This window comes from Nelumbo nucifera, chromosome 2 (genome assembly GCF_055504915.1).
Source record: "Nelumbo nucifera cultivar China Antique chromosome 2, China Antique-T2T, whole genome shotgun sequence".
NCBI lineage: Eukaryota > Viridiplantae > Streptophyta > Magnoliopsida > Proteales > Nelumbonaceae > Nelumbo > Nelumbo nucifera.
The window spans coordinates 98,797,517-98,869,279 of NC_142650.1; the positions used below are offsets into that span (position 1 = coordinate 98,797,517).

The window sequence follows — 71,763 nt, forward strand, 5'->3', positions numbered from 1 at the left end:
TGCACATGACTAGACCTGTTCACAGGCTGGGCTTCAGACTTCGCTTTATCACTTCTTACAGGTGCTATTGATGGTCTTTTATGCACGTGACTAGACCTGTTCACAGGCTGGGCTTCAGACTTCGCTTTACACTGTTTTGGGCTTGGGATTTGGGCCAGGCCCAATCAAATTTTGGCAAAAGCCAAGCCCGGTCCATGGACAGGTCTACACGTGACTATCTACTTTCTCTAATTTTATTGTAAGTTATTTCTGGAACCATCTGGAAAGTAAGTGAGGAAAGAAATAGAAGAATCTGGAAATAAATTAGAAACCCTCTCAAATTCTTGACTTCAACATTCTCAATGCAAGAGAATAATAATGCCTATTCAATCAGTTGCATTCTCCATGACCTTTTCTGTGACCAATGCCTGCATCAGTTTAGCTTATCATATGAATGGCTAACTAGATGACAGTTTGATTTGCATTATTACAGGAATTGTTGTGTAATTTTATCATAATACTCTTTGAATATAATCTATATGTTCTTGCATTGGATTGTCACATTTCACTACCTAAAGGTGTATTGTGATGTGGTACTTGGCTGTTGCTATATCAATTTATTGCCAGACCTTGAGACCTTGACTACATTGTTCCATTCCCTTCTTTTTTGTATTTTAAGTCCAATAAAGACTTTTCTTTATTAGTTATTTATTTGAACTATAGATTTACCTGGATTTTAATGCATAATTATACTCATTGGTAAAAACAATGCATCCTTCTCTAAGAGGGAAAGTTGGCATCGCTTGCATCAATACTTAGAAATTATTAATCTTCCTATATTTTCACAAATCATGACATTGAAGTTGGGCTTACAAAGAGTGGCATCGCCAGCTTGGGTGTGGTTCTATAATACCTGGATATCTATAGCCTACCATAATGTTTTCAGACATATTATATACCCAATATGACACCAGATACTGCATAGGCACTTTTAGATAAAATCTGTAGCATTAAGGATTTTAAAATTATGTAAAATGGTGTGTTTTAATAAATCATTAGTCATACTATAAAAATATGCATTTTTAGAAATTTAATTAAATTTGGCAAGCCATAAGTCTTGATAAATTTAAAATAGTTCAAAACTAGATACATAAGCATCTTATATGGGATAGCCATACCCATATTCATGTCCAGGATTTTGAGAACATGGGGAATTGTATTCATATTTCCTGATTTCCTGTATCTGTGTCCGTGTTGGCATCCATATTTGGCTTCACAGGTATGGTTTGTTTTTTACTTTGGTTTCTTGGTTTATCCATTAATGTGGAGGTAATGAATTTATTGTATCTTTCCTCTTTTTCTTTATTAAAATGCCTTTTCATCAATTAAAAGTCTTCGTATTCCTTTTGTGTAAAGTGTTCATAATGTTGGATTGAAGGAGTTATAAGAAAGTAACAGAAGAATAGATAATCTATAAAAAAGGAAAAAAAAAAGAGGAATAGATAGACAAAGAGAAAGAGGAAGGGATCATACCTTTAAAAGAGAGATAGAAAAGAAAGAGAAGATAGGAAAACAGACCAAAAAGAAAAGGAAACTCTAACACCAATTCTTGGCACTACATAAACATCAAACATTCATTTTGATAGAACTAGTTTTTGGAGAGATAGATGGTGTGAAGATAGAGTTTTGATGAACAGGTTCCCAAGTCTTTTTCATTCTGGCAGATAATAGGGTGGAAAGGGTGGCAGACTTGCATGAGATCATTGGTGGTGGGGTGGGATTATTTGGTGCCCCACCTTGAGGAGGAATTTAAATGAAGGAAATTGAGGGGTTGGAGTCCATGATTAGACTGCTGAACTGTAACCTTCTGCATCCAGGAGCCTTGGATGCAAGAAGATGGAGATGGGGGGCAACTCAGGCAATTTTACAGTTAAGTCCTTTTATAAGAAGCTGAGTGATTCTTTGGAGATGGATTTTCCTTATAAGCAGTTCTGGATTCCATACATAACATTGAAGGTAGCTTTTTCGTTATGGACTGCAGTGCTGGACAAATTTCTCAAAAGAGATGGTTTGATGAGAAGGGGTATGCAGATTCCTGAAATGTGTGCTATGTGGGGTTGACAGGGAAACAATAGCTATGGATTTAAACTCTTATAACAACTCTAGATGCCCACTACTATTCCTCCAAACTTGACCAAACTAGAAATACCTCCAATGCAGAGTAGAAACTCAAATCCCATCAATGATTAACAACCTATTAATAAAATGACAATAACTCTCTAAAAACACATTGGATTTACAAAATCTTTGTTTCCATCCAGGGGCAGCTAAACAACCTATCTGATGACACTAAAATCAAACAAAATAAATAAGTTTAGACCACTGAAAAATAGGTTAAAATAAAAATGATATTATTCCAACTAATATTTTTTAACATTCAGAAAACTCAAAGATAAGATTCTTTAAACTAGTTTGATTGCTTAATATGATAAAAACCTATTCCTAAGACACTATCAAGCTGGAAAATAACTCTCAAAAGAACCAAATTGTCTCAAAGTAGAATCACCAGAAAATTATGAAATTACCATTGTTGTCCCATATAGAGGAGAAATCAGATTTCCTTTACATGGGTGAGAAATTTTATTTTCTTGTTGTAGTACTATGTTCTAGGTAAGCCCTAGGATAAGCTGGATAGCTGGTTTCACTGAGTCTGTTGGCCCTACTTCTGCTTCTCTCCAACTTATATCTCAGATACCTTTTGTGAGATGAAAATGAGACCGGAATCTTTTTGCAATTTTTTCTTCTCTTTTCAGACTTGATGGCTTCCTTTCGGGCTTCCAAGGAGGAGAAAACCAAACTATGCACAAGCTATTGCATCAGTTCTGTCAAATCGTACTTTGAATCTCCTGTAATCTAAACAGAATGTTAAATTATATGGTTTGAAGCTAGTTTTAGACCATAAAAAATTTTATTTTTTGACCAGCAACATAGAAAATCATTCTTTCATTAATATATTTGAATAAAAAGATTACGACAAAAAGTTGTGAGAATCTGGAATATCCATTACAAAGCAAACCCACCCAACACTAAATTACAATTGTGCCCAATGCATTTGTTGTCTTTGAACCCCATGCTTTGCTCAGCCATCTACCAAGCTATTAGCAGATCTTCTTACCCATCTTATTTGAATGTCCATGTCTCTTGATAACCACTTGAAGTGCAAGCACATTTCTGATCATTGCTCACCTTTTCTCAACCACCCAATTACTATCATCGAATCTTTTCAATAATCAACCTACCAATTCCCATTTCTTTAGCTTTCTGTGCTCCCAAAATTGTTGCTAATAGTTCTACGCTTACCGAATCTCCTTGCACAAATGGGCCGGAGAACAAAGCACATAAGTTGCCACCCTCATTTTTATCACCCCACTAGTTCTTGAGGGACTTGGATTGCCAATACTACTGCCAGCAAAGTTCAATTTCATCTAGCCTCCAACTGGGGTGACCAAGCCTGTTGGACTTTTTGTTTCCTAGAGGAAGAGCCAGCTATTGCCCCTCAGTTCCTAAAGAAGCACTCCACCTTAAAGTCTGAAAAGAGTTTCAAAGTCTTTACCTAATGTGCAACTCTTAAGGTTATGATCTCAATCATTGTTTTCTTACTCCTCTCCCCCCCAAATATTCTTGTGTTCCTTTCTTCCCAAACTGTTCAAGGCACCATTGCCCTTGTCATTTCCATAGAATCCTGTCCCTCCTTTTTGTGCTCCTTAGAATAGATGGGCAAAACAACCTTTCCAAACTAGCAAGGGCACCTGGAACTAGGGATAGGAGATTAAGAGATGAAAAGCAATGTCACCATTCTACTTACATACGAAACACCAATTAGGGGACAAGATCCAGTTTGGTCTCTTCCTTTGTAAGAAATTGTAAGTATTAATGCACCCATGGAAGACTTCCCAACAAAAAGCATTGACCTTTGGGGGGATAGGGAAACACCAAACTTCTTTTATAGGGAAGGAGGAGAGGAGGAGGTGGCTATAAGAGAAGTAAAAAGGATTTACAAGAAAACACCCCCAAAGGATTAAGAGACCACACATGGCTCTCTCTCCCCATATCATCAAAGACTATAAATCCAAAATACTGAACAGGTTGGATACAAAAGAAATTTCAGACTCACTAAGATTCCTATTGAATCCCATGTTCCAATTCAACCATGAGGAAGAAGGACAAGGCTGAATGAAATCAGACGCATGTCTTTCTTTAAGATGGGTGAGAGCAAACAAAGAAGGAAAAACATCTTCAAATGGAAACTCTCCAATGCAAATATCTTACCATCTCACTAAATGATCTTTCTTTCCCTTCCATTGGTTCCCAAAGAAAATCCCTTATAAGCTTCCTCAATTCCTTATTTCCTTTTACAACTACCTAAGGTATTCTAAAGACAGACATGAAACAGACATGTAAGTTAGCTAAAGTGGATTTTATCAAGCTTAATCTCCCACCCAATGAGACATAGTTCCTTTTCCACCGAGCTAGTCTCTTCTCAACCTTTCCACCACTGGAGTCCAGAAAATTGCTCAATTAAACTTCCAATTACTCAATTAAACTTCAATTACAATATATAAGAAATCTGTTAGGTTAAAGGCAGTATGCACCTTGTATTTTAGATCTCTTGATAGCATATTGGTCAATTCACTTAGTGCAAGTAGTGGCAGTGGATAGATGAATGACAGTAGTGTAAGTTCTTCTACAATAGCAGATATGCCTTCATAGTAGAGAACATGTTTTTCTAGTTTCTGACTGTTGACTTCCAATTAATGAACCTAAAGTTGACTGCAATCTTAAAAAAAAAAAAGGAGGTATAAATGACAGCAGGCAACCTCTTTTTCAAATCTCCAGACAGCATATTAGTTAGTCTACTTTGTATTACTCTCATCCTATTACGGTTGCAGTGGATGTGATGAATGGTAGTGATATAACTTCGCTACCGTGTTTTCAAATCTCTAGACAGCACATTAGTTAGTCTACTTGGTATTACTCTCATCCAATGACAGTGGCAGTGAATGAGATGAATGTCTTTTTTTTCTTTGAAGATAAATAAAAAATAAACTTTATTAGAGAAAAAAGGAAAAGGAGATTACAGCAGGGTGATAAGGAATCACCCAGCAAGAACATACCCAAAATACGACAGACCCGCCCTAACAAAAGCAACCCTAAAAACAAAGAATTAACCTTACAGACATAGTTGTCAAGGCGACAAGGCGCCCTTTGAGGCTCACCTCGCCTAATCGCCAAGCAGTTTTCTACTTCCTACTATAAAATACTTTTTTATTCATTCTTTTTTGAGATTATAATTATAAAATAGACATTATTAAACTAAAATAATCATTTTGTGTGTTTATATACTATTTTTTTATTATTTTCTTATTTATTAGGGTTTAATCAACACAAACATTGCTAAATGCTGTTCTGAACCCTTGAAGACTTAAAAACCTGAACCAATAAGTAAGGAAGAACTTAAAATTTTATCTAATCAGCACATATGCCTCTTCCATATCTTCTTCTACTACTACTACTACTACTACTACTACATTACTTTTTATTTTCTTCTTTTCCAATAACAAAAATAAGGGTTCAACCCCTATATTTTTTGAATTTTATTTTCTTTCTTCCTTTTCTTCTCATGAATATGTTGATTTTCTATCTTTAATGTAAAATTTATACTTTTCTTATGAAAATCATGAATAATTATTAAAGAAATATGGTTATGGTACCTAGGGAACTATCCTAGGATCTATGTTTTAACATAAAAAAATCCATCGCCTAGGCGACAAGGCGCGCCCCCCAGTCGCCTAGCCTCGCCTTGGCGCCTTGAAAACTATGCTTACAGACATACCAAAGCACCTTGGTATCTCTTCTGCATATTAGTGATGTAACTTCTGCCAAAGTAGCAGATATCTCTTCTGCATATTCTTTTCTAACTAGATTCAACCTTCGAAAATTGTTCTTTTTTTTTATTTAGCTTTGGAAAGTTGTTGTACATAATTATAATACACACTTAACCCATAATTAGATTAGCTTTCTTGATGGTATATCCATTTATCAGATCATTATATCTTAGAAGATTTTTATTCATCTTGAGTTGTTACCATCAATTATCAGATCCAGCCTCATCAAATGCTAATGCATGTATAATAGCAGTGAGGGACTAACATAGCTTAGGGGACAAATAAAAGATCATTTTGAATGGGCTAGACAGTTTTGCTCAAAATCCAAGCTTGTTATTCTCGCTTTATGAGTCAAATACTAATAAAAACATTTTAGGCTTACCTTGCTTATATTAGCTTCCTAATGCAAGTTCAGAAACCAACAACTTCATGAGTGCTTGTTTTATTTTAATTTTAGCATGATGATTTCTTCTCTTTTTTTTTTCTTGTGGAAAAAATAGAAGAAAAAAATAGGACAATTGTGCCATTCATCAATTCATGCATTAAGAATTACAATTTTTGTGCAATAGGAACACATGATGTTTTCAATCACTAATTATTTGGATTAAATCAATAAATTAAACCAATTTTCTTCAATCATCGCTACTCTTAAACAGATATTCCCTTACTATTAAAAAGGGTTTATTACAAGGAATACCCATATCTATGTATCCATCTATGTATTTATAAGGGTGAATTACAGACTGCTACCCTGTACTTAGGGGGTGGTGAGACTTGGCCCCCTGAACTTTGTTTTGCAACAAAGACCCCCCTGAACTTCTTGATTTCAACACTATGCCCTCTACTCCATTAAAAGGTACGATTATACAAGGATGATGTGGGCAAGAGGATTGAAAAGGTGGCATTTCCAGAAGGGCCCCAGGCCCCAACTTGTTGAATGGCTTGGATTGACCCCATTATCTGTTCACACAGACATATACATACATGACCTGCCATTTTAAAGGCTACACAAACATATTTATATGCTTGTCTTCATGAATAGCATGTTGAATCTTTATTTGAAGCATCAAGAATATCTATAAAATACTATATAATAAACAAGTTGTTGAGATTTTGAATTAGTACTTTGAATAACAAATCAATTGTCTTGAGAATGATACTAGGTTTTGGAATCACAATACATGTAACTATTCATTTTGGTTTCTCACAGGAATGGTAGCTGCTCTAACCAATGAGAGTGCTACCAGCAAGTCAGTATACTTTGCACACTGTACATCAGAAATGATTTTTATTACACACCTGTTGGCTGAAGAACCAGAGAAACTTGCTGGGCCTTTACTTTCTGACACTTATGTAACCCTGTTGAAAGGTCGTAATGCATGGTATGGTCAGATGTTAGCTAAGGGAGAATTGAGCCTGGATATGGGTGACAGTATCAAGGGAAAAGGAATGATTCAGGTCCGTATCCTGATTCTAGTACTTCATTAGATCCATTAATTATGTATTAAGTTCAACGATTAGAATTTTTACTCAAACATGTTTCTTAAGGAATAAACATGTCTACTGCATGTTGGTTCAAGAACTATGTTTTTGACCATGAGATTGCATTGCTGTTCTTGCTTGATCATCCAAATAAAATGTCTACTGTATTGGATTAGCTTAATTAAGAAAGTCTAGAACACTTCATGAGACTAAGACATTGTTAAAAGATTTTTTTCGGTAATCAATAAAAGGAAAGCTTTATTAATATGAAAAAACAGTACATCTGGAAATGATGAGATATCACTTGAGAACAGCCTTACAAGAAAGAGCAAAAGAGGAAAAATACAAGGGAAGGACAGCAACAAAGATGATTCAAATAAGCATGGGCCCAAAAACAAAGAACAAGAGAAAAAAGCAAAAACTCATCAAGCTAACTGCTATGTATTCCAAAATTCAGCACCAAGATCTTCCTTTGAGATTCCTTCGAACTTTGGGAGGATCAAGATCCAGTCCATGACTTGTTTGCCACATAGGAGTGTTATGTGATCCCTTGAATGAGCTTTTCCATTAAAAATTCTCCTGTTCCTTTCTTGCCATATCTCCCAACAGACTGTGAAAGGAATGCATATCCAGGTGATCTTTGCCTTGACATTCCCAGCTATCTTAAGCCAATTAGATAAAATTTCGTCCACTGAGATGGGAGACCATCCACCCACTTTGAAAAGCCTAAAGAAAAACCCCCAAATAAATTTGGAGAAATAGGCACTCAACCAGAAAATGGAACACATTCTCCTCGGCATTCTCACAAAGGTAGCATCTGTTAGTCAAGTGAAAAAACCTCTATCTTGAAGGTGATTCAAAGTCAAGATACTATCCCAAGCCACTGACTACGCAAACACTTCCACCATTGGTGGAATAGGGTTTCCCCAAATGCCTTTCACCCTTGAGACATGCCCACTTGATCTTGAGAGGGACTGAGAAGGATTTAACTGAAAATAAACCATTTCTTGATTCTTTCCTTTCCACCTGAGTTTCCACTAATTGTAATTTTGCTAGAAGATCTAAACACTCTTGAACTTCTCAATCAAATAAAGCTCTTCTAAATTTCGGACACCAAATTGTTCTGCCTTGATTAATCTCAAAATTCTCTGAAATGGAGCTATTCTTCATGCCCAAGTTGTACAGCTGAGGGAAGCTTCCCAATACCCAACCAATCATCTTCCCAACACTTAATTGTTGTTCCATCACCAACTTTGAAGGAAACAAGATTGAGAAAAGCTGCCTTGAAACTCATAATCCCTTTCCTTAGACTTACTCCATAAGATGTCTTCACTTCCTTAGGGTTCCATCCAAAGCCAATAACCCCATATTTGTAGGCCACCACCCTTCTCCAAAGTGCCTCTCTTTTCAAACCAAATCACCATAAGGTGGTCTTTTTAGTCGGGATACTAAATATGGTATGCTAAGTTTGGATAGGGTCTTTATACCCTAATGCATCTATGTATTTCTTTGATACTAAGCCATTAAATAGTGTTTTTATCATTGGGTATGGTACAGAATACTTCTGCTTTCTTAATACATAAATGGCAAATGTTTTGGTTGGGTATCATATAATTAATGTAATTAATGGCTGAAAAAGGATAAATGGGGAAGAGAAAAAAAGTAGTCTTTACTATCTGTTCATTGGATTGGAAAATCACCTGGAAATGAACCTTGTTACTCAACTTGCAGCTGTTACTGGGAACTATTGTCTCATGTTATTCACCTCGACAAATCTGTGTGGATACCAAATGAGATGAATGACCTACAAACATATGAAAAAATGTGGAAGAAAATTTTTACCACAACTCTCAATTACATATGAGAGAACTTGGAATATTTGAACTGCCATGAATTAAAAAAAAAAACTAAAACAAATTCATAGACTCATGTGATATTGTCCTTAAATCCTCTAACAGTGACTCTTGCACATACTTAACCTTTAATGTTTTCCCTTGTTTTTGTTTCCAGTACTACTGTCATACCTAGTAAGAATGCTTACTCTGCCTTGAATTTCTCAGGGAGTCTCTGCTGTGGGAGCATTTTATGAGCTGCTAAGTCAGTCTAGCTTAAGTGTGTTGCATCCTGATGAAAACAAACCTGTTGCTCCTGTTGAGCTTTGCCCCATCTTGAAGACCTTATATAAAATTCTAATAAAAAGGTAAACAAATCTATAGCTCTTATCTTTCTTTTAGAAGATCTTTATTTACATAGACAAAGCTGTGAATGTTCTGATTCAAGGAGTTGCAAAACTGTAAATGGCCTAGAAGAAACAAAAAGATCTGTTTTTTTTTTTTTTTGGCTAAAAACAGAAAGAAATTGATGTCTTTAGATTTGTTAGCTTTAGTTTAAAAGACGAGCCATTTTGTTCAGTTGACTGTCCAAAGTTGGTTATGAAAGTTTGGAGGCCCATCTCTGCAGGGAAATCCCATCACAAGCTATTCTACAAGCATTAAGGGATGAAACCATGTATGATCCTCGTGATCGTATTGAGATTGCACAGAGCCATTCCTTCTACAGACCATCACTTCTTGGGCAACCTTGATCAACTGGTGATGCTGTGGTTGTTTTCTAGTGGATACTCTTCAAAATGGTGCAAGATTGTTGGGAAGGGGGATCAATAACTTTACTATAAGTTGTAGATCAATCTGCAAAATCAATGAGAATGAGGGTTTTGTAATGGATTATGTATCTAAATTCATTCAATTGTATCTTTGCTGCTATATATGATATTATGATCTTGTAGAAGGTTCAGTATTCCAGAATAGCTTTCCTGATAGCATGTCATATGATTTTTATCTTATAGTTAATGTTAAGTAACAATTCGGAAATAGTATCTGTGCCTTGACTACTTGGTATATATCAATACCGCACTAGGTGCAGTATTGGCAGATGGTCTAGCTAGACAAGGGGTGAACAGAAATTCTATATTTTGGGGTGTATTGTAATCGTGTTTTTGGTGTTCAACGGTTGTTCTCGGGAGCTAAGATTGTTGAGCTCCTTGCTCTGTAACTTTCATAATATTAATACAATTCACAGTTTTTGATCAAAAAAAAAAAAAAAACAAAAATACTGCACTAGGTGCAAGCCTTAGAGGGAGTGTGTTCAAAGCCCCATCATTTTCAGGCTTCTTAGAGAGAACCCAGGAACATGCAGACCAATTTATGGGTTTTGTCCAAGGCCCCAGCTATTGCAATTGCAGAAGAACCATGTTAGAAATTTAAAATCATTGATTTGGATTTCGGAGAATCAATTCAAGTCGTTTGAGTTAAGTTAATTGTACTTTTAGAAGTTATGCATAAAAAAGTATGTTACAGAAGTCGCATGTAAGCATGTGCTTTCTGATTCATATCCCTGATTTATTCCAGAGCCATTGCATGGTAGTGGACAATTAATACATGTAGATGCTGCCACTATTAATTAATAGGGTAAATTTCTGACAATTGTCGCACAACTCTTTTCCCGTTAAGTTTTCCGTTACAGATTATTTATACGTGAAGATCACCTCTTCTCTACTCAAACTGGCAACCTTCCATCATCCTCCTTTCCGACCTCTCTTCTCTCTTCTCTCTCTCTGTCTCTACTCAAACCAGTGGGGGCGGCTAACAGATCTAGATCAAATCATCAGCAGTTAACCTCTGTTCAAAATGATCATATTACCCTTTTCATCTTTTCCCTCCCTGTTAACTTTATCGAGACCTCACTGGTATAGCCATGCTGCTCCTGATACTGAAGATTAAGGTACAGCCGATGGCTTTGCTTCTTGCTCATAACTGGGTGTCAGCATCAGTGCATCACATCGATAACAATAATTTTCTCACCCAAATGCAGCCTTAATTCTATCCAGTTTTTCTCTTTTTTCCTTCAATGATTTGCACTCCCCAAAATCTTTTGCAAACAAGCTGCAGAGGAGAGATCACAAGCCAACTCAAGCATATAACTTAACAAAGATGGCTATCCGAACTGGGTGTCCTGTAATTGAGCTTCTTGAGCGGGATCCAGCACAGCACTGGCAGGTTAATTTGTTTTGAGGGCCAGAGCCCAAGCTCAATCCTTAGATAAAGCCTGACTACAGTGCCAAACCTTAGGAGCTATTTGAGGTGATGAAGCTGGGTTGTAGGCTTCTAGGCTTGATCAACAGCAAGACAAAATTTTGAACTCAAGCTGAACTAATAGAAATCAATGCTTATACATATATTTTTTTTCTGAGTGCCCTTTGCATTTCAGTTTGAGTGAGAGTGCCTGTGGTCTAAATTCAAGCTTCCCTTTGGATTTTCCTGATTCAAACCCAGCCTAATCACATATGAATGCAAACTGGTTTACATGCTTGGATGGAAAACTGAGATCTAGTTTGGACTTGGGAAATATGCAGGTGATGAGTCTCAATTCTGTCAAGTCTCCAGTCCATGAACCAAACAAATGGAAGCTCAATGATGGGTGTTGACTACAAAGGAGAAGACATAGCCTGCTTTGCCAGAAACCCATAAACAATCACTGCAACCATACCCAAGAAAAAAGAAAATACATTTTTATTTCACCCATTTGACTGGGATCCATGGTACACCTACTTTATCTTCTATAATGCACTTTTGAATCTTGCCTCATCCCCTCGGTTCCATTGATATCATGATTATGGATCAGGCTTCTCAAAAGGATGAACTTTCAATGATATTTTAACAAACCCCAGGTTGGGTGCTTTCAACAACACCCAATTCAAATGCAGCTGTTGGCAGTTTCTACTGATTTGTAAACCAAAATTCCAAAATAAAATGTTTAATTATAATCCAAGTCAATGGTTTTCTGAAAATGGCATGCACAAAACCTAAATTGTGGAAGCATGAAAGATGGCAAGCACAATGTGAAGCTAATGAAAAGACATGTCAGATGAGGCATATTCTACTGTGTCCATTTTAGACTCTAAATCCACCCATCTCAAAATCGGGAAAAGGGTAAAATGATGTGGCATTCAAGGTTTACTCTGTATATATCTGTGGGCCAAATCTTTCCCCTTGCTCATGAAAGCACATTATCTTCACAAAGACAAAACCATTCACTGTAACTTGCTATATACAAATTTGCTTTGGTTCTACCCTCTGCTTCTAGTTCTACATACAAAACCATACATTCTGTGATCCCCATCAATATATAGGTCTAGAGGGTCAAAGATTTGAGCCAACTATTAGACTTTGCTTCTTTCTTCAGTCAGGGGAGGTTTAAGGGTAGGCCAAAGTTGAAGGGGAGGTTTAAAGAGATTTACCCTAAAAAAACAGTATCTCACAGGTTTCTTCTTTGTCAAAGTTGGACTTTGCAGTAGAGGGTTATTCCTAGGACTGTTAATGGGTCAGGTCCAATCCAATGGGCCCGAACCAATTGGGTAGGTTCTCATTCCAGGAACTAGAACTGATGCATTGGTTCCTGTTCCCGTTTCTGATATATTGTTCCAATTCAGTAAGTTTATTATATTTGGGTGCATTGGGTCAGATCCGATTATCTTGAAAACCGGTCGATTTGATACTGGACCTAAAATTATAAACCCTATCGGGTCTGATTCAGTTCTGGGTCCTTAGTATTTCTGATTGAGTCGGTTTTGGTTATACTTAGACCCCACCTGTTGACAGCCCTAATCATTTTCTTTAATCTAATGGTCTCTAATATGGTAACTATATGGTATTCTCTCATACTCCCATCACCTTTAACAAGGAATTTGCAAAATATGCTATGCCAACTTTCCAATTCTATATGGTATTACCGTATTAGCTGCATTTGATGACTGGCGCTGTTTAAGTAATGGTAATGCCTTACGCCCAATCAGCCATGCATGCAAAGTGATAAATTGGAATGGTTGTGGGATATGTACACTTTGATGACTTAGTCCTAACATGGGTGTTATTAGTGGTTAGACAGCCCCTAACACTGCAAGTTGGGCCAGGCTTTATCTCTGTATTAACAGAATATATCCAGGCCCGAGCCCTGTCCTTATATAAAGCCCGAAGTCTGGGCTTGGGCCCAAGCCCGATCCTGATCAAAAAATTGAAAAAGATTTGTTTTTATTCAATAAAAAAATTATTTTATTTATATTAAAAGACCTTAAAACCTAAAAAAGTAAAGAAAGATTTCACTATTACTTCAAAAAAAAAAGATAAAAATAATAAAGAAAAAATATATTATATATATATTTTTATTGTATAAAATTATTTTTATTATATAAATACATTATTAAGTCAGGCTCAGGCTCGAGCCGGGCTTTTTTGAGAAAACTTGAGCTTGACCCAAAAAAAGGTCGAGCATGAGCCCGAGCCTATGGGCCTGATATCTTGCCCAAGCCTGACTTAGATTGGGCCGGCCCGTCGGGCTACCCATTCTATTAACAGATCTATTTGTGTTAATGGCTGATGTGAGGCACTACTATTGGTTAAACTGAGAAAAAAAAAAATCTCTTGTGACCATGGTTAAAACAAACTAGCGTTTGAATCAAAACATCAGTCTGGTCGGAGGCTTGGATCAATTTTTTTTTTTTTTGTTAAACAGCCCCTAATATGGCCATCATGATAAAAATTTAAAATATGCATGAGAAAATTACTTAAACATCTCATGAATTATTTGACAATCACTTAACTTTTGGGAAAATCTATGATGCGGAAAAGATATGTAGGGGTGAGCAAAAAATAGAACTAACTGAAACCGAACAAAAAAATTGGTTAATCGAACCGGTCAGTTCAGTTTTGGTTCGGTGTTTTTAAAAAACCGAAGGTACCGGTTCAGTTTCGATTAACCAATATAGAAAACCGGCGGTTAACCAAACTGACCAGTATACATATATTTCTATATATTTTATATATATTTATGTATATTATATATATTATATATATTTTATAATATATTATTTAAAATATAATATTATATATTTATAATATATTTATATATATATATATTTATAATATATATTGTAAAAATTAAAAAACCGATGAACCGATGGTTAACTGAATCATGACACCCCTAAAGATATGGTATGGGAAATAGTTTTGACTAATCAAAACCCATTCATGAATTTTGAGAAATAACACCTGATTGGCTATCACATTTATGATTCCAGTTGACTGGTCAGAAAATTTTCAAATAACATATGTTTTTCATATCATAATCGAATTCTGTTTTTAGGATTAATCACTACTTGACACTCCCAAAGGGGTCATTACTACAGCATCACATCAACAACCTTTAAGTAATCACATACAACTCTGTTCTTTTCTTTTTTTACAAAGATGATAATATCAGGATTCGAAACCGCACCACTGCTGGAACAATTCGTCCAGCGTACCAAGCTCCTCCTCAATTGGTACTTAAACCTTCTTTGGGTTTTAAGTTTTAGCCCTAGAGAAAAGTTAGATATGGGAGGTATTTTGTATTTGCATCTTTCTTTAAGAAGTGAAGGGAGGTTTTCGTTAGGGTAAAAAATCGGGGAGGTTTAAGTGATTCTCAGATAACTTAGGGGAGGTTTAAGTAAAATTTTCCCAAGGCTGGAATCTTTTTGTGTTGTCTCTTAAATCAAATAAACCAATGTGCATCCTACACGTGGCTCATTATTTAGAGTATAATGTATTTTTTGAGAAAAAATGTCAATTATTTGAATAAAATATAAAAACCACCCCTGACTTTTTAGACAATCATAAAAACCTCTCATGTGTTTTCATTTTAACAAAAACAGCGTTTTGAAAAAGAAGATGCAATTATCTCCTTGTCCCATATGGAAAACGCTGGCCTACTGCATTTGTTTTTTTATGAAAATATCATTTTTACCCTCATATCTATCAATTCATATATAAATTTATTAAAATATCCCAACATATATTTTAACTTGTATTTACACATTCCAAGGCAAGAGAAAGACATTTCGGTGGTGTTTTAAATTTATACTTGAATTGATAGAGATAGGGTACAATTGGTATTTTAAAAAATCAAACACATTAAGTGTATGTTTGGTTCTGTGGGCATTTTGTGATAAGCGTTTTGATAAACACTGTCATGTCATCGCCAAATCAACATTTTTCTTATCATGTTCATTTGTACACCACCAAGAGCTTCACTCTAGGTAGCTCTCACTCTAGTTGCAGGTTGCCTTCTCTATGACAATTCATACATAATATCTAAAGCCCCCAAAACCCTAATATTAATAAAATAATAAAATATTAAATTGATAATAAGATAATAATAATAATTAAAATTATAATATATTGATAATAAAATAATAAATATTAAGAAATTATTAGTAAAATAATAATAAAACAATAGTACTACAATAAAATATTAATAAATTAATAATGACAGAAAATATGTTAATTATTAAATATAATAATAATAAAGTATAAAAATATTAAATACAATATAATTAAATTAATCATAAAATAATAATAATAAAACATTAATAATTAAATAATAAAATGTTATGAAAGTAAAAATAGGATAATAATAATAAAATAAGAGTATATTAATAATAAAATATTTGTAAAATATTCATAAAATAATAATATTATAATAAAATATTAATTTATTAATAAAATATAACAATATAAAGGGAAAATTCCCGATTGGTACCTTGCACTTTGGGCCTAGTGCCACTTTGGTCCTCAAACTTTAAAACATGACAATTTAGTATCCGAACTTTCAAAACGTACCAATCCAATACCTACTATTAACTAGCCGTTAAGCGGCATTTGAAAATACACAAATACCCTTTGAGTGCCATCTAATTCTCTTTATCAACCATCCAAACGTTGACAAAAAATGAATAGTCATAAATCTTTGCCTCTTTTATTCATGAAAGTTGGGTTTCGAGTGCCATCTAATTCTCTTTATCAACCATCTAAATGTTGACAACAAATGAGTAGTCTCAAATCCTTACCTCTTCTATTCAAGAAAGTTGGGGTCACGTCTGGTGGGCATTATGGTGACCCCAACTTTCTTGAATAGAAGGGGCAAGGATTTGGGACTATTCATTTTTTATCAATGTTTGGATGGTTAATAAAGAAAATTAGATGACACTCGAAGGGCATTTGTGTCTTTTCAAATGCAACTTAACGGTATGTACTAAATTGGCATATTTTGAAAGTTTAGATACTGAATTATTGCATTGTAAAGTTTGGGAACCAAAGTGGCATTAGGCCCAAAGTACAAGGTATTAATCGGGAATTTTTCCTAATAAAAATATTATTAAAGTAATAATATATAATGATATATTAATAAAATATTCATAAACTAATGATGAAAACTAAGATATTAATTATTAAATACTAATAAAATAATAATTATATATTCATAAAATATTAATAAAGTAATAAAAATAAGGGTAAAATACAAATAAGTACCCTATACTTTTGAGATAGTGATAGATAGATACCTTGAACTTTCAATTGCAATACTTGAATATCCTGAACTCTTAAAAATAGACACTAGGGTCCATTGGTTAGTATTTTGTCAGTTAAACATTACATAATCTAAAAAATTGCCCTTCTCGTGTATTTTTTATATCATTCTATAGAGTAAAATCATCGTCAAAGAATGCCGTCATCCAAAAATTTAAATATATTATTTGATGTCTATGCGAGAATGCGTGGAGAGACGTTTGATTACTTGAGAATGATCTCAGAAATACACAAAAAGGGTATTTTGGAACTGAACCTAAAATATTTTTTTCTCGCTGCCGGATTTTTTGCAAATAAACCTATCTGCGTCGTACAGGTAACTCAATCTAAAGCAAGCAGTTTTGACGAGGGTATCCTCGTAATTTCTGGCAAACTCTTTGACTTCAAAAGTTCCATACTTCCATTCGTTTTAAACGGCCGCGCCGTTTTCAGTTGAAGTCGTTCTGTACCAGTAAGGTCTGGTGTCGAGAAATGACGGAAGCAGAGAAATCGAACGATCTGAAGGAGGTGTTGAAGCCCTTCTATCAGAGGGCATCTGAAGCTGAGGTTAGAGGACACCATCTTCTATCCCCTCCAATTCCTTTTCTCTTTCCTAATTACACATTTATTTTCTCGAACCACTTATAAATTTTTAGGGTTTTATTTGTTGTTGAATTAGTTTTTCTGTTAAGACCCATAAGTAGGGTTTTCTCAACAAGTAGCTTCTGTTCTATTACTTTTTGTTATATGCTGGAATCTCATTTTCCTCTTTTGGTGATGGAGCGAGTAACTGGGATATGGAAATGGTTGCTCATGGCGCTAAAGGTTCTAATTTGTATTACATGAGATAATAGGCAATGGATTCCGGGAAATGAGATAAAATTTGGTAATTTTGATCTTAATGAGGCAAAGCACAGCCGTTGGCATTAGGTTTTCTTTTGGAGACCTTTTTTTTATGCATAGATGTTATCTTTTAACTGATTTGGATTTATATTTAGCTTTAGATGATCTGTGAAAGAAAGAAAAATGCTCTGTTTTCATTCAAACTGTTGGTATATTGGAGAAGCAGTAACTTTCTAGGTTGTTGTTTATACTAGAAAATAGCTTTTCATAAGATAAACAGAAGTTTTTTTTTTCTCCTTTCAAATAGACTAGTAGAGGGTACGTGCCATAAACATGATAAAATTTAGAGGTTCATTAAAATATAAATATAATAGCATGAAATACTGTCTAAGCATATTCACCATACAGGGAGGTGCTGAAGGTAGCTACTTTTTCCATTTATCGTACTCATAATATTCTATTTACTTTACTAAAATTGTTAGACAATGCAAAGTTGTTCCTAAAATTGAACAAAAGGGAAAAAAGTAAACTACATCTGGATATGGGTTCTGAATCATAAAAGGAAACAAAATTATTAACTTAAATGGAGTACCATGATTGTCAAGATACTCAGTTTGTCCCTGTAATATCTAAAACAATGTGGCACAAGTTAACAATACAACCAACCCAAGTTAAAGCATAAGTTTATGTAAAACAATGGCACATGTAGTTAAATTAATTGTTCATAATCACATTGTCTTCAAATTTATACAGTTATGCCCATCCCTAATAAGTAAACGAGTTCTCTTTATATCTGCTCTTGGCTTTTATAATATGTTACAACATTTTTTCCTTCCAGGAACAGAAGTTCCTCAATGTGTCTTCACTTCTTTCAGTTTAAAGGTCAAAAGCTCTAAGAAAATGTAGTAGAATGATGATGCTGTGCATTAGTAGCAACATTTCTCAATGTAAAATTTCCAATACCACTTTCATTCTGGTGCAAAATCTAGAAAGCAGCCTTTAACAAGCATATTATCAGCAGCATTTTTATGTACAAGCATAAAAAAAGAGTATTAAAAGATAGCTATTTATTTCTTTCCGCATTTTTTTATAGTGCTTAGAAGTTCCTGCATATTTTGATCTTAATACATTGCAAGGAATTCAGTATTCCTTAAGATGTTTTCCCTTCTGATTTCAACAACTATAAGAAAACTTAGTAAAATAAAGCTTCCATGCATTAGTTCATTACACCATTCTGGTGTAAAAGAAGCTTTTGTGAGCATAGTTGCATATTGTTAGAAATACTTATACGTCTGCTATTTTTCTTCTGCTTATAAGGTTCTGCATATTTTGAGCCAATACATTCCGGAAATACATTTTATTCCATCAGGATTTCTATTTCTATGTTTCTGAGACTTGCATGCAGAAACAATATCTTCAGAACAGTTGCATCAGAGTCAACTCGCAACTATTAACATTTAGTCACTGGTGTTCTTTCTTGGTTGTGACTCATGAGTTACTTTGCCAGTGATGAATTGGGTTTATGATCTTATTCTTTTTCCACTAAAGCACATTTCTACAATCCTCTATGGTTCCTTCAACCTCTTACCTAGATGATTCCCTGAAAGAAGCCTGCCAGATCTTGCAAACTACATAGCTGAAGCTTGAGGAAAAGAAAAAAAAGAAAGTAGTGATGCCAAAAACCAGAAGATTCTTTTTCCTTTTCATATTTTCAGTTTGTCAAAATTGGATTTTCTATTTGCATGACTGCTGAGTAGGAGTTATCATGATAGTTTGTAGAATCAATTATATATGTTATCTAATTATGTTGAATTGGTTCTTATACACTAGATTATATTGAAGTGATCCCTTTAAGTGGGAATAATACCCATTTATAAAAATTCCCACTCTCCTATCTTCCTTTTTCACTCACCAATATTTTCTTAGATTTATGCCATGTAATTGCTTTTTTACTTTTCTTTTGACCTGTCCCTTACAAAAATATTTTGTATTATATGATTTCCTTGCTAATGTGTTTTCTTAAGACTAGATATATAATGATAATAATTAATGTGTTGTTGTATAAACTATTATGAACTATGATGTAGGGCAAGCTTCTGTTCCAGGAATCCTGCAAATTACACTATGCAGGGGTGGATAGAGTTAAAGCATCAAGTAAGGTTTAAGGACTTAATTCCACACAAGACAACCAACAAGTAAACTCGCACTAAGGATTTTCATGGCAGCACTTAAAATCTGAAGCGAAAAATAAAATAAAAAGAATTTTTGGATTTCGAAATGTAATAAATAGGATTTTATATAGGCTCAAAATAGTGCAAATTCTGAAGGGAAACCAGCTAATATGAACAACCCATACTCATCCCGATGAGGCTGATCTCATTGCCCAATCAATTTTGTTCAATTTGACAATTAAGAATATTGGGCTAATTATTTAGGTAGTGTTGTTATTTAGTTGTTAGAATTGTTTGGCCAGGTCCATTTTTTGCTAAAAAATATTGAAATGGTTCTGCATTTGGTTAAACCCTACTTGTAACTTATCCTGTGAAGACCATACAATACATGGATGAAAAAATGTTGCATCAATTTCCTTGTGCACTCATTGGATTAATTTTATGAATGGATTGAGAAAATGAATGTATTTCCTGTCTGATTAGAATTTTTGTTTTCACTGAAGGATCGACTAGCAAGACTTGAAAATGCACTTGGTGACAAGAGAGGTAATTTCCAATCCAAGCTTTTCTACTCATCCAACTAATTTATTGGAAAATACAGGTAAAAGCTTGTTTGGCTTCATCATTGATCCAGATTCTGGAAATGAAGAATTATCAAAAATTGTAAGTGAACTCCAGTCAAAGCTAGATGAAGTAAAAGCAGAACAACTAGCTGAGCGAGAGAAGGTAGGGCTTACTTTTTGTTGTGTTTGTAGATTTCCTAGGTGATGAATAAAACTTACATTTGCTCATGATGTGTATAGGCTGCAAAGGAGATGCAGAAGCTGACTGCTGAAAATGCAAAGCTCCAATATCGAATAACCCATCTAGTCCGATCATTGAGGGAGGCAGATTGCAAGTTGGAAAGTTAAATCTACTAACTGTAGTTAATGGCACTTGAGAATTTGTTTCCTGCTTTTCATCATGACAGGAATCACAGTATTTCTTTAATCCTAAGACATCATTGTTTAAGTCTAGTTCAGTTTTTCCATGGTTGAATCTGTACTTGCCACAAACTGTGATTTTTGGGGGGGCAGGGGGAGGACTGATTTCCTGGAATCTACACATCAAAAAGATCCTTAGAGAAAAATGAGTTGGACAGGAGCTAAACAGAGTTGGATGTATGAATATTTGTTACTCTTTACCTTTACCCTCATTATGGGAATTTCAGTGGCTTGGAGATGGGGTATGTAAGAAAGTTATTGCCGGGGCAGGGCCACCCTGACCCCAGTACCGAGTCTTAGCAATTTTTAGGACTTGAAAATTTTAGTTTGGGTTGTGCTTGGGCAATATCTTGGCCCAGACTGAAGAGCCATTCTGAAGTACACGCATGCATGTGTCTATAAAATAGGGTTTTCTGTGTGCCCCCATGTTTATTTTGTATGCACCCCCTTACATTTATTTATTTTTTATCAACAACCCTACATTTTCTGATTTTGCATTCTCCCCTTTTTTTCAGATTGACTACTTCTGCCCCTGTTGTTAGAAGCACCTTATTACTGTTGAACAACAAACCTTAACTCACATGAAATTCGTTAGGGTACAAGAGTTCATATTTGATATAACAGTCTTAACAGTGTTAACGGTAGGGGCATGGATGGGATGCAATCAATCCATAAAATTATATATAAGAGTATAAATGCAAATTTTGAAAAATGGAGGGAGAAATACAAAATTACAAAGATATAGGGAGGGACATGGATGCAAAAAGCCCCCAAAAATCTGCAAAACGGTACTATTAGGGGTCGTTTGATTGCACTTTTAAGAGGTCTGAATCTGAAATGCTGATTTTCAAACCTCACACTTTATTTGGTTTTACCTCTTAAACTTGATCCGATTCTTATTTTCAGATTTGAAAAGAATAGAGATTGAGCTAGCTCTTAACGTGTTCAGAGGTGTTTCAAAGCTGGTGCATAGTCCAAAATACCCTTACAATATTTGGAAATGATGTGCACTACCCCTATCTTCTCGTGCGCTTAGACTTGTTTGGTTTCTCTCTCTCTCTCTCTCTCTCTCTCTCTCTCTCTCTCTCTCTCTCTCTCTCTCTCGCTCTCTCTCGCTCTCTCGCCATCGCCGCTACAAGTTGCAGTGGCGGTTCTCTCTCTCTGCCCTGTCTTCCCGTTTCTCTCTCTCTCTCCACCTTGTCTTCCTGCCACCGTCACTGCAAGTTGCAACGGCAACTCTCTCTCTCCCCTTGTATTCCCAGTTCTCTCTCCTCGCTCTCTCTCGCTCTCTCGCCATCGCCGCTACAAGTTGCAGTGGCGGTTCTCTCTCTCTGCCCTGTCTTCCTGTTTCTCTCTCTCTCTCCACCCTGTCTTCCTGCCACCGTCACTGCAAGTTGCAACGGCAACTCTCTCTCTCCCCTTGTATTCCCAGTTCTCTCTCTTGCTCTCATTCTCTCTCTGCCTTGTCTCCGCCCTATCTTCTCGCCACCGTCGCTGCAAGTTGTAGTGGTGGCTCTCTTTCTCTTCCCCTATCGATTCTCTCTCTCTCTCTCTCTCTCCCATGTCTTCCCACCACTATCACCATTGCTATAACATGCAACAATGGTGGTTCATTGAATAATAATAATATTTTTATTAATCATTAATTATTTTTATATTTTTTATTGAACATTAATTATTTTTATTAAATTTATTTGTGTTATTTATCAATTATTAATTATTTTTATTAACTAGTAATTATTAATTATTTCATTCATTTTTAAAAATTATTTTAATTTCTATTTGTGTAAATTATTAATTATTAATTATTAATTATTAATTATTTTAATACTTTTATAGTCATTATTTTTTAAATTTTAATTGTTTCATTTATTAGTTAGTAATTATTAATTTATTATTTTTTACTTGTATCGTTTCAATATTATTTTGAGGTTGAAAATTATTTTTTATGAGATAATGCAAATTGAACTCAACATTTCTAAATAGTATGTTTTAGGGGTAAAATAGTAAAATCAGTAAATTTCAGATGGTAAAGGGTTGATTCAATACAAACAAACTTATAGATTCAGATCCTCTAAAAAGTAGAAAAGCTTTTATGCCTCTTTTCAGATTTCAAACACTTTTAATAATTTTTTGACTTTTCAGATTTCAATCACCTTAGCTTCAATGAAAGCCATGAGCAGAAGAGCTGGGACTCAATCAACCTAACCACTTTATTTCATGCAGTTTTTCTTAATCGAGGTCATTCAACAATTTTGACCTTGTTAAGGGCTCTTAAAAACAAACTAGCATAGACCAAGCTTGTTAAGAATCTCATCTGAAAAACATGGATTCATGCAAAGATAGCTTGCCATGGTTGTACTACTGCTACTACATAACTGACCTTGAAGATCTTTTACTAAGAAAACAATACCCAACTACTAATGCCCAAATTCTCTCTCTCTGATAAACACAAGGAGGTAAGAGTTGGAATATGAAGACTTGATCATACCTTTACTCTTCTTTTTTCTTTATATTTTCCGCCAATAATGCATTATACTCATCTCGCAGCTTGTTATACTGTTCTCTCAAGGTTCTGAAAGCTTCCTTCTTTTCCTTTGGAATTTCATGGTTGCTAGTTCTTAAACGAATCTCCGTTGATTCGATTTCACGCTTCAGATCTTTAATCATTGATTCCTTATCTTCCAACTCTTTTTGTAACATATTCAGCTCGGACAGATTCTTAGTCGAATCTCCTAACAGAAATTTAAATTTATTACTTCACAAAAGTTGAAAGTCTTGGAAAACATTTCTAGTGAGTAATAAAAGTCAGAATAATTGAGATTGTGACTGAACTGAATGACTTATTATTATGTTTTTTAGTGTAGCTACTATCAACCCAAAATGTCCTTCACCCATGGAGTCTTACAAAAGAAACTTCTCAGTGCACAGAAGAATGAACCGAATCAGAACTCAATGCATCAAAAAGTTCAGATGTTTGAACTGTTAATGAAATGATGGCTTCTTAGGTATATTTGTGTATTAAGGATATTTATTTTTCTTGCAGGAATTGCACCCTAGGGCCGTCAAATTGATGACCTATATGTTACACGTTTGCCTGTAATCTTCCAGGGTATTAAACATTAAATTGGAGAGTTAGGTTTTGTTTGGATAAGCATCACAACTTGTGCTTCTAAAGCACAAAAGCACATAGACCCAATGTTTGGTTTTGTACTGTGGGGCTTAAAAGTGTTTTAGTTTTATAAAAGCAACTCTTACCAGATGCTCAAAATACTTTTAACCTCCCTTTTGTTTAATTGTTTTTCACGGCTTAAAGCTCGACACCAAAAACTTATCCATACAGAGCCTTAATTAATGAAACAAAGATTGGAATTATGGATAATTTCAATGAAGAGAGCTAGTTTCTTGGGTTAAAGAAAGTAGAAAATGGTCCTTTATAGAATGTACAAGTATAGTTGCTGTTGATTTTGAGTTGGGATTGCTTTAAATAAGCACTTATGGGTTTAGGCATATCCAAAATCAAATTGGCTATTCTATATTCATGTGATATAGAAAAACCTGTATTAAAGTTTCTCCATGGAAAAGTAAAAAAGTGTATATTCTAAGAACAAGAGAGACTCAATGAGCCCTACTAAAGGAAAATGCATTTTCTGAATGGGCTTCATTTTGTTATTTCCAATCCCAGACACCAAAAAAAAAAAAACAAATTGAAACATCTACAAGACAACAGTATAGATTTTAAAGCTTGAAAGCAAAATGTGATTGGAAGTGCGTTTTGCAACTCTTGAAAACAAACCCAGAAGAGTGTATTGTTTGTGTGTATAGGGAAAACCCAGAAGATTTTAAATCTGATTGACAGTCATATTGAACGGGTCACATTCCTCCACACCAGTTGGTTGAAAATAACAGAGGCTTGAGGGCCGTGAATCTACTGTATTGTTTATGTGTATAAAGGTATCTTCCCTTTCCCTTTGCCACGTGGCAAATGGGTCCTCTCCTGAAAAGTGTCACATGAAGATAGAACTGAGGAGAGAGTGACGTGGCAAACATGTGGCTTGATCAATTTACCATCCTTACTATATCATGTATATGCAAATCACTGGATCAACCTTTTTCTATATAATGAGAGAGAGAGAGAGACCTGGAAGTGGAAGTAGAAAGCTTGAGTTATGAGAGTCCATGCTGTTGCGTGATCCAACCAAGTAGTAGTAAGAAGCCCTGAAAGAAAGAAACAACTTAGAATGTTAATCTAAGCTTTATTTATGCAGAAAACAAAACTCTGAGTTCTTTCATACATCATTACCTCTCAGCCTCTGTTAATTTCTTCAATCCTCAGCTCTGAACGGCTGAACCCCAACAAGGAATAAGGATGGTTTTCATGGTGTTTTGACTACTGAGAGCTATTTACTTTGCACTCAAGAATCAAGACTTCGAGAAGACGCCACTCTAGCTGATTGCCTTGTTTCTGGGACCCACGGTCTACATGTTTTTTTTTTTTTTTTTTTAAATCTGAGTCCAGTTTTCAAACCCAGATTGGAGGTTGACCCGTTAAGTTTGAGTCTACATGTTGGTCCGGCCAGCCCCGGACCAGTACACTGAACCTTTGAAGTTTGAACTCAATGATATTAACCAGTGTTTTAAGACTCGGACCAGACTAAAAACCGGAATGCCCCAAGGGTCCGTTTTTTAACCGGTATTCAACCCATGAAAACCTGCCAAAACTGCCATTTAACCAGGACCCGGAAAGGCCATCCGTTCCCATTTTTCAGAGTCAAAGTGTCCGGTCCAGGCCGAGTCTTAAAACAATGATATTAACTGGTGCCAATGTAGAACAGATTGGTAGATATAAGGTAAATGGGTAACATTATAAGTTCGGTTCAAGAAGTTTTGGCCGGTTGATGAGTTACCGGTCCAGGCTGTGCTTAGACCGGATCTGAATGTCTGATATTATCTGTTTTTTGGGTACAATTCAAGACACAGTGGGCTATGGGCTGGGCTAGGTTGGATTTATGGAACTTGGATACCCAAATATTGTTATATATAGCTATTTCAGATAAGCTTTTAAGGCAAATCTCACCCACCCCATCCGGGTCACCTGGTTAACCCAGAACTAGTGGGTCATCTAGAGAAATCCTGGTCAATCTTACACAACAACACAGTAGTAGCTACCAAACTGCTTCCTGGGGTTTATAGGTTGAACCGGATATGTACCAAAAATATCGCTACAATAATGTTCAAACAGCTTGGTTGTTACACAACCTACAATTCATTGCTTTGAACAGAGGCATTCACAATGATCAGAAAGAAAAACCCACAAAAACAACATTCTATTAATTTGTTTTTATCGATCAGAAGTAGCAAAAGAAAAACCCTAAAACCAGTCAATCAACTCACTAAAACAAAGATAAACACAGGATCAAATTAACATTCTAACATACCTTCTCTTGTCAAGAACTCAAGCCTCCCAAGTTTCAACTCCCAACTTTCACAACTCTCTCTCTCTCTCTCTTGATTGCTTCTCAGCCCTCTTCTGTGATTGTTTAACTACATATATAGAGTGTTGATACTGAAGCATCTGTGCAGAAAAAGAGTTGATCAGAGCATCTCCCATACAAGGAAACCAAATGAATTCTACACATTTTGGTACGAAATTTGCAGTTCCATTAACGTGAAAGTCTGCCTGTTCTCTCATATTTTTTAGGCCTCTCTGCTCTCTCCTCTCCTGAGTACTTGAGTACATGAGAATCCGAATAAATGAAGTGAGAATGAAAGTTCAATGGTTTACCAACTACCAACACCAATCACCTGACACAACCAGTCTTAGATTTAGGTCGGTACAGTCTGCAGCCTTGACCCGATTAATAATCGGGTCTGTAAGTCTGATAGGGGTGATCAACTGATCATCCCCAGTCAGCCCGGAGTTCCAGCCGGGCCGGGAAGTCCGGCAAAAAGTTTACAGTCTAAGCCCTGCGTTCTGTGTCAAAGCTGACATAGTATCCAGCTGCACACTGGGAATATCTCTTATACACGTATGTTAAATTTATGGGGGATGTTGAATTTCAGTTCTTTCAGAGTGTGTACACAGTTTACTTGCAGGAAATCTTGTCGCTCTCTCAGGCAAGGGCATGGTTTTTGAACCGCCATTGATTCGGACAGTTGGACCGTTTGGTCTGGGAACCGTTCAAACAACTGGTTTCGTTTTATCCTAAACCCGATCCTTGGCCAAAAATTGTTGAATCGGTCAATAAACCGTTAACCCAGGTGGTTGAACTGTTGACCCATTTAACCCATTCAATGGATTTTAACTATTTTTAAAGTTTAATTATTATTTTTTTATTTTTTAATTTATTTTATCAGAATAGACCATCCATTTATAATAGACGATTAAACTGTCGAACAGATGGCCAAAATGGTTCCAATTCTAGATCATTTCTTAAAACATTGGGCAAGGGCTCTACCTAGAATATTCATATACTGTAATATGATACGCGTTGCAGTATCCCTATTGCAAATTGTATCCAATAATCCCAATTCAAATTCGATCCGATAAAAGGGTGTGTAGAATTTGATCCAGTTATAATGGATCGAATATGGATCCAACCCTATCCAATCTGATATGATTCGAAATCTTTTCAATGGTATAAAATACGAAAGTCATTTTTAATTCATTTTATTAAAACTATATAATAGATTGATCATTTTTAGTTTAACTTATTGATGTTATTCCATACCCAATTTGAATTCTAATCCAATAAAATCATATGGATAAGATTTCCAATCCAAATGTTAATCAATCAAACTGGGTAATGTCTTTTTTGATCCGATCCGATCCGTTTGCGGCATGTTTCCCGCAGAACCTGACATGATTCAAATCTAGATTAGGTCCTTTAATTGTGAATCCGGATTTTAGACCCATAAGATTTACAATCACCAATAATAGAAAAATGTTAAATTATTTAAGAATATTTCTTGATGTAGGGTAACCTGGCCCAGCCCACGGACACCAGCTAGGGTCCCGGTCCAGCACGGTGGGGACTACTTTGCTCCCCTCGTATGAAGTTAATAGCGGAGCGCCTCAACGTCCTCTCTTCTCTCGCTGGCCGCCCTTATATGAAGTTCATCGGGGGCGTCTATCTCCACCAACCTCTAGGCAGTTCAAGTATAAATACGGGGTATCCCCCTCTAGGTAAAGGATCCCCTGAATACCATCTCTAACTCAAAACTTAAGTGAAGGACCTTACCTCCTAGGAGACTAGTGCATACGAGCACCCACTTTAGAGCCATCGTCTGCACCAGATCCCTCTCTTCAACCCCCATACTAATTTGATTGTCGGAGTCCTCGCCTCGGGTACCCACCCGAGGCCTTTGACACCTCTGTCCTTGCAGGACCTCTTTCAGATCCTTCGCACACTGTACTCGGTGCCAGTCTTTGGCTCCTACAGTATTCGAAGAAGACCTTCTGCCTCGGAGACAGTCCTCGGCCTCGACTTCCCCTCCTCCAAACCTTCAGAGCCTCTACCATCTTCATCGAAGTTTGAGAGCAAAATTACCTTCTTGTCCTCACCAATCCGAGCATCAACAATTGGCGCCTTCTATGGGAACGTTGCTAAGACAATCTCCTAAAGCATTAAGAACTAAACACCTTCCCATCTTCAAACACCATGGTACGGAGAGCCAAGAACACTCAGAACCTGGTTACAAATGAGCAATTCCAGGCGGTCCTCAATCCTTTGGAATACTTAACACAACGCATGGAGCAAGCATGCCCCTAGATAGGAGGTCGCCCTCGAGGCGACCGCCCCGCTGGGGTGTTTGAACATCAGGGTCAGCGCGAGCAGACTGAACTACCAGCCCTTGGCCGAGCCAATACTCGGCAGGTAGAGCCCTCTGAGTTGGGTAGTAGCCGACCCCTCAACCCACCTCGGAGGAACGAAAGGCCTCACAGCCGAAGGGAGGAAGAACCAGTGGTGTCCGAAGACAACCACTAGCCCTTCGAGCAACATCACCATGGCAGAAGGGACAACACCCGAGACAAAGGCGGGCGCTTCGGCCATCACAACGCCCATTCCAAGGCCGAGGACTGATGCCACATCTCCGTCACGAAGGCGGGAGACGCGTGGTCCCGCCTTGGAACACTGGAGTCCGAGTCGGCCACCACCGTGTCCGCGAAGACAAAGGGGGGGCACAAGCTCCTGCCAACCCTCGTATCACTGAGCTCGGGGCCGTCAGGGATGAGATCTGACAAGTTCACAAAAGCCGAGCTGATGCCTTGATCGACCAAAGCAATCAGACGGGGAGGATGGGCGTCTTCACCCCAGACATCATTTCAGAACCTCTCCCCCAACACTTCAAGGCTCACACGTTGGAGACGTACAATGGGAGCTCCAACCCCGATGACCACCTAGAAGGTTTCAGAGCGCTCATGATACTCTATGGGTATTCTGACGCCTTGACATGCCGGACCTTCTAGGCCAATTTCAGCGAGGCAGATCGCCGTTGGTTCTCGAGCCTCCCACCTCAGTCAATCGGCTCATGGGAGCAGTTTACCAGCTTATTCCTTGCTCGTCTCATCAATAGTAGACGATGTCAAAAAAGTATGGTCTCGTTGATGTCAATCAAGCAGAAGCAGGGAGAAATCTTGCGGTCCTACATCGATCGCTTCAAAAAGGAAGAGCTCGAGGTTCGTGACCTCGACCCCATGGTCTCTATGCACGCCGCCATTAATGGGCTCCGCGTCGGCTCAACCCTCAAGTGCTCGGTTGCCAAGACCCCGCCATAGACGAAGTTGGAGTTCCTTAAGAAGGTCCAGAAGTATATTGCGGCTGAAGAGGCTTCGACTGGGGACCATCAAGAAAGGGAAGCCGAGCGCCACAACGGGCCCCTTGAAAAGAAGAGGAAGGGTGGAGACAACCCCCACAACAACAACAACAACGACAAGGACAACAAGAAGCCACCGCCTTTGGCCTTGGCTTACAAGGAGTACACGCCACTTAACTCCACCTGTTCCCAGACACTAATGCAAATCGGGGAGGAGAAGTACATAAAGTGGCCTGAGAAGTTGAAAAGGAACCCCAGGAGAGAAAATCCCAAAAAATACTATAAGTACCACCATGGACTGGGCATGACACGGAGGACTGCTACGATCTCAAGAATGAAATAGAGCCCCTCATCCGTCGTGGGCACCTTTAGTCGTTCGTAGGAGGAGAGGCTGGCGCCTCATCCTCCCAGGAGCAATAGTAGCAGCACCAGCAAGTGGTAGGCATCATTGACGTCATCGTCGGGGGCATGGCCTCGGATGGAGCCTCGGCCTCGGGCCGCAAAGCCTACGCCAGGCAGTTGAAAGTCTAAGGCCAGCCCCGAAGAAGTAGAAGTACCCGGGTGCTTCAAAGGAACTGAGCTGTCTGAAGGCCCTCATCTTCATGGACGATGACCTGAAAGGGGTCACAGTCCCCCATGACGATGCCCTCGTGGTCGCAGCAATCATCACCAACCACAAGGTGAAGAAGATCCTAGTGGATAACGGCTCCTCGGTCAACATCCTCTTCTACGACACCTTCGAAAGGATGAAGCTCGCGCCCGAGCGGCTCCAGCCAGTTGATGTTCCCCTCGTCGGCTTCTCTGGTAGTGTCATCAGATCGAAGGGAAAGATCACCTTGCCCATCATGGTAGGGATTGAACCGGACCAGGTGACTTGGATGCATGAGTTCTTAGTAGTGAAGGTTGGCTCCCCCTACAACATAATAATGGGGAGGCCTACCCTTTACGTGCTGAGGGTAGCCATGTCTTTCTTCCACCTGGTCCTCAAATTCCCCACTGAGCACAGCGTTGGAGTTGTTCGTGGGAACCAGCAAATCGCCTGCCAGTGCTATGTGGCTATGCTAAAGGGCAAGAACAAGGAGGCCCTGTCATTGGAGGGTCTCAACCTCAGGGAGGAACCATCGAGCCGAGGCCAGCCGGTTGAGGACCTCGTCTCGGTTCCCCTGGATGAGGCAAACCCTAAGAAAGCAGTCCACGTTGGGTCCAACCTTCCCCCTAAATGCCTATCCGAACTGGTAAGTGTCCTCAGTACTTATGCCGACGTCTTTGCTTGGTCCGCCACTGATATGCCTAGAATTGACCCATTGGTCATTAATCATAGGTTGAGCGTGGACCCGAGCTCTAGGTTAGTTCGAAAAAAGAAGAGGAACTTTGCATCGGAGCGATGGGAGGCCATAGGAGAGGAAGTTGACAAGCTACTCGGCGCTGACTTCATCTGAGAGGTACACTACCCTAAACTAGTTAAAAAATGTGGTTTTGGTGATGAAAGCTAACGGTAAATGGCAGATCTATATTGACTTCATAGACCTTAACGGAGCCTGCCTGAAAGACAGTTTTCCTTTACCATGGATAGACCACCTCATCGACGCCACTGTAGGGTACGAGCTACTCAACTTCATGGATGCCTTTTCCGGATACAACCAAATAAAGATGCACCCTGAGGATGAGGAGAAGACCCCGTTCATCACCGAGCATGACACATATTGCTACAAAGTGATGCCGTTCGGACTCAAGAATGCGGGGGCCACCTACCAATGTCTTGTCAACAAGGTGTTTAAGAACCAGATGGGGAGGAACGTCGAAGCATATGTAGATGACATAGTAGTGAAGAGCCAGAAAGCCAAAGCACACACCTTGGACCTGGACGAAACCTTTGACACTTTACGCAAATTCAACATGAAGCTTAACCCAAACAAGTGTGCCTTCAATGTCACCTCGGGAAAATTCTTGGGTTTCTTCATCACCCAAAGAGACATTGAAACCAACCCGAACAAGATGCAGGCCATATTAGACATGGCGCCCCTCAGTCAATGAAGGAGACTCAAAGGCTCCCCAGCAGAATAGCTGCTCTCAACCACTTCATGTCGAAGTCTTTGACTGCTGCCTTCCCTTCTTCTGCGTCATCAAGAAGATGAAAGATTTCCAGTGGACAGAGGAATTCTAGCGCGCCTTCGACGAGCTAAAGCTATACCTCGCCTCACCTTCACTCCTCGCCCGACCGGCATCAAGAGAAACATTGTACTTATACTTTTCAGTGGGGGACAAAGCCATCAGCTCGGTCCTGGTAAAAGATGACAGAGTCTAGAGACCTATATACTATGTCAGCAAGGTTCTCTACGATGCCGAGACCAAGTACCCCAAAGTGAAGAAGTTAACCTTCACCCTCATTATCTCGACCAGAAAGCTTAGGTCGTATTTTCAAGCTCACACCATTATGGTTCTGACAAACCAACCCCTTAAGGTCGTCCTCGCCAAGCCTGAGACCTCGGGACACCTGCTCAAGTGTGCAGTCAAACTGTTTGAGTTTGACATCCAGTACCAGCTGAAGCCCACAATTAAAGTGCAAGCCTTGGCTGATTTTGTAATAGAATGCACCTTCAGTAGACCCCTCGGCCGACACCTCAAAGATGAACCAGAAGAGGCATGCTCGGCCGAGGAAGCCCATCCAGCATGGAGACTCTTTGTTGACGGTTCGTCCAACGCCAAAGGAAGGGGAGTGGGCCTCATCCTCCTCACCCCTGACAATGCTATCATAGAATACGCGTTGAGATTCAACTTCCCAGCATCCAACAACGAATCCAAGTACGAGGCCCTCCTCACGGGGTTACAACTCGCCAGGGATCTCAATTCCAAGCATATCAAAGTCTTCAGCGATTTGCAGTTGGTAGTGAATCAAGTCAACGGTGAGTACAAGGCCAGAGAACAAAGTATGGCGAAGTACCTCACCAAAGTTCAAGAGCTAGCCCGCCACTTCTAGTGCTCTTCCCTGCAACAAGTACGCGAGTCGAGAATGCAAGAGCCGACACCCTCTCTAAGCTGGCAAGTACCTTGGACGCAACACTCGATCGCACTATCCGCATGGAGAAGCTACCTCGGCCCTCTATAGAAGAAACCCAAGTACTCCTGCTAGAGGCCGAACCATCTTGGATGGACCTCATCATCGACTTCCTACTGACAGGATGACTGCTCGATGATAGGAATGAAGTTAGACGACTCCAATGTCAGGCATCACACTATACTTTTCTAGAGGGAAAGTTGTATAGGAGATCCTTCACCTTGACTCACCTTTGATGCCTCCATCAGGAGGAGGGTGAATACGTGATCCGAGAAATTCACAAAGGCATCTACGGTAACCACCTTGGCGGTCGAGCCCTAGCCCAAAAAAACTAAGGAAGGGGTACTTCTAGCCAACTCTTCACAAGGATGCAACCAAGCTAGTACGATGGTGCGATCAATGTCAGAGACATGCTAACCTCTGCCATCAACCAGCCACAACCCTTTAAGCTCTCAGCAATCCCTAGCCCTTTGCCAAGTGGGGGATGGACTTCCTTGTCCCCTTTCCTCAAGCAACGGGGGGTAGGAAATACCTCGTCGTCGCTATGGACTACTTCACCAAGTGGGTAGAAGTCGAACCCTTGGCTACCATTATAGCTCAAGCAGTTCAGAGCTTCTTTTGGAAAAATGTTATTTGTCGCTTTGGCCTCCCCCACATGCTAGTCACCGACAATGGGAAGAAATTTGATGACGCTAAGTTCCAGGAGTGGTGTGCCTCCCTCGACATCAAGTAACAATACACCTCGGTTGGACACCCCCAAACAAATGGCCTAGTCGAGGTCACCAGTAGGATAATCTTGGATGGACTGTATACCAGAATAGACCTAGCCAAAGGCTTGTTGGAGGATGAGCTAAACAGTGTCCTCTGGGCATACCGAACCACACCTCAGACGGCCACGGGAGAGACCTCGTTCGGCCTGACCTACGGTATAGAAGCAGTTATCCCAACAAAGATCGACCAGCCGATGCTCTGAACTAAAGCATAAAGTGAAGTTGAGAACAATGAGGCACTTAGAGCAAACCTGCATCTACTGGAAGAAGCCCAAGAGTAGGCACAGATTAGGGTGGTTGCCTACCAGCAACGAGTGGCCTGTTACTACAACTTGAAAGTGAAAGAAAGGCACTACCAAGAGGGAGACCTCGTCCTCAGGAAGGTGATGGTCCCCGAACCTGGAGTAGGAAAGCTGGGCCTCAACTGGGAAGGCCCCTACAGGATCAGGCAAGTCATCGGCCCCGACACCTTTCCTTTTGAACATTTAGATGGAAGACCCATCCCTCAGACATGAAACTCAAAGAACCTTTGGATGTACTACAGATGAGTGTAATTTTTTGATGAAGTAATGAATGAATGAAGCAAAGTTCCTCTTCAGCTCAAAACTTAACACATGGTCTCACTAAGTCTCTAAGACCCCTCGACTTCGCAAGTGGTCGATACTTACAGCCTCTCCCAAGGACCATGCACTCGTGTCAAACCGTCGCCATGACATATTACTAATAGCGAACACCCTAACACTTCATCAGATTACCCCAAGACGACTGAGGCCTCGCATGCCTCACTGCCTGCCTCAGCAACCAATGGCCTCTTGGTCTTATACACAGCGCGATTAACTAAAGGCGGCAACCCCGACTAACTCAGTGGTTCGCCTTAGCCTGAGACCCCGACCTCCTCAAAGCGTCATCTCGGCTTTGCCTAAGAAACCACGAGAGGAAGGGAGCTAGACAAGCTTCAGCTCTACCTCGGCCTCTCCCCCACATTTTAGTAGGCCACCTTGGCTTTGCCTAAGTGAACACTTAGAAGGAATTAGGCCAGGTGAGCCGCACTTCAGTTGTGCAGCTCTACCTCGACCTCTCCCACCTAACAACCTAAGGCGTGCGTATAACGAGCCAGTATAAGCAACTTTTTGTGTGTGCCCTGTGGTCTCATCGTTGGAAGGGGCAGGGACCCCTCAGCGAAGAAAAAAAAAGAAAGAAGAAAGAAAGGGAGAACACAATGCACAAAACAAAAGGAGCACAATGTACAAAAAGAATGCATGATTTTTTTTCATTAACTTCAAGTATTGAGCCTTTACAAAAAAGTTTTACGGCCTCTTAGGCCGAACATATTTACAATCACAAAAAAAAGAGAGAAAAAGCAGAGAAGGCCAAAAGAGCCCCACTAAGCATCACCACCGGCCGGAGGAGGGGGTGTAGAGACCTTGACACCTTCAGAAGCCTCATCAACAATCGCAACTGAAGCCGAAGGAGAGTGAGGTATTACCTTTAGCCCATCAACATCAAACTCGGGCATCACTTGTTGGACGACCCTCATAGTGTCCTTGATCCCGTCCAGGTAACTCGCAGAAGCATACTTGGCGAGGACATTCTAGTACTCGGTAGAGAGCTTGAAAGCCTCAACCGCTTCGGCTACCCACCTCTCGACCTCAAACGCCCGCCTGTCCACCTTGACCGCCCGTTTCTTAGCCTTAGCTGCCCGCTTGTCCGCCTCGACTGCTCGTTCCTCGGCCCACCTCTCTCCGATTGGACTCTATGGAGAGGCTGTTGAGACGATCCCTCTCCTCCTCAAATGTCTTTAGTGCCTCTTGTAGCTTGTCGAGGTGAGCCTTCACAGCCTTCAGGTCGTCCTCCAAGGCCACTAGGAGCTGCTGCTCGTCCTTGTGGGCAGCCCTAAACTTGTCTCAGTTGCTCTTGGCGGTGGCAACCTTTACTTGGATCTTCTCGTTAATCTTCTCTAAGCATTCCAAGGTGAGGCCCATTCGATCTCCTAGGTTGATGAAGTGGTGGTAGACCGGCATCAAGTGCCATCAATAATGCCACAAAAAAATGGGGAAATCACGAAGAGAAAAGGGCAAGGAATGTACCTCGTCCACGTGGTAGAGTCCCTTGTTGTAAACAAATTGGGGGTCACTCTGCATCATCTCGAAGAGATCCCTCGGCAGAATCACCCCGCTCATCAAGGCCTTCCCGACCCCCTTCTCTGTAATAGAATCCCCCTCGTAGATGGACCACTAGGGTGGAAAACTTTTGTGGGCTGCCCGGCCTCTTCGGCAACCCCCAACAAGGCGCTCTTGATGAGCCACCTTCATCGACGGCTGCCCCTTTGGTGTTCCCTTGGTGGGCCTCTTCTTCCCAGCCTCGACTGCAAGAACCGACCTCATCTGACTGGCTTCGACCCCTTCTACGGGCTCCTTCACACGATCTATCGACCTCTTATTGCCTTCGACTGCCGACTTCCTATCGTCTTCGGCCCCTAGCCTCTTGCCCTTGTCCCCTTGGTTGACAGGGACATGTTGTGCATTTCCCCTCAATGGAGGGGCGGTAATCCGGTCGTTCCTTACAGGCTTTCCCTCGACCAAGCCCTTCGGAGTTTGCTATCCGGCCTTCTTCTAAGCCTAAGCCCTCTGCTTGCCCCATGCCTTCTCTAACAAGAGCTTCTTGATGTCCATGGGTACCTCTGCAAATAAACAAGAAGGTGTTAGTACAGCAAGCCAAAGACAAAGGGAACGTGTTAAAGAAAAAAAACTACAACACCTCTCCTACCAAGTGGACCAGGACTGAGCCCCGCGAACACCAGCGGGAGCTCCTCCTCCACCAAGGGCTGGTGTCAAACTCTCCACAGCACGAGTAGGTGAGCTAGATCAGCAGCCTCCTCGTCCCGAAGCAGGGGGGCACTCTTGTCCACCGTCAAGCAAGCCTCTCCCCATCCCGAATTGAAAGACCAACCCTCGGGGCAAGATAGGAAGAAGAACTTACTCTTCCAATTGTGGATGGACGAAGGGTTGTCTACGGACTTATTCCTACGGGGTTGGAAATAGTAGATACCAGCCTCGGAAGTATGCTTCCTCGGCACCAACATAGCTCGGAAGAGCTTCGGCATCAGCTCCACCCCCTGAAGTTGAGCCACCACCAGCATGGCAACCATGGTCCTAAGAGCGTTGGGTACTAATTGGCTGAGGGTGATCCCATGCCACCTCAACAACTTGGAAATTAGAGGGTGAAGGGGAAATCTAAGGCCGAAATGGAGGAAGTGTTGGTAGACGCAGATCTCCCCCTCCTCGGGAGTCCATGGCCGGTCACCTACATCGGGCACCCTAACGGTGTAAGTCCGAGGTATGAAGTACTGCCTATCCAGGGAGTTAATCTGATTTACATCTAGAGAATTGTCGAACTCCGAACACAAAAGATCAGCCCTGGCCGCCCCTTGGGAAGCACTTTCGGCCACCATCCCTGGGGCGCGATTTGGGGTCTCCTCCCCTCGGCTTGGGGGGGAACCCTTCGGCTCCCTCGATGTCATTGATGCGGCGCTCTCACAGGGAGGGTCACTTCCTCAGCGGCTACCCTCGGCGGCTACCCTCGGCACCCCCAGAGGCTATCCTCTCCTTTAGCACCATCACCTCCCACCGAGGGGGGACGACTACCGAGGAACTTGGGGAAGAAGGGAATGAAGTCGAAGGAGAACTCCCTTCCAAGCTAATCGGAAGCTCATAGCACTCAGGGCTAGAAACAAAATGAGACATGGTGAAAAGAATTACCTAAAGATGAAGGGAAGGAGGAAGACAAGTTGTGCTAGAAAATCGAAGCTCTGGGAGCAATGGTTCACTCGAATGCGAGGTTGCCTAGAGACAAATGATGGAGAAAAATTGACACTAAGGCCCCTATTTAAAGAAGAATGAACGGCCCAGATCTCGTCGAAACCAACGACTAAGAAACCTTTCCTTCCACAACCCAACCGCAGCACGCCACTCGGTGCCCAACCTCGGAAGATGAAACGATGCCCATGCAACGGCTCAGATCGCGACAGATCCAATGGCTGCGGGGACCTCCGCATCAGCAAGACAAATGCATTGTATCCCTAGCCGCGCACCCTCGGAAGATGAAATGACATCCCAGGCAAACCAATGGACCCGGTCACCATGACCCGCCAGTTTGGGCCCTTTAACCCAGCGAATGCGCACACCAGCCTACCCAGAAGGCCGTTTCGCATACGGTAGTCTCACCTGGTCTTTGAATCCGTGTTGGGCACGGTCCCCACGTGCCATCCCGAGATGCCAGCGCAACATGCACCTTCGAGCCGTTAGTACGAGAAGGCATGGGCTCGGCTCTCTCAAGGCCCTGCCGCTTGACCTTCCTAGATGGTCGAAGCGCGCTAGGAACCTTGTTCCCCGCTCGCGAAAGACGAAGCGAGCGAAGGCACGAGAAATTCGACGCCTTTGCAGGGTACCCCCTAGTCCCAGGCCCACTAGCGCCCACCATTGCTACTCCCCTTGGTTAAAGCCAAAGTCTCTACCTCGGCCTCAGGAGTGGTGGGCAAGTGATGTAGGGTAACCTGGCCCAACCGACGGATGCTAGCCATGGTCTCGGTCCAGCACGGCGGGGTCTACCTTGCTCCCCTCATACAGAGCCAATAGTGGAGCGCCCTAGTGTCCCCACTTCTCCCGCTGACCGCCCTCATACAGACCTCATCGGGGGCGTCCATCTCCACCAACCTCCAGGCAGTTCAAGTATAAATACGGGGTACCCCCCTCCAGGTAAAGGATCCTGTGAATACTAGCTCTAACTCAAAACTTAAGTGAAGGACCTTACCTCCTGGGAGCCTAGTGCATACGGGCACCCTCTTCAGAGCCCTCGTTTGCACCAGATCCCTCTCTTCAACCCCCGTATTATCTTGACCATCGGAGTCCTCGCCTCGGGTACCCAACCGAGGTCTCTGACACCTCTGTCCTTGCAGGACCTCCATCGGATCCCTTGCACACCGTACTCAGTGCTAGCCTTCGACTCCTACAGTATCCGAAGAAGACCTTCCGCCTCGGAGACAGTCCTCGGCCTCGGCTTCCCCTTTTCTAGACCTTCAGAGCCTCGACCATCTCCACCGAAGCTTGGGAGTGAAATTACCTTGTTGTCCTCAGCCAATCCAAGCATCAACATTTCTTATTGCTCTTTGAGCTAGGAATCTATTAGAATTTCACACTTGATTTAACTGAATATTTTATCTACATATAAAAAGGTCATAACTCAATGTTGGTCCCAACTCCCAACTATCCAAGGTCTCGGGATGGATGGACCGATCAAACGATCAAGGTTCAAAGTATCAATATGTTTGTTTCCTTGTCTAGAAGAAAAGAGAAAAGACGTATTGAAATATACAATATGCAAAATTTGTATATATGTTCAAAAAAAGGCAATACTCATTGATTTAAGGGAGCATTTGTCAAGTCTTTATGTATGGATTTTAGGGTTTTTCAAAGTTTGGAAGACCAATTAACCAACTTTTGGTTCATTTGGCAATGAAGGACAGGAACCTGAAAAGACCAATGCCCTAAAATGTTCATGGAAGCCCAAAATGATAAAAAAATCTAGAAGCTTCAAGTGAAGCTTCCTATTTTTCTTGTGCCTATGATCTTTTGTTTAACAATTGCTCAATAGACCATAGAAGATTAGGATACTTACCAAACGGTCCTCATCTTTAAAGACAATTCCAAAAGTTCATTACATCTTTTGACCATTTGGGCTGTCGGAAAATCTTCTTAAAAAGATTTGCCAAACAGTACCTGATTTTTTAGGCCTCATTTATTTTCTAGGAAGTAGGGATAGATAAGTTGGTAGGTCCCATGGAAAAGAAATAAACCCATGTTCGTTTTCAGATATTAGTAGGTCCTGTGAAAAGTAACAATTTCCAAGCGACTCATTTACCTAGGAAAGAAATACTCTCCTCATACTTGAATAAATTAATTACCCATATGCATCGAAAATTGCTAATAGGTGATGTTATAATATTATTCTTTTATAATGTCACCTTTTTTTTTGGATAATTCAGTTATTGTACACCTCTACTTGGGGAATAAAAGAAAACACTAACAATCGCCCTTCTCTAGATAGGAAACACTTGCCCAGATAAAGTGTATTATTTACCTAGATAAATCATTTATCGTAAACAAGGCCTCGTAATTTAGTGGTTGAGACAATACATCTCTAGCCTCTAAGAAGGGTATTATCCTTCAAAAATGGCCAATATCAATAACTCTCCTATTTAATATATTGTTGAACCTTGGACTTGGACTGAATACAATCCTTAATCCTTGCTTTTTCTCATAAAATGACCACTCTTAGATCGGAAGGCTCAGTTTGAAAAGAACACAAATGCAAATGCAAAGATATACAATGCAAAACCTTGTATATTGTATTCTACCTAGTTTGCCTAAACTTTTTACCTACATACACAAAATTACTTTTGTGCCTTTCAACTTGAAACTGAAACAAGGCAACTTTAGGAGATGTATCGGGATATGCCTTGGAAACACATGCATATTGGAGAAAAATTATGATACACATAGATACGCATGGAAGCACCATAAATATTTTAATAAATCATAAAAATACATCAATAACACTAAATATAAGACCTCAATGAGGTATATGTATATTAAATTAATATACTTGAATGGTTTTATGAAGAAATACAGTGTAGTTAATTATAACTTCATTAAAAAAATATGCTTAACTATAATTTACAAATTATAATTCTTATGTTTTATGTGATGGGAAAAACCCAACTCTCCTATCCAATCATAAAACATGCATAGACACAAATTCTAAGTGAAATATAATTAGTAATTATTTTTATTTTCAAATATTATAATAAATAAACATTGTACAATATATTCAAAAAATAGTTATTAAAGAAGAAATTTCAATTGTTCTATGGATATGATAGATAAATCCATAAATCTAAAACATATTAAGTCTTTATAGGTAGAGAGAAAAAAATTACATTTTCAAGTTTTTTGTTAATTTATATTTTCCTCAAATATCTTCATGAAATTTCCATAGATCTACTCATAACACACAAAAAAAATGTGATTTTGAATGTAAGAAATGTAAATCAACATAGATTTAAACATTCAAGGAAAAAATCATAAGATATTATAAAAAATTGAAAAACTTACCTGTTTTTGCCATATTTTTTCAAAATTTGAAAAATCTTCAAAAAAAGTTAATAAATCATAAAAATCATAAGATACGCATGGAAGCACTATAAATATTTTAATAAATAAAAATACTAAATATAAGACCACAATGATGTATATGTACATTAAATTAATATACTTAAATGGTTTTATGAAGAAATACAGTGTAGTTGATTATAATTTTATTAAAAAAACTATGCTTAACTATAATTTATAAATTATAATTCTTAAGTTTTATGTGATGGGAAAAACCCAACTCTCCTATCGAATCATAAAACATGCATGGGCACAACTTCTAAGTGAAAATATAATTAATAATTATTTATTATTTAAATAATAATTATTTATTTTTGTTTTCAAATATTATAATTAATAAATAAGCATTATACAATATATTCAAAAAATAGTTATTAAAGAAGAAATTTCAATTGTTCTATGGATATGATAGATAAATCCATAGATCTAAAACATATTAAGTCTTTATAGGTAGAGAAAAAAATTATATTTTCAAATTTTTTGTTAATTTATATTTTCCTCAAATATCTTCATGAAATTTCCATAGATCTACTCATGATACAAAAAAAATGTGATTTTGAATGTAAGAAATGTAGATCAATATAGATTTAAACATTCAAGGAAAAAATATAAGATATTATAAAAAATTGAAAAACTTACCTATTTTGGTCATATTTTTTCAAAATTTGAAAAATCTCCAAAAAAATTAACAATTTACGTTTGTTTCTTTCAATTTTTTGCATATCTAGCACTTTAGGAATGAGGCTTGCAGTTTTAAAGTCATTTGGGGGTGAAAGAAGACTTATTTCATGGGAAATAAACTTGTTTTCTCCTTTATTTTTTTTAGTTTTTGACCTTATCTTTTTCGTAGTGTATCAGTCCAATACACTACAAATACGTCTCAATACAACATCCCCGCTACAATCCAATACGGTAGCAAAAAATGATACAGTTGATTTTCCACTGTATCTCATATCAAATTTTTAAAGATACAATAAGATATGAAATTTGAAGCTGATCACTAAATCCATCTCCTAACCAAAGCAAGAGAAATATTAAAAAAACTCATCGAACATGAGAAAAGAGAGGGCCCAACCGGGTTTGAATCAGTGACCTCTTGATCTGCAATCAAATGCTCTACCACTGAGCTATGAACCCCAACTACTATTGAAATCTTATAGAATTATTTCCAAATTTTTTGTTAATTTATATTTTCCTCAAATATCTTCATGAAATTTCCATAGATCTGCTCGTGATACAAAAAAAATGTGATTTTGAATGTAAGAAATGTAGATCAATATAAATTTGAACATTCAAGGAAAAATCATAAGATATTGTTAAAAAATGAAAAAATTACCTAATTTTGCCATATTTTTTCAAAATTTGAAAAATCTCCAAAAAATTAACAATCCATGCTTGTTTTTGCAAATTTGTGCATATCTAGCACTTTAGGAATGAGCCTTACAGTTTTAGAGTCATTTGGGGGTGAAAGAAGACTTATTTCATAGGAAATAAGCTTGTTTTCCCCCTTTATTTTTTTTTCAGTTTTGACCATATCTTTTTTCGTAGCATATCAGTCAATACACTACAAATACGTCTCAATACAACACCCCGCTACAATCCAATACGGTAGAAAAAAATGATACAATTGATTTTCCACCGTATCTCGTATCAATTTTTTAAAGATACAATAAGATATGAAATTTGAAACTGATCACTAAATCCATCTCCTAACCAAACAGAGAAAATTAAAAAAAACTTCATCCAGCATGAGAAAAGAAAGGGTCCAACCGGGTTCGAACCGGTGACCTCTTGATCTGCAGTCAAATGCTCTACCACTGAGCTATAGACCCCAACTGCTATTGAAACCTTATAGAATTATTTTCATGTATTTTGATCAGGTTACGGTCCGGGTCTACTGTTAATTGTATATAACTCTTTGCCAACCCAAGAATTTGTCAGCATATGCAATTACCCTAATTTTGTCTTTCAAGCTCCAACTTGAAACCGAGAGAAAATTTATGTAAAGAGTGAGAACTTCTTCTCTCATTTATTTCCCTCTGGGATGACCGGATGATTGGATGATTAACCAAACCTAAAACCTAACATGCATCTCTTTACATGGGGTTCTGAATTTGAGTAGCTAAATCCATCTCCTAAACAATTAAGGTCCCATTTGGTTCGTGGGAATATGAGTCTGGAATTGGAATTGAGATGGCCCATTCCAATTCTAACTATTTGGTTGGACAGAATTGGGCAGTCCCTTATTTGAGGGAATGATCATTCCCTCCCCTCCCTTGAGAATGAAATCCATTCCAATTTCTGTTCCTATCTGAATCAAACAGATCATAGAAATAGATCATTCCGATTTTGATTCTGAGTACAAACCAAATGGATCCTAAATAGAACCAAAAAGATCCGATCCAAATATATTCCAGGGGTCTTATATATATATATATATATATATATATATATATATATAATAAAGCTAGTTCTAAGTTATTTGACGAGTGAGTGCGACAGTAGAATGTGCCAAGGAACCATTAACCAAGTATATGTATGGCATTGATGCTGCAGTTGCAGCTGCTGATGTGTGGCTTGGAGCACCGTTTTTTCAGAAAATGGTGCCTTTTTTTTTTGTTTGGAATCATTGCTGCCAAGTAGGGCATTTCCTGGAGCAACAATAACTTTTTCTGTTTGGTACTAATGCTCCAGGAAACGTTTTCTGCACTTTTATCTATTATCCACTGCCACATCACTGCCTCTGCAGCTCCGGGAAACGCCAAATCAGGAAGGCATGACTTGGAACACCGTTTTCTATTGAAAAACAGTTCCAAACAGAAGGCTGTTTTATAGAACACAATTTTTTCCTACATGGCGCTGATGTGGCACCATTTTCTGGTTCCAAATAGACGCCAAATCAAGAGAAATATTAAAGAAGGGAACTAATTAAAGGAGAATTGTTAGAAAAAATAAATAAAACATGAAAATAAGGGCCCAACCAGGTTCGAACCGGTGACCTCTTGATCTGCAGTCAAATGCTTTACCACTGAGCTATGGACCCATTTGGTGTTGAAATGTTACGCGATTAATTATTTTAATTGGACCTGAGAGCAGAAGGTTTATGACAATAATCAATGAGAACCTCTATCCCCTTTCTTTTAGAGCTATGGACCCAATATAATGCAATCAAATGCTCTACCACAGGGTACTCAATTGTATCTTTTTTTATGGCATTACTTCTGGGGATTATTGACAATAACCTGATACCAACATGTCCCAGTAGTAGCCTAATAGGTTATTGGCCAAACCTATCTCCTCAAGTCTAAAAATTGGTTGATTCTGCTTAATTGTTATTTCTTTAATTAAGTAGAATCAATTGCTCTCATGGCCACGGATTTTGACAACCAATTGTTCAAGGTCTATGATATTGATTTGTAGTGTTCTTTCAGTTGCTACTTTTTTTTATAACCTTTCATTCAGTTGTTACTTGCTACAGCTTTTTTTTTTTTTTTGTAGTGTAATTTTATTTTCACTTGTACAAATGCATGAAAGTGCAAATGAAAGAAAAAATGTAAATTTTGGTTTAATTTTATTTTGGATTTTAAGTCTTATTTTACTTCATTATTAATGCAACCAAACAAAATAAAATAAAATTTAAAACAAAAATAAATCAAAATGTACAGCCAAATCATTTGCACTGCAACCAAACACAGCTTATAGTATTTGAATAATATGCCACGAAATCATATTTCCTATGACTAGCATTGGAGGACAAACTTTAGATCCCCCAAAGATTTTTGGACACCCCAGTGTTTTAATCAAATACCAGCTTGATGTGATATTTTATCTTTTTCACCGTATACCAGCGTGCATGGTTTAAGAACCATCGTTGACTTGGATGGCTGGACCATTCGGCCTGGGAATCGTTCAAGCAACCAGTTCCGTTTTACCCCAAATCTGGTCCCTAGTAAAAAAATCGTTAAATCGGTCAACGAATCATTGAGCCGGATGGTCAAACCGTCGACCCATTCAACATTTTTTGGTTGTTTTTAATTTTAATTATTTTTTATTTTATTTTGTCAAAATGGGCTATTTGTTCAGACCGGATGGTTGAATCGTCGACCCAGAAACCAGTGGCTAGAATGGTTCCGGTTCCAGGTCATTTTTTAAAACATTGCTAGAGTGTTCAAAAATCAATTAGGGTCTCGGTTTTGTCTTGCGACGTGGTCACACAATGTAATTGCCCTCTGAACTTTCATTAGCAACAAAGACCCCCTTGAACATTCAGTTTATAACAACTACCCCTTAGTTGTTAAGTCAAATGATGGAATGCGTTAAATTATAAAAATACCCACTTGAACTTTTCTTATTTTCTTTTCCTTGCTTTTTCTCTTAAACCCCAATTAAACTAAAAATACCTCCATTTTCTCTAAATAAAACCAATTAAAATAAATAGAATAATTTCACTAACATTAAAAAAAACATGTTTCTTCATCTTAAAATATAAAAATGGGTAAATTACAAAGACGCCCTATACTATGGGGTTAGTGACAAATACCCCCTGAACTTTCATTTTCGACAAAGACCTCCTAAGCTTTCTATTTGTGATAACTACTTTCCTCTATTACAGTTCCGTCGCTTAACTTCAAAAAAGATTCTCATTCAGCTATTTAAAATTTTTTAAATCCCCAAACTACCATTTTCTTATTTATTTGAATGGTTTATGATTCAATTAGTTTCCTAAGATGACATTTAAGTCCTCTCAGTTGCTCTAATATATTCTTGCAGATTTCTAGCTAGATTCAATATTCAAAAATGGGATAGAGGTTTCTTTCTGATAGATATAAGCTTATGGTTTCGTTTGGTTTTTCTTGATTTATTAGAGATATGAGTGGATAATTTTTATATTCTAAAATGAAGAAATTCATGTCAGTGAAATGAATCAAGAATTAAAAAAAAAAGAAATCTATGCCAGTGAAACGATTCTTGTTATTTTAGTTGGTTTCATTTGAAGAAAATGGAGTTATTTTTGGACAATTAGGGTTTAAGAGAAAAGGGTGAGGAAAAGAAAATAAGAAAAGTTTAGGTGAACATTTTGGTAATTTAACTTCATTTCGTCATCTGCAACTTAATGGTTATGGGGTATTTACCACAAAAGTGAAATTTCAAAAGGGTCATTGTTGCAAATGAAAGTTCAGTGGGGTATTTGTTACTGACCCCATAGTACAAGGCGGTCTTTGTAATTTACCCTATAAAAACCATCCACTTATTTCTCTAATAAATTATGAAAAAACAAAGAAACTCCTACTATTTCATTTGAATATTAATTAAATCCAATCAGAATCTTGCAATGATCTATTAGAGTCGATCGAGAGGACTTCAATATTATATTTAAAAAACTAGTTGAATCCTAAATCATTCAAATAAATAGGAAAAAGATAATTTGAAATTAAAAAAAAAATCAAACAACTGAGAATGGTAGCCCAAGTTTCTGGGCTAAGCCATAGGTCCTTTGTCAAAACCCTTTCTACCAAAAAAGTCAAAACCCTAGTGATGGTGCTGGTGCTGCAAATGGTATGCAATTGTCTCAATCTAATATGATCGGATTCGACAGGATTTAATTATTCACATTGTGAATGATATAAAACAAAATAAAAAAAATCGTTTTAATCAATTTTATTAAAAATATATAATATCTTTATCATTTTTAAACCTAGTTTAACTTATGATGCTATTCAAATACCAATATATGTACAACATAAATATATAAAATAATATAAAATACAAGGCTTTGCATTCTACATATTTATCTTTGTACTCCTTCTCAACTGAGCTTTAAGTAATTTATTTATTAGATACAAGAGAAGGTTTAAAAAAATTATGGAATAAGTGACCATGTTTTAGGTTATCTAATTGCAAGACCAACAAAGAGGTAATAATAATAAAGCTGCCCCAGCGTGTTATCAGCCATGGCTTTGAGAACAGGACCCGATCGGACCGGACAGTCGGACCAGTTGATTCGAGAACCAGCAATTAGTTCCGTTTTACTTTAAAACCATTTTTAGGTAAAAAAAACTGTTGATTTGATCAGCGATTCATTAGGTTAAGCGGTCAACTGTTGACCCGTTAATTGAGACAACGGTTTTCGACCATTTTATGTTTTAATTTTTTAATTTTTTATTTTTTTTTTAAATTAAAATAGACAGTGTGTTCGAACCGCAGCAATCATTATAAGAAGCTGCCCCAGAGGCCAGAGGTTCAGTATGACTGCATGAGTCACCGACAGAAGATTAGTAATGGTCTATAAATCACCTTCTATCGATTATCGCTTCAGAGAACAACATTGGTCTCATAAATCTTTCAACAAAAAAGAAAAGAAAAAGAACCCTTCAGCACGGCCCAAATGTCAATGAGATATTGGCACAACCCTAGCAAAAAGAAAAGAGACACCCTATCCACGTTCCAGCCATATCCATTATCCAACTACCCATCTAGTACATTCAAGTATTCTGGGCCTTCTGGCTCATGTCATAGAGACACCACTAGTAGGGGTGAGAAAAAAAAAAACCGAAAAACAGAATCAACCGAAAAAAATCAATTAAAATCGAATCGAAAATTTGGTTAACTGAATTAGTTGGTTTGGTTTCGGCTCGGTGTTTTTAAAAATGAAGGTACCGATTCGGTTTTGATTAACCAATATAGAAAACTGATGGTTAATCGAATTGACAAGTATATATATATTTTTATAATATATATTGCAAAAATAAAAAAACCAAAAAACTGATAAACTGAACTGACGGTTAATCAAACCGGTCAACCAATTAACCAACTGGCTTCAGCTACCGGTTTTCAAAAAAAAGCCCCATGGTTCGGTTAATTGAACCGTGGGCACCCCTAACCACTAGAGGTGTAAATCAGGTTGTGTTGCCCGCGGCCTAGTACAACCGTGTGGGCCTTGTTGGGCCTGGGGTATTAGGTCTATGGGCCAGGCTAGCATGGCCCAACCCGCAACCCAACCCATCCTGACCCATATATATATTAATAAAATAAACAATTATTTTTAATTTTATTATTCTAATTTATTTAATTATTGTATATATAAGCAATTGTATATGATGGAGGGTGATTTGACCCGACCTCATCATAGGAGGACCAATCCGCCAAGATCCAGCATGGCAGCTCGGTACCAGATGACACTCCGATTACCCCGAGCTTTCTCCCAAAGGGGGACCACCCCGAGGTCCCTCCAGGTGAGGAGTCCCGAGTTCCTCCCAAGTAAAGGAGCCCCCGAGCTCCTCCTCAAGAAGGAAAGCGTCTCGAGCTAAGGTTCTCCCAAGATAGGAATCTCTCGAGCTCAAGGCACTTCGGGGTGAACCCAGGAGCCTCCTAAGCTAGAATAAATTTATTCCTGCCCAAACCTAAGTAGGCCACCTTGGGTAGAAGCACCTCGATATGGCACCTGCAGCTCGGCACAGGGTAGCTCGGTGCAAGGCAGCTCGCGGAAAAACAACTCGGCGTATCATAGGAAGATCTCCTGTCTGACAACCGTACCTGCTAAACATGGAGACTTGCACCCACGTCTCTCGCCAGGCGGCATCGTGCCTGCCAACCCTGAGAGATGTCCCCCGCTTGGCAGGGCGTACTCTGCAACAATTACCTGTGCAGCCCTGGCAAGTAACAACTGCGGTAGAGAATCAGAGGCGGTTATGCTTGATTTGACAGGACACCGCTATATAAGAGCTCCGACCCCCAAAGAGCAGAGGTAATTGCAAATTGCGCATCTCCACTCTTAGCTTATCTCTCTACAACTCTCTCTTTCTCAGCTCTCCACCAAGTTCTGACTTAAGCATTGGAGTGTTCCCGCCGGGAGAGCTCCCCGGGAATCCTTCACCTTCTTCCTCGCAGGTATCTTGTCCGGCGCCAGCTAGGAGCGCAGCCTCTACCAGCTAGGAGTGCTTAGATCGCGCACCATCAATTGGCGCCGTCTGTGGTAAATGCTTCGAAAAGCCTTCTTCCACCAAACTTTGCAACTTCAGTATCCATGGCTTCCTCCAGCAACGCCGGGTGCAACTCAGGTGCGAACACTTCCCTTGAACCTCAACTCCCTACAGTGTGCGTCGGACAGTTCACCCTTCCTCTCTCTATGGATGGGGTCCTAACGCTGAACGTGCCTCAGATCGTGGCACCGGTGAGCGCTCCGCTCTCCTTCGCAGTAGGCACCACTTTCACTGAGCCCTCTCTTCCCCCAGTAGCTGTAACAAACCAAATTGAGGATGTGATGCATTGCATGCGAGCCATACAAGCTCAAGTGCAACAGGTCCAACAGCTTCAGTTATACCAACAACAAGCTCTACACCATGTCTACTAGCACCAGTATCAGCAGCAGTTCCCCCTGTTGCCTCTGAACCAGCCGTCGATTCCACCACGACATCCGGCCTCACAGCAAACTAAGCCTCTCCGCCGGAATGAACGCCCCTTCTCGCCGGGGAGAGCCCTCCCAGGCCCAGAATCCTCCCAAGAGCCAGGTCTCGTCCCACGGTAGGAGGGAGAATCCAGTCACACCCAGCTCTCTGCGTGTGGTCAGGTCGGGGGACTCTCAGCCTCCTAGACCTGCATCACCTCAGCTTTTCGAGTTCGTGGCCCCACTTGTTGAGAACCGATTTGAGGTCTTGGCCACGGACTCCAGACAAGGGCCGATCCACAGTCATCGTCAGCAGTCCGAGCCACTCCCTGCAAGAACCGTTCCTGACAACACAGAAGCGAGCAACACCAATGCAGAGCCCGCAAAGAATCAACGAAGACGTCGCCGAACTGCAACACACCACCTGCCTGAACTCAAAGGAAAACAAGAGGTAAGCTCGGGCGAAGTGAAAACCACTCCGCTCCTCTCTGTACCATCCCCTCTGTCTCTTGAACTCTTGGTCGTCCCAATGCCCAAGGACTTCAAAGTGCCTCCCCTGGACAAGAATAACGGATCGTTCGACTCGAAAGATCATGTGGATGCCTTTCAGTCGTAGATGCCTTGGCAAGGGCAAGCGAGTCCTGCATGTGCATAGCCTTCTCTACCACCTTCAAAGGAGTAGCCCGCACGTGGTACAGGAACCTCGCGCCCAGGACAATAAAAAGTTGGGCGCAGTTCGTGGAGGTCTTCACCTCTCACTTCATCACCAGCAGAAGGTGCCCGAGAACCCAAGAAAGTCTCCTCGGCATAGTCCAGAGAGAAGGGGAGTCTATCCACAGCTACATCAAGCGGTTTAATGACGCTTGCCTACAGATACCCGACCTGGACCCCGCTATGCGGCTCACAGCAGCCAAGAGAGGCATAACGCACAAGGAGTTCAAGTTGCATGTAGTTGTCAACTAGCCTAAGACTGTAACCGAGTTCCTCAAGCTGGTGGACCAGTTCATAGGGACGGAGGAGGAGATTAACCAGAAGAATGAAAGTTTACCTGAAAAGAGGAAAAGAGAAGTTGAGTCCTCAACCCATGGGGATAGCAAGAAGAAGAAAGACCCAGCTCGGGGAGGAAGGCCAGGGCAGCCTTTCCGAGCTCCTCCAGCAGAAAGGACCGACTATACACCTCTGAATGCAAAGAGGGCCAAGATCCTCATGGCAATCAAAAATTTGTATTATAATTTTTGATAAAGATCACGATCATAGTACCGAAAGTTGTAAGAACCTCCGCAATGAGATATAAGAACTCATCCATCGCGGATACTTAAGAAAATTTTGTACAAAATGATAATAAAACAGGATGGCAGGGGGAGCAAGGTAGAGATGCTCCCGAGTCCAGTAGCAGACAAGGCGAGCAGCCGCAGAAGCAGCCCCCTGAAGAGAGGCCAGTTCGGGGGACCATACACATGATCACCGGAAGATCGATTGTCGTGGGCTGCACCTCGGCCGCACGATGATGCGCTCGTCGTGAAGATAAGGATCAATGATTTCGATGTGAAGTGCGTCCTTGTTGACTCCGGCAGCTCGATAGACATCCTCTTCAAAGCCGCATTCGACAAGCTTCAGCTCCAAGAGAGCGACCTCGAGCATGCAAGTACTCCCCTAGTGGGCTTCAGCGGAGAGGAAGTCAGGCCCTTGGGGAGAATCACTATACCCGTGGAGGTCGGCACCTGGCCTGGCATAGTGAGGCTCAACCACAACTTTTTGGAGGTCGGCACCTGTGAAGGTCGGCCCATCACCCATGCTCTACGTGCGGTGGTCTCCACCTATTATTTGGTGATGAAGTTCCCCACGGACTTCGGAGTTGGGGTAGCGCGAGGCGATCAACTCGAGTCTCGCAAGTGGTATGTCGCTGCTCTCAAAGGAAAAGCCAAGGTGGCAGACGACCTCGAGCTGGAGCGACCTGTAGAGCATTGCGAAGAGCGAGCTGCACCTACGGAAGAGACTGTTTCCGTGCCAACTTCAACAGAGGACCCAACTCGGACACTCCAGATCGGCACTTCAGTCGAGGAGCCTCTGCGATCTCAACTGGTAAGTTTCTTACTTAGAAATTTAGATGTTTTTGCATGGTCTGCGGCAGAGATGCCCGACATAAACCCTAGCATCATCACTCACAAACTGAACACTGATCCTGTAGTTAGGCCCGTTAGATAGAAGAAGCACAACCTAGCCCTAGAGCATTGGAGAGCAGTTGACAAGGAGGTCAGGAAGCTCCTTGCAGCCGATTTTATCAGGGAAGTCCATTACCCGAGCTGGGTGGCCAACACTGTTCTAGTAAAAAAGGCTAACGGTAAATGGCACATGTGCGTCGATTATACCGACCTGAATCGGGCCAGCCCGAAGGACTGCTTCTCACTCCCTAGGATCGACCGTTTGGTGGACGCGACCTCAGGGCATGAGTTGCTGAGCTTCTTGGATGCCTATTCGGGCTATAACCAGATCAGAATGGACCCTGCTGATGAAGAAAAAACAGCCTTCATAACCGAACTAGGCCTGTATTGCTACATGGTCATGCCCTTTGGGCTGAAAAATGTCAGGGCTACATTCCAAAGACTTGTAAAAAAAATGTTTGAGCCGTTGATCGGAAAGAAAGTAGAATGCTATGTAGATGACATGGTCGTCAAAACTCAGTTTTCAAGTGATTTAATAAAAGACTTACATTCTGTCTTTGAAATCTTGCATAAATTTAACATGAAATTAAATCCGAACAAGTGCGTTTTCAGTGTCACCTCGGGTAAATTCCTAGGTTACATCGTTAACCAACGTGGCATTGAGGTTAACCCTGAAAAAATTAAGGCAATCTTAGATATGAGACCGCCCCAGAAATTGAAGGAGGTTCAGAGGTTGAATGGCTGCATAGCCACCCTAAGCCGCTTCATGTCCAGATCAGCAGATCGCTGCCTGCCTTTCTTCAAGGCAATTAAAAGCAAAGGCTTTGAATGGACTGAAGACTGTCAGATCGCTTTCAACGAGCTCAAAAAGTACCTCGCCCGCATCCCAACCTTGACCCGACCCGAGATGGGAGATACTTTGGAGCTATACCACTCCGCGAGTGATGAGGTAGTCAACTCAGTGCTAATAAAAGAGGTAGATCGGGTCCAACGGCCTATCTACTATGTTAGCAAAGTGTTGCAGGGGGTAGAGATGAGGTATCCAGAGATCGAAAAGTTGGCGTATGCTCTAGTTGTTGCAGCTCGGAAGCTTCGTTCGTACTTCCAAGCTCATACTATCGTTGTTTCTACCAATAAGCCTCTGAGGCAAGTCTTGCTCAAGCCCGAGGTCTCTGGTAGATTGACGAAGTGGGCCATCGAGCTCAGCGAGTACGACATCCAGTACAAGCCACGAACTGCCATCAAGGCCCAAACCTTGGCCGACTTTGTCGCAGAATGTACTTTCAGCACCGAAGTCCCTAGGCCAGACAAGCTCAAGCACCACGAGGGAACAACCAACGCGACTTCTCTCCTAGTTAATTAAACCCGAACTGGGATGAGGAGCCCTCGATCCTTCATGTGGATGGCTCATCAAATCAGTAGGGCAGCGGGGCTGGAATTGTTCTGTACATGCCAAGTGGTGTGAAACTGGAGTATGCGCTACGCTTTGAGTTCGTTGCGTCCAACAATGAAGCGGAGTACGAGGCGTTAATAGCCGGGCTGACTCTAGCAAATGAAGTGAAAGCCAAGCACATCATCATCTGCAATGACTCCCAACTCGTGGTCAACCAAGTCGCAGGTGAATATGAAGCTCGCGAGCCAACCATGGTCGCCTACTTAGCCAAAGTAAGAAAGGCTCTACTCAACTTTCAGTCCCACTTCATCAAGCAAATCCTGAGATCTGAGAACGCTGAGGCCAACGCCCTGTCCTGGTTAGCCAGCACAAGTGATAATACCATGAGAACCATGTACATAGAGAACTTGCCTCGGCCTAGCATTCTCGGGGGGGTAGAGGAGGTCCATCCTGTCGTACAAGCAAAGCCGAGCTGGATCGATCCGCTCATGAGCTTCCTGCTACACTAGACCCTCCCTGTAGATCGTAATGCTACCAGAAGGGTAGAGCGTCAAGCAGCCAAATACGTCATGATAGACGAATGGCTGTACTGAAGATCTTACATGCTCCCCTATCTGCACTACTTGCGACCTTCCGAGGCCAAGCTCGTGCTTCGCGACACTCATGAGGGCCTATGCGGTGGACACTTGGGGGGCAGGGCCCTCGCCCAGAAAGCACTACGATAGGGATACTATTGGCCAACATTGAAAGCAGATGCGGTTGAGTTCATTAGAAAGTGTGACAAATGTCAGAAGCACGCCAACATCCACCACCAGCCCCCTGCCGACCTAAAGTACCTCACCAGCCCATGCCCCTTTGCACAATGGGGGATTGATATACTCGGACCATTTCCACCAGCGATAAGACATAGGAGGTTCTTAGTGGTAGTAGTTGATTATTTCAGTAAGTGGGTGGAGGCCGAACCTCTCACAACGATCACAGCGCGGAATGTGCAGAACTTCTTCTGGAAGAATATAGTTTTCCGTTTCGGACTACCCCGAGTACTCATCTCTGACAACGACAAGCAGTTCGAGGACATTAAATTCCAGAACTGGTGCAAAGATATGGGAATACAACCAAATTTTACCTCGGTGGCACACCCTCAAGCAAATGGTCAAGCAGAGGTCACAAACAGATCCATTCTCCACGGACTGAAGGCACGCCTAGACTGAGCTAAGGGACTATGGGTAGACGAGCTACCCAGTGTACTATGGGCTTATCGAACCACGGTGAAGACTGCAACAAGCGAGACCCCCTTCAACATCACGTACGACACCGAGGCAGTGATCCCCGCCAAAATTGAGGTCCCCATGTTACACCTGGAAGCATGCGACGGCGAGGCAAACAAGGATGAGCTACGCACCAACCTTGACCTACTTGATGAGGTAGGGGACCTTTCATACATTAGAACCGCGGCCTACCAGTAAAGAGTAGCTCGGTACTATAATGCCAGGGTCAAGAAGCGGAACCTCCGCATCGAAGACCTAGTTCTTTGTAAAGTCATGGTACCTGAGCCCGGTGTTGGTAAGCTCGGGCCAAATTGGGAAGGTCCCTACCGAGTAAAGCGAGTGCTCGGGGAAGGAACGTATGAGCTCGAAACCCTAGAAGGGAAGCATATACCTTGGGCATGGAATATTGTCAACCTAAGGCAATATTACCTGTAATTACCGAACTCCAGAGGAGTGGACTATAAGTCACTCCCCCAGCCTAAGGGCCAAAATTCCGAGCTAAGGACCTCAGCGCCCAGTCGCCTCTTTGGCATGGTCGAACTCTAGGAGAATGGACTATAAGTCGCTCCCCTAGCCTAAGGGCCAAAGCGCCGAGCTAACAAAAGACCTTGGCACCACATAGGACCTAGTCGCCTTGTCGGCATAGGCTAAGTACTTTTAATGCCTAATGTGCAGGCAGCTCGGGTGTGAACCCTATGATGCATAGCCCACCCTGGCGTACAGCGGGTTGAGCCCATTAAGGATGACCGACGTTTATCTAAGTGGGCCATGTGTAGACAGGTCAGGTATATACCCTACAATGTTGCTCACATCGGCGCACATCATGCGAAGTTGCCCCTACTAAGTGCTAATTGACAGTTCGGGGTGACGACGACCTAAAAATATCCACTTCGGTTACCCTTGTTATCTAGCTCGATAGCTTGACAGTTCGAGGTGACGACAACCTAAAAATATCCATTTCAGTTACCCTTACTTGTTATCTAGCTCGGTAGCTTGACAGTTCGGGGAAACCCATACACCCATTATTCTAATCAAAAAGGATAATTGCACAAGAAAGTTAATTGCACAACACTTGGCAAAAAACATATTTCATTACCAGAGTTTCATTACAATGAGTTCGATACAAAATGAGAAGAAAAGAGAAACTAAGCTCATTGGCTCAAAGTACAAGAGCTGAAACTACTCATCATCATTCCTGGCAGAAATCTCCATAGGAGTGCCAGCTCGGTCGGCAGCCTCCCTGATGTTAGCGACTTCCTCCTCCTCCTTGGAGTCCGGGTCCTCGGCAGCTAAGCGGGCTACCTCTCCTATGATCCGCGAGGTAGTGATAGCGCTTACATCAAGTTGTGGGAACTCGCGCTTTATCAGCCACCTGCTGAGCTTGAAGCCCTTGCGGTAGGCATCCACCATCACCCCGTCGAACTCCTCCGACTTGACATAGTCTTGGACAGCCTTGACCTTGGCCTCCTCCATAGCTCCAAGAAAGATCTCAGTTCACTCCTTAACGTCAGCTTTGAGGTTCTCGACCTGGCACTCCAGAGTTCCCTTTTCCGACTCAAGGTTCTTCACCTTACACAACAACTCCTCCTTCTCACGCTGCCACTCCTTCTTCTCTAACATCAACGACGTAACTAGCTCTTTCTGAGCTAGCACATCACCATCCAGCCGGTGGATTTGGCCGCGAGCTAGCTTCAGATCGGAGTGGGCTGCGCGGGCCGAGTCTTCAGCAGCCAAAGCTCGCTTTAAGTGCTGCTCAGACTGGTAGGTCAGGGCATGCATGGCATTGTTCACCTGCCAAGAGAATGCCAGTTAGCATCGGTAAAGCAACAATTGCAGAAATTGAAGTTGAAATGCAACGAGGCTTACCACCATGCAATGGGTAGCTGCTCAAGCTCCGAGTTGAGCAGGTGATAGTCCGGCCTAGCCGGAGACCTCCCTTGCACAACCCTTTTCTCTTCCGGAGGCTGTACTGCAGGTTCAGGATACTCCGGGCTGATTCCCTACTTCCCGAAGTAGTAGCAACAGTCTCAGGAGCGGGCTCCGCAGTTGTCTCGGGAATGGGCTCCGCAATCGCCTCGGGCTCCCGAGGTGAAGGGTTCTCCAACTCCTCCAAGTTAATCACCGGAGGAGCATTAGCAGGCTGCTTAGCAAGCAGCTCGGGCTCAGGAGTAGGAGCTTGTGGAGATTCAATGCGAGCTCTCTTTGTAGCTCGTTTCTTTCACCCCTTCATTTTTCCGAAGAGTTTCTCAGCACTAATTCGCTCCATAGGACCTGCAACAGAGATTGACGTCAGTAATGCTACCAAGAAGTAGAAACTGGATACTGAAGAAAGATACTAACTCTAAACAAGGCGACCTATCGGGACTTAGACTGGCCTCAATGAGCTTGTTCTCGATGATGAAGTCCTTGTAGTCAAAACCGAGCTCCGCCCATGACTGGAGTGTCTCCCTTGTATCCTGATCTAGCGTAATGCCGGAGTCCTGAATGGCCACCCTCTAGTGAGTAGGGAAGGGCCATCCCGCAGGGTTTCGAACTACAAAATAATCTCGTTTCCAGGTCGGGATTTTATTGGGGAGGTCTTGTAGCATCTTGTAGCCTAGGCGAGGGAACAGGTAGTAAGTCCACCTATGCTCGGGGAGAATGTTAGAAGCATTCTTCTTTATGGAAAGTATGGAGGAAAAAATTTCAAGGTTGAGAGGCAGGGCGTAGTCGAAGCAAAGGGAGATGGTACCGACCACATTCCGAATGGAGTACGGGTGGAGCTGGTCTATAGTGACGTCGAAGTGATTTAACACTTTAACAATTAGGGGGTGCAGTGGAAGGCGGAGTCCGGCCATGAGCTGTTCCTCAAAAATCATGATCTCGTCACGACCGTGTTCCCAATGGAAGTCGCCCGCAAGGAGGAGGTAGGTATACTCTTTAGGAAGGTTATACCGAGCTATCGGGCTCCTAAGCCTGTCTACCGTCATGGTAGACTTGTCTATTATCCGACCTCGATTAGAGGTGGATGCCGGGTTACCTGAGGAACCCCGCACATCGTAGGTAGAATGTGCCTCGGAGGCCCCTACTTGAGTCGAGGTACCCAACTCGGGCTCATCTAAAAGACTGTCGAAGCTATGGCCCGACATAGCTATGAACTGATAAATGAACTAGGGAAGCTAACCACGAAACTAAAAAGACTGGAACCGAACTAAAGAGGAAAGGCTAAGGAGACTCACCAAGGGAAGATGACCGAACTAGGTGAAGGAATGGAAAGATCCATCGTATAGATGCCCGGAAAAAGCATAATATAATGGGCGAATTTCAAAACTTTCTTTCCTTCCTACAACTGGGAATCGCATTCCCTATTTTAGAAAACTAATTTTCAAGGATTAATCTTGAATCAAGAACTGAACCAGATCTGAACAAAACAGTAGGAAAAGGAAATACCTGATACGGAGAATTAGTATCCCCCAATGAAGGTGTTCACACCTAGAAAAGTCACTAAAGACTGCTCCCACTGAAGATGGCGCAGTGTAGGACAGAGCAGAATTAGCAACGTTCTTCACAAGAACTGGATCATTCGCAAGAACCCACTGGACGACAGGTAAGCACAACTTCTTTTCAATTCTTTCACAAAGAACTAAAATCAAGAACCCTTCTTGATGACTCCCACGTGAGTGGAGATGAACTGCTAAAGGTGGCGGCGGCAGGGAGAAATTGGCACAGTCTCACTATATGCTGATTTCTCTCTTTTGTGTTGTATCTATATCTCAGATGAGTGTGTTTTGAGGCTGCCACCCCTCCTCCTTTTATAATCCTAAAGGGATCAGCTCCTAATCCTATTAGGAGATGTTGATCCCTTTAAGTGATAAGGTAGAGTCTTTATCTAATTTGCAGGTCATGATCAGCCCTCCTAATTTGATTAGGAGTTTCCAGATTTGAATCATATACAAATCTAGACTCTTACTGAGTGGATAGAGACTTTCTCTTATCCTTTATGGCTGGTCTATATCTCATATTCGCCCCATTCAAGCCAATCTAATTAGCCCAGCTCGTATTGGGCTTTTGGCCCATTAAGTGTATCTGCTCACTTTAGCCTTCCAAATTGCTGCCTAGTTGGGCTTTCTCTGTATGGCGTGGGACCCAAACGTTGATCTACACATCAGCCATAAGGGTTCGGCCAAACCTTTGTCACAAGGCCTAGCAGAATTCACTGGAAAGCCCAGTGAACCCCTTGAGCTCATCATATGGACTCTATGGGCCCAACACTTACACTAAGTGGTCCTTGGGCCAATCCACCATGTAACACCCAAGGACTGTCGGTAGATGCAAGATTATCCCATCAAGTTTAACCCTCAAAGGCCTTACACTTAACCTCTCAGCCCATAATGATCAAGCACTGCCCGACAAGGGAGGACCTCTCCCCTGACTGCAAGGTACAATGTTGCACTCTCCTCTTACATGGATCCCGGGGATTAAAACCCTTTGCAAACAATTTTGGAAACCTATAATATATATATTATATCGCATAAATATATTTTGCAAAACAAAATTCCAACGATTGAAATCAATTGCCGGTAGTTTTGGTTTCCATCAAAGAGAGTGCATTTCCCCGATCATTACCTTAATCTGACAAAGGGGCTGATCCTGTCACTATGATCACCCACTCAGATGGGTTCATGAACCATCTCAACATACCCAGGTTTTGACCCCCTCTAAGGGTCTCACTGATTGGTATATAAAAAATGGCCCAATCCGCCACCTAGTGCGGTACCATAATCAAGTCTAGGGGTCAGGTGTAGCATTCCAGTTTTGTCTACTAATCGCCAAGGTCCATGGCAATACTGGAATTCTAGTCCAGTTCAAGGTCTCAAGCTGATCCCACACTGCCTGTACCTCGGGTCTCACCCTGGTGGCAGAGACAGGCCACCCCAACCGACTTGGCGGCACATCAGTGTCAGCCTTATCAAGATAGGTCTCCCCAGACCGACCAACTGGTTGTGCACGTTCTAAACCAACACAATTCTCATAAGTGTCTGGTTTTAAGGGCATTGCACAGAAACACACCACATAACATGAATCAAATATGCACTTTATTCATTTACAGTAAATGTCATAAGTACATCAAATTGATTGGAGCTAAGGGCATACAAAATTGTCTAATAGCTCCCACTTGCACTTAGATCCAATCTGGAATAAGCCTTGTCAGGATAGGTCTCCCCAGACCGACCCACTGGTTGTGAACATTCTAAACCAACACAAGTCTCATAAGTGTCCGGTTTTAAGGGCATTGCACAGAAACACACCACATAACATAAATCAAATATGCACTTTATTCATTTACAACAAATGTCATAAGTACATCAAACTGATTGGAGCTAAGGGCATACAAAATTGTCTAACAGCTCCCACTTGCACTTAGGTCCAATTTGGAATAAGCCAGAGTTCCATACTTTCCACGTGTTTCTCAAACACTTTCTATGTGAGTGGCTTAGTCAATGGGTCTGCAACATTCTCCGCTGAAGCTACTTTCTGAATCAGGATGTCCCCTCTACCAACAATCTCCTGCAGTACGTGGTACTTCCTCTTGATGTGCTTGGACTTCAAGTAAGCTTGTGGCTCCTTAGCCTGAGCAATGGCCCCATTGTTGTTGCACAACAACGGGATGGGTGATGTGCTGGATGGAACTACTCCCAACTCTTGGATGAACTTCTCCATCCACACAGCTTCCTTGGCAGCCTCACTTGCGGCAATGTATTCGGCTTCGGTTGTGGAATCTGCCGTGGACCCCTGTTTGTTGCTTTTCCAGCAAACAACACACGATCCTGTCGTGAATACGTAACCAGATGTAGACTTTCTATCATCTGGGTTTGACTAGACGTCAGCATCAGTATACCCTTGGATCTGTAGTGATGTACCATCGAATACTAGACAAAACTCTTTTGTCTTTTGAAGGTACTTTAGTATGCATTTCACAGTGGTCTAATGCTCCTGCCCTAGGTTGGCCTGAAATCTGCTTACTACACTCACCGCATGAGCAATATCGGGGTGAGTGCACAACATGGCATACATGATGCTCCCCATGGCTGAGGCATAGGGAACATTCTTCATGTCCTCGATCTCCTCACATGTCTTGGGAGACATCTTCTTGGAGAGAGCAACTCCGTGCCTGAAAGAAACATTTCCCTTCATGGAGTTCTCCATGTTGTACATTTTGACGATTTTGTCAATGTAAGCAGATTGGGATAGTCCTATTATTCACTTTGATCTATCTCTATAGAGTCAAAGGCCCAGTATATAAGACACTTCTCCAAGATCTTTCATGGAGAATTGCTGTGAAAGCCATACTTTGATCGAATTCAACATTCCCACATCATTCTCAATGAGTAGGATATCATCCACATACAAAACCAATAACATAACCTTATCCCCACTGGACTTCCTATATATACAGGGCTCATCCAGGTTCTGCTCAAAATCAAACATTTTGACGGCAAAGTCGAACCGGATGTTCCAACTCCTAGAAGCTTGCTTAAGTCCATATATGAATCTATTAAGTTTACATTACATCTGTTCCTGACCAGCAACAATGAAGCCTTGCGGCTACTGCATGTAGATATCTTCAGTAAGATCTCCATTCAGGAACGCGGTTTTGACATCCATTTTCCAAATCTCGTAGTCATGGTATGTTGCTACAGCTAGCAGGATCCTAATGGATTTAAGCATGGCCACGGGTGAAAAGATTTCCTCATAATCGATGCCCTCTTTCTGAGTATACCCTTTTGCCACCAAGCGAACCTTGTAGGTCTCAACATTGCCATTGGAGCCCTTCTTCCTCTTATAAATCCATTTGCAACCAATTGCTTTTACCCCGGCGAACAGATCTACTAGAGTCCAGACTCCATTGGCCTCCATTGAGTCCATCTCAGCTTTCATGGCATCTACCCACTTCTAGGAATCTATGTCCAACATAGCTTTTGCGTAAGTCACGGGATCCTCCTCACTAGTCAAGACTTCCACCAGGTAACTATCCTGGTCATAACCATAACGGACTGGTGGACTAGATACTCGGGTAGATCTTCTATGTTGGTCACTACCTGGAACATGTGGGACATCTCCCACTACTCCTAAGCTCTCCTCATCAAGAACAACTTCTTGACGATGATTGTTCAGGATGTAATCCTCCTCCAAGAAATGGGCATTCCGACTATAGAACACCTTCTGTTCTCCTCGGTCATAGAATAGATAGCCCATAGAGCTTTTGGGGTAGCCTACAAATAGGCAACGGTTGGTTCGGGATTCCAATTTGTCCAGGCTCGTTCTTTTAACGTGTGCCGAAAAACCCCAAATCTTCAAGTGTCTGACACTTGGTTTCTTTCCGCTTCAAAGTTCATATGGAGTGCTCGGAACCGATTTGGTTGGAACCCTATTCAGCATGTAAATCGCAGTCTCTAATGCGTATCCCCAAAAGGATGTGGGTAACTCCGAGTGTGCGAGAAGTGACCGGACCATATCAAGTAAGGTCCTATTCCTCATCTCCGAAACACTGTTAAGCTGTGGTGTAGCAAGAGGAGCTAACTGCGATACTATCCCGTTGACCATCAGGTAGTCCCTGAATTCGTCAGAGAGATACTCGCCACCTCGATCGGATCGAAGGGTCTTAATTTCTCTCTCAAACTGTTTCTCGACCTCTTGTCTAAACTCCTTGAACTTTTCAAAGGAATCAAACTTGTGTTTCATTAGGTATATGTAACCATACCGCGAATAATCATCAGTGAAGGTGATGAAGTATACGTGTTGGTTACGACTCCTAACATTTAGGGGCCCGCATACATCACTATGTATAAGGTCAAGCATGCCCGTACATCTTTCAGGCTTGCCGCTGAATGACCGTTTTGTCATCTTACCATGAAGGCAAGGCTCACAGGTGGGAAGATCTTCTATAATTAGAAAATCCAAAGGACCATCCTTTATCAACCTTGTGATTCGGTCAATACCGATGTGGCCAAGACAGTAATGCCACAGGCACATGGGACTAACGGTATCACGAGTTCTCTTGGGAACGTCAACCGACGTAGTTTCGGCTATGTTGGTTTCTAGAGAAGGATGCAGAACATAGAGACCGTTCTCCAGTTCCCTGTATGCGATGAATTTGTTGTTTCTTTTAATATTAATCGTATTACTAAAGAAAATAGAATATCCACCATCACACAATTTTGAGACAGAAATCAAATTTCTTCTTAAATTCTGTACATAAAGACAATCTTTAAGTACAAGTGATCCTTCTCTAAAAAACAATTCTACGGTTCCGATGGCCGCAACTGCAACGCTTGCAGAAGTTCCCAAGAAGAGCGTCACCTCTCCCTCACTCAATCTTCTGCTTATTCTGAAACCCTGCAATGTGTTACATGCATGAGTCGAAGCCCCAGATTCAATACACCAGGAAGCAGAAGTAACCAACAAATTGGTTTCTATGACCCAGGATTTGGGATTACCTTTCTTGGATTCCAGGTAGGCAGAACAGTTCCTTCTCCAGTGGCCAGTCTGGAGACAATGATGACAAACATCGGATGCTTTGTCCTTCTTCTGTCTCTTGGATTTGTTGTCCTTTTTCTGGGGCCTCTTCTTAGACCTCCTCTTCTTTCCACACTTGCCTACTTCCATAAGCATGGAAACGGGCTCATCCTTACGAATCAGTTCCTTAGCTCGTTGCAACATATTGCTGAGCTCTTATAAGCTGACATTCAGTTTATTCATGTTATAATTCATGACAAACTGATTGTAGGATGGAGGTAAAGAATTCAGAATGGCGTCTACCTTGGTGACATGGTCTAGCCCGGACCCTAGGGCTTCCAGCTCGTTTATGTATCCCATCATCGGAAGACAATGGTCATGCACTTGCTATCCCTTGGTCATTTGAGCGGTCATGAACTGCTTCAAGACCTTCTGTCGAGTAGAATGATTCTGCTCTTCGTAGATAGTTTTCAGACTGTCCAATATGTCCTTGGCCAGTTTGATCTGATCGAACTGCCTCTGTATTGGATTGTCCAGAGAAGCTATGATATAGCAGCGGGCCAGGGAGTTATTTTCCTCCCACTCAAGGTAGTCCCTTCTGTGGGCCTCAGAAGCTTGATCACCCGGACACTTCGGGGTGGGGTTTTTGGCAACTTTATCCAATTTTTTAGAAGTCAGTACCAGCATGAGGTTACGGTACCAATCAGCATAATTAGGGCCTTTAAGTTTGTTGTCATCAAGAATCTTGGCGAATTGTCCATTAGCCATTTTCTGGTAAAATAGCAAGACATCAGTCCACAACCTAATTTCATTCATGTTATCTACATAGATATGACTTTTAATCTATGTCCCATTTCCATTTGTTCATCACCGGGATTTCCCTCCTATCTCAGTGACGGAGACAGCGACAATTACGTCTCTTGGAAATGTGGGAAACCACATAGGGTGCATGGAGCCAATTGTTTCAACTACATAACCCCACCACCTTTCTATGAAGGATCATATCTACTCATCACATGAGCTTTCCCTTTGGCCTCTATCAGACAAGTTCATAGCCGTTTACGGGTAAACCTTTCTGTTCAGTGAGTGCTCAACCATCATATTCGACCACGCCAAGGTACGGTGAGAGAGTTCGCATTTTCTGGTGAAGCCTCTCCCACATCGGTCTATGACGCCCCTATCATCATATGAAACAATCCAACAGATCCAACAGCAAATCGATTGGCCCATTTTTTGGTGCTTCCCCTCATCACTTGAAGGACCCGTCTTCATGTTAATGACGGAAGGCCTTTAGAGAGTCCATCATATGGATCTCCCTATCACATGCACTCATATTTCAGGAGGGAACAAGTTACGCCCTAGTTTTAGGTCAAACCTGAGTGGCTCCCATTGGATTTCATAAAGCCAGATTTTTGGTGGCCCAATTCGGCTAGGGCTTCCGCACGTGCCCTTTTCAGGGGTGTGGGGGCCCACCATGAAGGGAAGGTCATCCAATGACCATAAGGGACATCATGGCAATGATGTGCATTCAGCCATGGTGTGCGCAAGAGCCACTATCGTATCTGCATGGGCCAAGTGCTTATGGCCCATGAACGCAACACATCACACATCCATACATCACATGCAGAAAGAATTGATCCAATCAATTAAATATCTGTAAAGCCCATTTTAAAGCCCATAATATTAACATTTAATATTATCTAGGTATATGGGCTGAATAGCAGTTAGCAGTTTGGCCCATATAGCTTTCATGCGAATGGTGGGCTTTTGTAGTTTTAACAATTTAAAACTGGGCCTTACAGGTTGGGCCGAATTAATACTTGCAATTAAACATCAATCCCTGACCCAAAAGTGGGAGAAATCTGGACTGAAATCAGCCCCATCAAACCCTAGATTCGGTCCAACTGATTTGGTTCGAATCTAGTTCGAATTGGTCTGGGTTTGATTTTTAATTCAAGAATTAATTCAAGATTAATGATCTGAAATTAAATACTGATAAAGAAAAACATAAATCAGTCAAGTAGGGCAATTCGCACACTCCATCCTACAAAACAAAGGTTAGTTCACAGTTTGCAATTTCACAAACTGCAAATCGTAGATAACGATTTTCATATCTGTGAATTCCCCTTCCAGCGCCACCAACTTCGATCCAAAATAATACAGAAATAGAAAAACCTAATTTTCTATTAATTATTACATCAGATCGAATCCTATACATTTAGTCTAAAAAAAATTATTTACAAACCAAATGTAAAAAATAAACAAGAATCTGCAAATCGCAGATATCCACGTGCCAAGAATAAAAGATTTCGATCTCCATTGTACGAACAACCCATAAATCAAGAAAATTATAAAGAACCATTCCATATAAAGATCATTCGCCCATATTTATGGGAACAATTTCCCAAAAAATTCAAAATTTGCGCAAATAGGGTAGAACACCTTCTGCCCATTTGCACAGGTTCAGATCTGAACAATTTTGATTCAAGATTTGAACATGGCTCTGATACCACTGAAGGAATGGAAAGATTCATCGTATGGACGCCCGGAAAAAGTAGAATAGAATGGGCAAATTTCAAAAATTTCTTTCCTTCCTACAACTGGGAATCGCATTCCCTATTTTAGAAAACTAATTTTCAAGGATCAATCTTGAATCAAGAACCGAACCAGATCTGAACAAAATAGTAGGAGAAGGAAATACCTGATACGGAGAATTAGTATCCCCCAACGAAAGTGTTCACGCCGAAAAGTCCCCAAAGACTGCTCCCACTAATGATGGTGTAGTGTAGGACAGAGCAAAATCAACAACGTTCTTCACAAGAACTGGATTCTTCACAAGAACCCACTTGACGACAGGTAAGCACAACTTCTTTTCAATTCTTTCACAAAGAACTGAAATCAAGAACCCTTCTTGATGACTCCCACGTGAGTGGAGATGAACTGCTAAAGGCGGTAGCAGGGAGAAATTGGCACAGTCTCACTGTATGTTGATTTCTCTCTTCTGTATTGTATCTATATCTCAGATGAGTGTGTTTTGAGGATGCCGCCCCCTCCTCCTTTTAAGTGATAAGGTAGAGTCCTTATCTAATCTGTAGATCATGATCAGCCCTCCTAATTTGATTAGCCCCATTATCCTTCAAAGCTGGTTCATATCTCAGATTGGCCCCATTCAAGCCAATCTAATTAGTCCAGCTCGTATTGGGCTTTTTGCCCATTAAGTGTATGTGCTCACTTAAGCCTTCCAAATTGCTGCCTAGTTGGGCTTTCTCTATATGGCGTGGGACCCAAATGTTGATCTACACATCAGCCACAAGGGTTCGGCCCAGCCTTTGTCACAAGGCCTAGCCGAATTCACTGGAAAGCCCAGTGGACCCCTTGAGACCATCATATGGACTCTATGGGCCCAACACTTACACTAAGTGGTCCTTGGGCCAATCCACCATGTAACACCCAAGGACTGTCGGCAGATGCAAGATTATCCCATCAGGTTTAACCCTCAAAGGCCTTACACTTAACCTCTCAGCCCATAATGATCAAACACTGCCCAACAAGGGAGGACATCTCCCCTGACTGCAAGGTACAATGCTGCACTCTCCTCTTACATGGATCCCAGGGATTAAAACCTTTTGCAAACAATTTTGGAAACCTATAATATATATATATATTATATCGCATAAATATATTTTGCAAAACAAAATTTCAACGATTGAAATCAACTGCCTGCAGTTTTGGTTTCCATCAGAGAGAGTGCATTTCCCCGATCATTACCTTTGTTCGACAAAGGGGCTGATCTTGTCACTATGATCACCCACTCAGATGGGTTCATGAACCATCTCAACATACCCAGGTTTTGACCCCCTCTAAGGGTCTCACTGATTGGTATATCAAAGATGGCCCACTCCTCCACCTAGTGCGGTATCATAATCGAGTCTAGGGGTCAGGTGTAACATTCCAGTTTTGCCTACTAATCGCCAAGGTCCAGGGCAATACTGGAATTCTGGTCCAGTTTAAGGTCTCAAGCTGATCCCACACTGCATGTACCTCGGGTCTCACCCTGGTGGCAGAGACAGGCCACCCCAACCGACTTGGCGGCACATCAGTGTCAGCCTTATCAGGATAGGTCTCCCCAGACCGACCCACTGGCTGTGAACGTTCTAAACCAACACAAGTCTCATAAGTGTCCGGTTTTAAGGGCATTGCACAAAAACACACCACATAACATGAATCAAATATGCACTTTATTCATTTACAATAAATGTTATAAGTACATCAAACTGATTGGAGCTAAGGGCATACAAAACTTTCTAACACTAGGAAGAATGGCGGACTGGAAAACCCAAGCTAAAGAACTTAGCCGCGACCTCAAGACGAGCGTTAGTGAACTTGTAGCGGAGAAAATGACGGGTGTCCCCCCTATTTATAGCCGATATGCCCGAGATTCAACGGTTGAGATTAAGATGATCTAACGGCTCTCAAGAAAACCGGTTGTGCGACCCCCGAGGTGAAATCATTTTATCGTGTTTTTTGACGTCCGCGGAGTCTATAGATCGCGTGACGTCCGCGCATGAACTGTATGCGACCCGGGTTATCCTTGATTGAGCCGAACAGCGAACTGGTCCGACCTGCGAACTCTGACGAGGCAGCCTAGACTTCGGGCCAAATCCACCCGTCACGTCGTGAACTCCCCACACCCGGTCAGGACCCCTGGCTCAGGGAGTGGGGGGCAATTGATGGAGGGTGATTTGACCCGACCTCATCATAGGAGGACACGTGGACGTGACTCATCATAAGTGACAACTCAGCGCGACCAGTCCACCAAGATCCAGCATTGCAGCTCGGTACCAGATGACACTCCAATTACCCCAAGCTTTCTCCCAAGGGAGGACCGCCTCAAGGTCCCTCCAGGTGAGGAGTCCCGAGCTCCTCCTCAAGAAGGAAAGCGTCCCGAGCTCAAGGCACTTCGGGGTGAGCCCGGGAGCCTCCTAAGTCAAAATAAATTTATTCTTGCCCAAACCTAAGTTGGCCACCTCGGATAGAAGCACCTCGATACGGCACCTGCAGCTCGGCATAGGGTAGCTCGGTGCAACGCAGCTCGCGAAAAAACTGCTCGGCGTATCACAAGAAGATCTCCTGTCTGACAATTGTACCTGCCAAACCTGGAGACTTGCACCCACGTCTCTCGTCAAGCGGCATCGTGCCTGCCAACCCTGAGAGGTGTTCCCCACTTGGCAGGGCCGTACTCTGCAACAGTTACCTACGCAGCCCTGGCGAGTAATGGCTGCAGCAGAGAATCAGAGGCGGTTATGCCTGATTTGACAGGACACCGCTATATAAGAGCTCTGACCCCCAAAGAGCAGAGGTAATTGCAAATTGCGCATCTCCGCTCTTAGCTTATTTCTCTGCAACTCTCTCTTTCTCAGCTCTCCACCAAGTTTTGACTTAAGCATCGGAGTGTTCCCGCCGGGAGAGCTCCCCGGGAATCCTTCACCTTCTTCCTCGCAGGTATCTTGTCCGGCGCCAGTTAGGAGCGCAGCTTCTGCCAGATAGGAGTGCTCAGATCGCGCACCATCAATATACATCAAAGTTCATATAAAATTAAAATTTTAAGTTTTTTTTTTCAATTTTTTAAAATAAATAGCTTTGGCCTAATCCACAACCCGGCCTAGCCCAAGGCTTGACCCACGGACCAGCCTGGCCCGCGGCATGGCACAGGCCTGCATAGGCTTGGGCCGTGGGCCATGCCAGGCCAACCCTCAAGTTATCCCAGGAGAGGATGGCATGACCCGGGATGGCCCGCACTTTGCACGGGCCACTCACAACATGACCCATTTTACACCTCTAGACACCACTCTTCAAATTATGAGTCCAAAAGTTTTCTCCTTTTAGACATTTAGTTTCTAAAAGAAATCTCCACACATACTTAGAGAATGTTTGAGAAAACCGGATTCAATAAGTGCAAGTCCCATATAAACAGCCTTTATGGCAGAAAACCGGATTCAATAAGTGCAAGTCCCATATAAACAGCCTTTATGGCCTTGCATTGGAAATATTAAGTATGGAGATATCACCGGCTATAAAGTCTGTTCGAACGGGTCTTAGACCGACTAAAGCCGATCTCATGTTCAACAGCATAGTTGGTTTTGTTTTTTAAAACAGAAAAACAATTTACATGTCGGTAAACATAATACAATTTTCCTATGTAGCAAACCAGCCGTATTGTTAAACACCCCCATTAAAAATTAAAACCTGATTTCGATGTTTAGCTGGACAGATAACCTAAGCCTCCATCCTTTTTTGGCTTGAGCATAGAATCATATGGATAAGATTTCCAATGTTAAACCAATCAAATTTCTATCTCAATGATGTCTGATTCGATTCCAATATAAAAATTATTCTTTTAATTTACATATAACAAATTTAAGAATTAGGCTTGCGAGTCGAATTATATTAGGCTCAAGCTTGGCTCGACTAGAAAATGAATCTATATATTGAGTTTAAATTCAGTTCAAAGCTTGATTTAAACCAAACCGAATTAAACTTTTCACGAACTAAACTTAAATAACTCATAAAAAAGGCTTGATTCATTTCCACCCTTATCAGCCATATGGGGTTCGGGAGGTATAAAATGGTTAGTCCTAACTTCTTTTTTTTTTCACAAAATGATCACGTTTCACCGTACGGGCTTGCCAAACCAAGATTTTATGTGCATATATATACAATTATCCTAATTCAACTGAAAAAAGATTTATATAAAGAGAAAACCCAACATGCATCCTCCGTTGGGTTTGATTTCTGAACTTGAGTTGCTAATTTGCTAAATCCATCTACTAAACAATTAAATAGAAAGAAAAAGATCCGGATATAGATTTACGCTGGAGAAGCATTAACCAAATCAAGAGAAATATTAAAAGTATATAAAGGCAAAGGGCCCAACCGGGTTCGAACCGGTGACCTCTTGATCTGCAGTCAAATTCTCTGCCACTGAGCTATGGACCCAATTGCTTTTCAAATTTTATGTACTATTTTACATATTATTATGAGAGCAAAAGCTTTATTACTTTTAGTTGTTTTTTCTTCTTCTGGGGATTATTTATTTTCTGGCATTACTTCTGGGGAGTATTGACCATAAGCAAAAACCAACATGCAAAACCCTCCTTTAGCTGATTGGCTAAACCTATCTCCACAAGTACAAAATTGGTTGGTTCTGTTTAATTGTCATTTAAGGCTGTGTTTGGGAAGAGTACAGATGTCAATTCAGTGTATATGTGCATTTTTGCACGTGTTTGATAAAAATGTATTTGTGTATTGATAATGAATGCAATCTCGGATTCCAAGACATATTTGCATTCAAATGAAAATTGGATACAAATTTTTGCACTTGTTCAATGCAAAGAAGGTAGATTCCAGTCTCTGGATTCATGGTTCATGTTTATTTATACCTATCACAAGTAAAAATCGTCCAGCAAGAATAGAAAAATATCAATACAAAATTAGATGACTTTTGCATTTTTCTTAATCAGATATTTTTGTATTTGTATTGACCATTTTTATATTTAGGCTCAATTTGGAAGGAGTATAAATATAAATATATAGAAAATAATACAAAATACAATGTGATGGACGGTGATTTGGCCCGACCTAGTAATAAGGGGACACGTGGATGTGACTCGACATAGGTGACAACTCGGCATAGTGCTACAAAGTAATACTCCACTACCCCGAACTAAAATTCTTCGAGCTTAGATCACCCCGAGCTAAGGGCACCTCGATACCAGGTCGCGGCACCAGTACCTAATTCGGTTCGAGGTGTACGAGCCTCAGCTTGGGAACATCAGTTCGAGGGGAAACCAGCTCAAGCGTGCCGATCTGCCCTCGATGTAATCCCGAAAGTCACTCCAACGGTTCCCGAATTCTGCGGGATCACGCCTCGTAACAACTAAGCATTATCTCCCCGTTCGATCTGGGCGGAAGTTATTAGCCTTATCCATTGATAATGTTATCTCCAGATAACACGGAAACATATTCTATCATGGCAAAGATCACGGAACTACTCCGTAAAGCCCGCGAGGACTCCATTATATAAAGGCCTCCATCCCGGGACCCAAGGTACGCACAATCACTGCTTACTAGCTCTCTTGCTCTCTAATTACTCTCAGCTCGCATATACAGACTTAAGCATCGGAGCGACCTCACCGGGTAAGCACCCCTGGGTTCTCTGATTCTTTCTGTGCAGATTCTCCACGTTCGTCATCCATTGGAAGCCAAGTCACCTCCAGCTAGGAGCAGCCAGATTGCGACGCATCAATTGGCACCGTCTGTGGGAAATGCTTCAAAAATCCCTTTCCCACAAAGCATTTCATATTCAGTTTCCATGGCTTCTTCCTGCAACGCCGGACGCAGCATTGACATGAACGTCTCTAGGGGCCAACTTCAGGTCCCAACCGTGTGCATTGGACAATTCCCCGTACCCCTCTCTGTAGACGGGGTCCCAACACTGAATGAGCCTCAAGTCATTGCATCGGTAAACGCACCACTCCCTTCTATAGTAGGTACAACCTTCACAGAGCCCTCTGTTATTCCTCTGGTGGTCGGATAGAATCAATTCGATGACCTGGTGCACTGCATGCAGACCATGCAAGCCCAAACGCAGTAGGTCCAGCAATTCCAGTTGTACTAGCAGCAAGTCCTCCACCATGTCTATCAATAGCAGTACCAGCAACAGTTCCCTCCGTTGCCACAAAATCAACAGCTGGTTCCACCTCGGCATCCGGCTACGCAGCAAACCAAGCCTCACCGCCGTAGCAAATGCCCTCCTCTCCAGGGAGAGACCTCCCAAATCCAGAACCTTCTGGGGAGTCAAGTCTCGTCCCGCAACAGGAGGGAGAGACAGATTACTCCTCCCACCCTACAACAAGTAAATAGGTGCGGCAGAAGTGACACCAGGCCCGCTACACCTCGACATTCGCAATTCGAAGTCCACTTGCAGAAAACCGGTTTGGGGCTCTGGCTGCGGACTCCAAACAAGACCCTTCAGTCCACAGCAGCCGTCGTCAGTAGTCCAAGCAGTTGCCAGTGAGAACGGTACTTGACAATACTGAGGCTAGTAACACTAACACGGAACCGATAAAGAAATAGAAAAGGCGACGCCGTAGAGCTCGCCGAGCAGTAGTCCAAAACTCCCCCGAATTGCCTAAGGAAAAAGAAGAGGCGAGCTCGGGGACTATGAAGACCACTCCGCTCCTTTCTGTGCCTTCTCCTCTATCTCCCGAACTCTTGGCCACTCCAATGCCAAAGGATTTCATGGTACCTCCCTTAGACAAGTATGATGGGTCGTTCGATCCAAACGACCACAT

The 71,763-nt window shown here is 41.2% G+C and overlaps 4 protein-coding genes, 1 long non-coding RNA gene and 4 other non-coding genes across 10 annotated transcripts in view; 4 read left to right on the forward strand and 5 right to left on the reverse strand.

The window, feature by feature from the left end:
• The window catches only part of GPDHC1 (6-phosphogluconate dehydrogenase family protein), a 14,762-nt gene extending 4,551 nt beyond the window's left edge, over positions 1–10,211 (forward strand). Inside the window, exons 3-5 of the mRNA XM_010271370.3 lie at positions 7,135–7,382; positions 9,467–9,606; positions 9,867–10,211. Of these exons, the coding sequence (XP_010269672.1) occupies positions 7,135–7,382; positions 9,467–9,606; positions 9,867–9,990 (512 nt within the window). The 3' untranslated portion in view covers positions 9,991–10,211. The remainder of the gene's footprint in view (positions 1–7,134; positions 7,383–9,466; positions 9,607–9,866) is intronic.
• A 7,041-nt stretch (positions 10,212–17,252) lies between these two features.
• On the forward strand, positions 17,253–20,873 carry LOC104606267 (threonine-tRNA ligase 2). Of its 2 annotated transcripts, none has more exons than XM_010271371.2 (4): positions 17,253–17,410; positions 20,361–20,403; positions 20,459–20,583; positions 20,661–20,873. In XM_010271371.2, exons 1-4 carry the CDS (start codon positions 17,336–17,338, stop codon positions 20,766–20,768), a joined length of 351 nt encoding a protein of 116 aa, XP_010269673.1. In that variant the 5' UTR covers positions 17,253–17,335; the 3' UTR covers positions 20,769–20,873. The 2 variants fall into 2 exon arrangements, with proteins under 2 accessions (XP_010269673.1, XP_010269674.1); XM_010271372.3 differs by having other exon boundaries at positions 17,254–17,410; positions 20,492–20,583.
• Positions 20,874–22,774: 1,901 nt separating this feature from the next.
• On the reverse strand, positions 22,775–26,500 carry LOC104606268 (uncharacterized). The gene is made up of 3 exons (XR_016083013.1): positions 26,279–26,500; positions 24,982–25,058; positions 22,775–23,575 (listed from the first exon to the last, which is right to left on the reverse strand). It is a non-coding gene; the product is annotated as an uncharacterized LOC104606268 (long non-coding RNA).
• Positions 26,501–30,259: 3,759 nt separating this feature from the next.
• LOC104606351 (uncharacterized) lies at positions 30,260–31,691 on the forward strand. Its single transcript, XM_010271496.1, has 2 exons — positions 30,260–30,892; positions 31,164–31,691. Exons 1-2 carry the CDS (start codon positions 30,260–30,262, stop codon positions 31,689–31,691), a joined length of 1,161 nt encoding a protein of 386 aa, XP_010269798.1.
• Positions 31,692–32,091: 400 nt separating this feature from the next.
• Positions 32,092–32,634, forward strand: LOC148802601 (uncharacterized). Its single transcript, XM_088897943.1, has one exon. The coding sequence runs from the start codon at positions 32,092–32,094 to the stop codon at positions 32,632–32,634; it is 543 nt and encodes a 180-aa protein (XP_088754069.1).
• A 9,139-nt stretch (positions 32,635–41,773) lies between these two features.
• On the reverse strand, positions 41,774–41,845 carry TRNAC-GCA (transfer RNA cysteine (anticodon GCA)). Its single transcript has one exon. It is a non-coding gene; the product is annotated as a tRNA-Cys (tRNA).
• A 623-nt stretch (positions 41,846–42,468) lies between these two features.
• On the reverse strand, positions 42,469–42,540 carry TRNAC-GCA (transfer RNA cysteine (anticodon GCA)). The gene has a single exon. It is a non-coding gene; the product is annotated as a tRNA-Cys (tRNA).
• Positions 42,541–43,679: 1,139 nt separating this feature from the next.
• TRNAC-GCA (transfer RNA cysteine (anticodon GCA)) lies at positions 43,680–43,751 on the reverse strand. The gene has a single exon. It is a non-coding gene; the product is annotated as a tRNA-Cys (tRNA).
• Positions 43,752–69,334: 25,583 nt separating this feature from the next.
• TRNAC-GCA (transfer RNA cysteine (anticodon GCA)) lies at positions 69,335–69,406 on the reverse strand. Its single transcript has one exon. It is a non-coding gene; the product is annotated as a tRNA-Cys (tRNA).
• Positions 69,407–71,763: the final 2,357 nt, after the last annotated feature.

Coding starts and splice junctions, on each gene's coding strand:
- LOC104606267 (XM_010271371.2), top strand. CDS start 17,336: ATGACGGAAGCAGAGAAATCGAACGATCTGAAGGAGGTGTTGAAGCCC. Junction 17,411..20,360: donor AGAGGGCATCTGAAGCTGAG/GTTAGAGGACAC, acceptor TTTTCACTGAAG/GATCGACTAGCAAGACTTGA. Junction 20,584..20,660: donor AACTAGCTGAGCGAGAGAAG/GTAGGGCTTACT, acceptor TGATGTGTATAG/GCTGCAAAGGAGATGCAGAA.
- LOC148802601 (XM_088897943.1), top strand. CDS start 32,092: ATGGTTCTGACAAACCAACCCCTTAAGGTCGTCCTCGCCAAGCCTGAG.
- LOC104606351 (XM_010271496.1), top strand. CDS start 30,260: ATGGACGATGACCTGAAAGGGGTCACAGTCCCCCATGACGATGCCCTC. Junction 30,893..31,163: donor CTAAATGCCTATCCGAACTG/GTAAGTGTCCTC, acceptor GGTAAATGGCAG/ATCTATATTGACTTCATAGA.